General features: G+C 44.8%; 2 pseudogenes; one reads left to right on the top strand and one right to left on the bottom strand.

The window, feature by feature from the left end:
* Positions 1–5,386: 5,386 nt before the first annotated feature.
* Positions 5,387–5,508, bottom strand: LOC136650578 (5S ribosomal RNA; annotated as a pseudogene).
* A 44,585-nt stretch (positions 5,509–50,093) lies between these two features.
* On the top strand, positions 50,094–50,213 carry LOC136650743 (5S ribosomal RNA; annotated as a pseudogene).
* The last annotated feature ends 21,876 nt before the right edge of the window (positions 50,214–72,089 follow it).

Raw genomic sequence — 72,089 nt, 5'->3', positions numbered from 1 at the left:
AGTTCAGCTTCCTGTATCTCACAGCGGCCCCACCAAATGCCCCAGGGAGCACACCAGATAACAAGAGACCTGCAGCCTGGTGCCCTCCGTGACATAGCCCATCTGACATGCCCTCATCTGACATAGCCCATTTCTAAAATCAGGAGGTTGCATATACACATCATGGCTTGTAACCCGTAATGGATTTTTCCTCCAGAAACTTGTCCAATCCCCTTTTAAAGGTGTCCAGGCTAGACGCCATCACCACATCCTGTGGCAAGGAGTTCCACAGACCAACTACACGCTGAGTAAAGAAATATTTTCTTTTGTCTGTCCTAACTCTCCCAACACTCAATTTTAGTGGATGTCCCCTTGTTCTGGTGTTCTGTGAGAGTGTAAAGAGCATCTCTCTATCCACTTTATCCTTCCCATGCATAATCATGTCCCCCCTCAGGCGTCTCTTTTCTAGGCTGAAGAGGCCCAAATGCCGTAGCCTTTCCTCATAAGGAAGGTACCCCAGCCCAGCAATCATCGTAGTTTCCCTCTTTTGCACCTTTTTCCATTTCCACTATATCCTTTTTGAGATGCGGCGACCAGAACTGGACGCAATACTCCAGGTGTGGCCTTACCATAGATTTGTACAACGGCATTATAATATTAGCCGTTTTGTTCTCAATACATTTGAGAATAAATGTACTGCCGCCGCACATTGGGTCGACACTTTCATCGACTTGTCCACCACCACCCTAAGATCTTGCTCCTGATCTGTCACAGACAGTTCAGAACCCATTAGCCTATATGTGAAGTTTTGATTTTTTGCCCCAATGTGCATGACTTTACACTTACATTGAAACGCATCTGCCATTTTGCTGCCCATTCTGCCAGTTTGGAGAGATCCTTCTGGAGCTCCTCACAATCACTTCTGGTCTTCACCACTTGGAAAAGTTTGGTGTCATCTGCAAACTTTGCCACCTCGCTGCTCAACCCTGTCTCCAGGTCATTTATGAAGAGGTTGAAGAGCACCTGTCCCAGGACAAATCCTTGGGGCACACCGCTTTTCCCCTCTCTCCATTGTGAAAATTGCCCATTGACACCTTCTCTCTGTTTCCTGGTCTTCAACCAGTTCTCAATCCTTGAGAGGACCTGTCCTCTAATTCCCTGACTGTGGAGTTTTTTAGTAGCCTCTGGTGAGGGACCGTGTAGAATGCCTTCTGAAAGTCCAGATATATAATGTCCATGGGTTCTTCCACATCCACATGCCTGTTGACCTTTTCAAAGAATTCTAAAAGGTTTGTGAGGCAAGACTTACCCTTACAGAAGCCATGCTGATTCTCCTTCAGCAAGGCTTGTTCGTCTATGTGTTTTGAGATTCTGTCTTTGATGAGGCATTCCACCATCTTACCCGGTATAGATGTTAGGCTGACTATGTTAGACTGAGGTCTTCTGCCGTGAAGACAGATGCAAAGAACTCATTCAATTTCTCTGCCATCTCTAAGTCTCCTTTTATTTCCCCTTTCCCTGCCTCACCATCCAGAGGGCCAACCACTTCTCTGGCAGGTTTCCTGCTTCTAACATATTTGAAGAAGCTTTTATTATTCCCCTTAATGTTGCTGGCCACGTGTTCCTCATGGCCTCCTGTATCACCTTCTTACATTTCTTTTGCCACAGTTTAAGTTCCTTTTTATTCTCCTCATTAGAGCAAGACTTCCATTTACGGAAAGAAGCTTCCTTGCCCTTTACGGCCTCTCTAACTTGACTGGTTAGCCATGAGGGCACCTTCCTGGACTTAGTCGATCCCTTCTTCCTTTGCGGTATACACTTCCGCTGGGCCTCTATTACTGTTGGTTTGAGCAACCTCCATGCTCTCTGTAGAGACTGGACTCTTTTTACCTTCCCTTTCAACCTCCTTCTAACCAGCCTGCTCATTTGAGGGAAGTTTGCTCGTCAGAAGTAAAGGGTTTTTGTGAGAGATTTGCCCAGTATTCTTCCCCCAACGTGCATGTCGAAACGGATCATAGCATGATCACTGTTCCCCAATGACTCAGTAACATTGATATCTCTAACCAGGTCCTGAGTACCGCACAATATTAAATCCAGAGTCACCTGTCCTCTGGTGGGCTCCATGACAGGCTGCTCTAAGGCACAGTCATTTAGCATGTCAAGGAATCCGGTCTCCTTTTTGTGGCCAGAACACAAATTGACCCAGTCAATATGAGGATAATTGAAGCCCCCCATGATTACAACCTCCTTGTCACCTCCCTGATCTGTTTCTTCATTTCAAGGTCCCCTTCCGGTTTCTGGTCTGGAGGACGATAGTACGCCCCCAGTATTACATCACTCCTCAGGCCTGGTAATATAACCCGTAGAGATTCTATGGAGTCGGACCCACCTTCAATCTCCATTGAAGTCCATTTGTTTCCTCCATGTTGATCACCTTCTTTTAATATCACTTAGAAAAAGCAATCAGCTTTGTGCTTTCTCACCAAAGACAACAATAAATGCCAGATGTGAGTTAAATATATACATGAATCATTGTTAATTTTAATAGCTCTGGCATGGCAATGTGTGTTTCATTCCAGCATGAACTGGCTGTATTAAAACAGATTAAAAAAATGGTTTTTAACTTATTCATGTGGTTCACCATCACAAGGACAGCATATTATAGTATCATCTGCTGGAGCTTTAAGGGTCTGTTGGTATTCCTGTTACAAACACTGAATGTACCCTGAAATGATGCAGAGAACCCTTCTTCCTAACAGTGCTTTTCTTCTGCAAACATTTTTAAATCCTCCCCTCCCCATATTCTGTTTAAAAGATGAGTGTATGAAAGCAACAGCAGTTGGAACAAAATCCAGGTACTGCATAAAACCCTAAATGTGGCACTTTTTTATTAGCCCATCTCTTTTTTCTTTATCTGTTTGTATATGTTTAAAAACATGTTGCTTACTTGCAAAGTGCAGACACTTCAGAGTTGAACAGTGATGGAGGTTTACTAGTTGTATGCAATGCTTTGGAAGAGTGGGGAAGCAAACAGTGCTGTAAAATAGAGCACTGTTTGCTTCCCCACTCTGCAGCCTAATACTCACTAAACACCCTCTACTGATGCAGCTTGAGCATGCACTGCATTCTGTGGTGGGGGGCAGTCAGAGAGGTCTCCTCTCTCCACCTCCAGCCCTTTCTCTGCCTCCTGACTGAATGTAATGTACCCTGCTGCTGGTTGCTGCTGCTCATGCAGATCTGAATGCTCGGCTTCTAGATCACCACAAGAGGTCTTCTGAGTAACACAGAAGGGGTGCAACATCAGAGTATGCAAGCAGCACCCCCAAGCTGTGCCTGAGTGATCTAAGCCATCCAAATCTATGGCGCTTTCCAAGTCAGTAGCCCCAGACTCAAGTGTTTGCCTCAAGTCTGCACGAGACAGTGAAAAACATGTGGTTTTGCGATTCTGACTCAAGTCACTTAACTCGAGTTCCCATTCCTGCAACCTAGGAACTTTCTGGCCTAACAATGCAGTTTGAAAAGAGTCGGGCAGCCCAATCCACGGAGGGCTCCCGCCAGATCCAGCACCTCTTGCGCAACCGCGGAAGGCTTCTCGGGAGAAAGGGATGTTCGTCCCCTTCCCCCAAGTAAGGGAAGCAGCCCCGCAATGGGGCTACTCACTTTAGCGGCAACTGTTTGGTTGCCACTAAAGTGTAGGGTGCGCAGCCCTACTCAAGCGCCCTGGATCCTGCGGAGCTCTGCTCTGCTCCGCAGATCCGCCTCTCCCCTGCCCTTTGACACACCTCCCCCCTCCCTGGAACGCCTCCCCCACGCCCCCGACCATGCCCCCATTTCCCATTGCGTAGCCCGGCGGTCACGGAAACCGTCGAGCCACGGAACCCGGGCGCCTGCCATGGCGCCTGCCAGCTCCAGCAGCAGCCCGGTGGTAAGCCCCGCAAACATGCCTTACGTTTGCGACTACGGTCCATGCCTCGGAGGCACGGCGCGGACCACAGGATTAGGCTCTAACACAGTAATAATGTGACAGACATGTCACCTTCTAGGATTAGGTAGCCGCTGATTTCTTAAGATATGGTGACCATTCAGGCAAGGCTTCAGGTTGATGAAGCAGTCTATGGTGGTAGGTGAGCAAGATTATGCCTGCCTATGCTGTTGCCCCACAACATGAATCTCTGAAGGCCTGAGGGCACATGATGCAACCTCCTTGCTGAAATGTAGCAGACTAGATCTGGCCAGCGAGTGAATGGAAGACAGCCTATGAATCCTCTATGTAGTCAACCTGTGTTCCACTAAAAAGAAAGATGAAGATATGAGTTTAATTAATACTTGCTGTTATTTCCTTGCTATATCGGTTCAGCTGATCCTAATCTGCACCTTCTTGATATATGTTTGTCTGCCACACTGATTGCCATTCAAAGTCTTCCCCTCAACCCACAGGCTCCTGAACCACCTGGAATGTGTCAATCAATCTCTCCCCACCCCACTCAATGAGCACATACACAAGATGATCTTTGGATCATGGCCAGGTTGGGACAACTGTTAGCCTCAGTTCCCCATCTGCAAAACTGGGAAATGATATCAGGGGAGTGTATAAAGAGAACTCTGACTCACACACACACCCCAGCAGCAGCTCCATTTTTTTCTTCAGAGCCTTGGCTAACTTTTTTATGGAAAAGACTCAGGACTTCAGTCTTTTAGAGTGCCCAAAATGCTCTGGGCAACTTAGAAAGTCCACCTGTTAGGGCTTGTTTTTGAGTCGAGTTAAAGGGGGGAGGGACTCATGACCCCACTCAGATCAAGCTGCGCTGGATTTGCCATCTCTGCTAGGTTGGTATGGTATCATGTGAGTAAGCGGCTGAGAGTGGGATTTATTCATTTCTAAAGTATGTTCCTTCTAGGAGACTATGTTTGCTTTGTGCTCTGCATCATATGTTCAGGGTAACCAGATGTCATAACCACAAAAGAGGACAAGGCACCCCAAAATGTAGGACATCCAAGAAAAATGTAGGACATGACAAAATAAAAGCGAAAACCACTTATGTATATGATTTCATGTGGTTAATTAAAACACTGTATTACTTATTATTAAATTTTAAACTGTATTACATATAATTTATTACATGCCATTTATTAATTGTGTGAAGGCTATGCACTGCCTGCAGGGGCCCACTCACAAGGAAAAGGAGGACATTTAAGTTCTTTTCCAGGACATGAGGCTAAAAAAAGAGGACATGGCCTGGAAAAAGAGAACATCTGGTCACCCTGCATACCTTAAGTCTAGCTTACGTGAGCTGGCATCTCATGCAAACTGTAGACTATACCCAGGACTTCTTGAGTAGACAAATGTAGGTGGAAGGGGTTGATTGAAGTTGGTTGGCAACCTTCAGTCTTGAAAGACTATGGTATAAGCCTACAGCACCCGGTATTCCCAGGTGGTCTCCCATCCAAGTACTAACCAGGCCTGACCCTGCTTAGCTTCCGAGATCAGACAAGATCAGGCACATGCAAGGTAACAGTTGGACTATTGATTAAAGTTAGGAAAATTGAAAATGACCACTCTGAATGAACCACATCCTTATTCAAATGAACTCTTGTGTTCTGTGCATGACAAAACACACACGACATTCTACAACACCAATATTGTCCAATGGATTAATTTTGATCCTTGTCTATGCTTATATAAGTTAGAAGCTTTGCAAAATGAATGTTAGAAAGGTTGCAAAAATGCCCTCCTTCCCAAATGTGTCTGAGAAATAGGGTAGCTTATTGATGAAGAGCCAAACAAAATACATATGGTAAGTGGTTCTATGCCTGTTCCTCCCACCACATTTTTTAAAAATAAAAGCAGCAGTGGGAGAGTGAAATCAGAGTGGAGGATCAGCAAGAGAGAGGTTACTTAACCCTGTTTTTCCCTCTCACATTTTCACTCAAAATCATTCCCCCCCCCTGCATTTCTCCCCACAGCAGAAAAATATGGGGGCAATCCCTTTTTTAGAAGGTGGACAAACGTGCCCTCAACCCATAGCATGCAGAGCTGCTCTGGGCTGCCTGCTCTGGGCCTGCTAGGGATAAAATTGGGCTCGGGCACCCCAATCCTGAGCTCCCCGGAGCACAGGGTTGCTGTGGCGCCAAAATGGCCACCGCGACATCTTGAGTGCAACTGGGCAGCCTGTGGCGGTTCGTCAACCCCAGATAAGGGAAGCAGCCCTGCAATGGGGCTACTTGATTCTACGGCACCTCTGGAGCTGCTGCCGAATCAGAGAGTCCCATGTCAGATCGCATGGTACCATACAGGGCTCCGGATCCAGTGGAGCTCCACTGGTCCTGCCCTCCTCCCGCTCCTTCCCTCCGCCACACCCGCTCCCTTCCTCTGCCACACTCCAGAACGCCTCCCCCCACTCACCTCTCTGCTGCCAGGCAGTCCAGGGAACCACTGGGCAGTGGAATGCAAGCATGTTTGCAACAGCGTGTGCCGGCGGAGAGCCAGCGCGCAGGGCTCTGGATCGGGCCCTCAGTTCTATATCTTTAATATCAGGGATAATAATTGTCACATACCTTGCAGGTTTATTTGCAAGGGCAACCAAGATTGTTTCTATCCAGTTATTGGCAGTTATTAGTCCCAATAGTTACTAGGGAGTAGCTTGCGCTAAGATTACTCATAACTGGGATACAGAAGCTTTTCTACCAATGCTCAGAAAATGTTGCTTTAATTCTGTTTCCTTCTGTAGAGCTGCTTGGAACTTTTGCAGTTATTTCATACTCGCCTTATTGCAGTAATATTGAAAGTACAATACAGCAATTTAAAGAAAGCATTCAATCTGCCTTCATTGTGAATTCACTGGCATAATATTTTGACAGAATTGTTATGAATAAGTAATGCTGGGTATTAGATTCCTGCCTTAATCAGTGAGCTAATCTATGCTGTTTTTTGGGGGGTTTTTTTTGAACAGGGTTTAACCAATGTAAATTCCCTTATTTTTTCCCCTTCTTTGCAATACTACTAGGAGAAATAAATGTGAATTCCGAAGACTAGAAAAATGAAAGAGAATAAGAAGGCTTTTCACAAATCTTGACACCTTTTCAGAAATGATTTCTACAGTAAGTATTTTCCCCCAGAGTTTATCCATGGTATTATTTTATGGGCAGCCCAATCCTAAACTGAGCTGGAATGGGCAGGCCAACTGTAGCCAGCACAGGGTAAGAGGTGGCTGCTGTGCAACTTGGAGTAAGAGGATTTACTTACCTTTACTCCATGTAGTGCAGCAGCCACCCCTATCCGCCTACTCAGATCTGCCCCAGCAAATTCGATGGCGCAAATCTGAGCAGCCCAGTGTAACGCCAGAGTGGTCAGGAGGGGGGTTGGATCCAACCTAAGTTGCCCAGCCAGTCCCACCCTCCTCCCAGACCTTTTCTGCACACCGGTCTGTCCTCTCCCACCCCAACACACCCGTTCCACTGTCCCGTCACTCTCTCCAACCCCTCACACCCCCCCTCTCTCGGCCAGTGCAAACTTACCAGCTGCTGGTCCAGATCTGGCATAGGGAGCATGGTGCACATCCTCATGCTGTCCTCCTCAGCTCACAAGGAGGCGCGGACATGCTTTCTGGCATGTTTGTGACACTCCTGGGCCAGCACAAGGGACTTGCGCTGGCAGACTGAGCACTCTGGATTGCGCTCTAAGTGTTTCATGAAGCACTGTGGGTGCCTATATTAGCATCCTGTGATTTTAACTCTTCTCAAATGGTTGGATTGCAACTGATTTACTTATTTGTTTCAGGTTTTCATTTTGACTCTCCAAAACTGGTTTTAGTTTTGGTTCTCCAAAACTCTTTCCTGTATCCCATTGGAAGGCCAACAATTAGAGGCCTCTTGGTGCTGTTTTTTGTGAGCAAAGCACAACATCTGGTCACCTTTGGAATGCCCTTCCTTCAGAGGCCTGAAATGGCCCAGATCTGAGCATCTTCTGGAAGTGATTACAACTATGAGAATGATCCAACCATAGTATAAAAGTACATACTTAGCTGTTATACCGAAAGCTTTTGGTTGGATCTCTTGGAGGCCTAAACTCTGTTCAGAGGCAGAACTCCTGTATGTCTGAGACCTTCCTAGTAGGGTGATTCCTAGATGGGCCCCATGTCTGCCCATCTCATGATCGGTGTTTGTCATAATGTTTGAGAAATGTTGAACACAGGAAGATATTTTCCCCATGTTATGCTCCCGACCTTAGAACATTTGAAGGGGGCAATCAGTGGGAAGGCAAGGGATGGACTTTCACTGTCATGTATGGGTGGGGCAGAGCTAACTTGGGTATGCTTTGTCTGGGCATGCTCTATTACTGGGTATGCTCTAAGACATGGGTACATGCACACATGGGGGAAATCTATTACATGTTTAAGATTCAAATGCAGTGACTCATGCCACAACTCAATGGAATGGCATGAAATGAGAAGAGAGGCAAGGTTAAAGGTGTGACAACAGAAAATTCCATGGGGGGGGGGGAATAAGACTATAGTGAGTAGAAAGGGGAATTTAAAAAATGCAGTGCTTTGTACACCACATCACTCATACAACTGGCCCCGAAATGGCAGTGGTTCCTAGGTAGAAAGGGAGCAAAACTAGAAAACTGTACAAGAAGAAAGGGGGTCACATAATGGCACAGAGGAAGGGAGAAGAAAGAGGAAGCAGAACATGGGAAATCCAGATGGTTACCTGGGGGAATAGAGGCTGAACCAGGGGTTATGCAGTAGTGCAGCTGTTCTCAAACTGTGGTTCTTAATTTTTATTATTGATTGTATGCCAGCCTGGGTGTTTTATAAAAATAAATAAATGTCTGCTTGAAGTCCAAACATTAGACCTTAAAAACAGGCTTGTGTAACTTTAAACTCTACAACCACCGTACAACATCAGTATCTCTCAATAAATGGAGCGACAACAGAGCCAGAGAAGGACAGAAGGTCGAAACAACCTGAGATAACAGTGTGAATACATATTCTTTAGTTACTCTGCTATTGAATTCTGACTTTTTTTTTTTATTGACCTGAGAGCTGTTTGTGCAGCTGTGTTCGTATTTATTGTTATGTCTTTTCAATCATCCAAAAGGTCTTTTTCTTAAAAGCCAAAAGCTGGAAAGCATCCTTTCTATAAATCCAACCGTACCTACAATATGAAGCTATGATATTACGGATATGGACTCCTGGGGACTTTTCAGGATTGCCCATTGCTGTGAGAAAAAGAGAGGCAAAAAGAACAGCTATATATTTGACAATTTTCCATCTTCTTGTGTCTGCGTGTCAACTAACGTTATGGCCTCCATGCTCTAGGCATTATCTCTGTCTCTGGTCCCCATCTGGAAAATGGAAAGCAATCATAACGGAGTCAGACCCACCTCGTAGGATCTGTGAAAAAGAGTTTCAAACAGAGCAATAGACATGAATCACAGTAAAACTCCAGCCTAATGGTGAACATCATCCAAGCGTTGGTTAAGGCCAAGCTCTGTAGTCTTAAGGGACACTCTGGCTGCATTTGTTTTTCAGCAAGCAGCTCCAGTAGTGCTCAAGAGGTGTATGCAGTTCTCCTTCCAGCACACTATAGTTGCATGTGTTTCTCACCGCCTAGCATGCGTGCTAAACTTGCAACCGTTCCTTCGAGCTCAAAGCTATTATAGCGGCCTCCATGCATATCATTTGCCTTCCAGACAGAATCAGGGTGCCATGATTGAGGAAGGCAGATGTCAAATGTTTGTTTCAGGATAGATCAGGAGGGGGACAAAAAAATATGGGAATTTGGGGACTAGTCAGATAAAGTTTTTCTACAGTAGGTCTGCACAGGTGAAAATGCTCTTTGAAGTCTTGTAAATAAATATTTAATGTCGCAAAAGTACCCTGAAGTTCAACACCACTTTCTTTGCTTGCAGTCGTTTTGTTAATGCATCGAGCTACATTCGAGTGACGTCACTTCTTGCTAGTTTCTAGTTGCAAAACAAACGCAGCCTCTATTCATCGGATCGGGGGAATGGGAATGTGTTCCTCACCCAAACGGATCTCTTCATAGATGGTCAAGTTCCGCAATACATATGGTGCCACTGAGCAGGAAGGGCATCGGTATTATGCAGGACATGAACTCCGACAAAGCCAGGACTTAACATATAGAATCCAAACCACTTCAGTGGTTGGATCTGACTTGTGGATCATCATTTGTCCATCTCTGAGTTAAGGACCTGCTTGATACTAAATCAGAGTAGTATTGGTTCACCAAAACCATTTCTTTGACCATCAAGTAGAGATTTTACCCAGTTCTTCTACATGAGACCCTTTAATAGATAAATATTCCAAGGATGAATGTCAGTTTGTGCCAAGCATGAACTGCATCATTAAACTTGCTATATTTCCTGTAAAATGGTTGCTGCTGAACATTCTCCAGGGAAAATATTAACCAGTGGATTCCCTACAGGGACTTGGTTAGCTCCCTACCCTTTGACTGTGCCCCAGAATGAAAATAACAATTACCTAGTTTTTTAGTGAATGAATGTTTGTCTCAAGCTGCAACCTTTTGCCCGAGGCAGCCATCATTGTTGGTGGCAAGGTGAAGCCCTCAAAACTCCAAAGGACCCAATCCAATCCAGCCCTAATGCTGGCACTGAGCTCTGCCACCAGCGCTGGGTGTCGCAGATGTGCCGTAAAGCACGTTTACAGCACCCTGTGAGGAGGGAATGCCAGCTCTGGCCCCTGCCAGTTGGCACTGGCCACAGCTGCGATACAAGGACATCTGCAAGAGGGATCTGAAGGCCTTAGGGATGGACCTCAACAAGTGGGAAATCCTGGCCTCTGAGCGGCCCGCTTGGAGGCAGGCTGTGCAGCATGGCCTTTCCCAGTTTGAAGAGACACTTTGCCAACAGTCTGAGGCTAAGAGGCAAAGAAGGAAGGCCCATAGCCAGGGAGACAGACCAGGGACAGACTGCACTTGCTCCCGGTGTGGAAGGGATTGTCACTCCCGGATTGGCCTTTTCAGCCACACTAGACGCTGTGCCAGAACCACCTTTCAGAGCGCGATACCATAGTCTTTCGAGACTGAAGGTTGCCAATACAATAAGATGGTATTGAAAACTACAACAGAATGCACTTCCAAAAAGCCATGATATTTTTTTTTTGGGGGGGGGGCGAATGTTTCCCAAGGAGGAAGCACAATCCATGACACCAGATCATCACAAACCATGGGAGTGCTCTGTGGCAAGATTTGAAACAGATATAACACCCTTGTTTCTCAGGCAGTTTGCACCACATTTGGAACACTGCTGGAGGCTGTCACATCTTTTCTGCATACCAAATTTGCAGAAGATAAGATGGAGCATACACATTTTATGAGAAAGAACACATTCAGAACTTATAATGGTGGAATGCTGGTCCCCCCCCCCTTGTATTTTTTTTTTTTTTGGACTATCCGGGCATTAGGCTCCTGTATAATTGACTTCCTTTCCCATCACAGACAGCATGTGCGCCATTCTAGGTATTAGATGGATAAATACCCAGAATCTAAATTACTACTAGCAATTTTTTTTTTTTTTGGGGGGGGGGTTGGATTTACATAACAAAAGATTGTCTTGTGGCAGCTAAGATACATGGCTTTGACAGAATGTATACTGAAAAAAATTCTTTCTCCTAAATACAGTGACTGCATCAGTACATCTCAGATGCTTTCATTGTTGCCACTGTTGTTTAGCAGCAGAGCTCAGTCACAGAAATGTTCTACGTTCTAGAGAAATGGAGGGGGGCATTTTTAGAACCACTATTAATTTCAGTGCTTGGCAGAAAACTATCTCACCTATCAGGTGAGAGGATAGTTCAGGGTCAAACCACATTGTGATGGGAAAAAAGAGCCATTCAAACATCCTTTAAAAAAAATGATAATAATAACTTTAAAACAGTAATATGGAAATGAGCTGATCATCTGGCACACAAGTAAAGAGTATTTAACTCTCCTCTAAGGGCACCATCCTAACCTCATGTCAGTGCTTTCCAGCACTGGCATAGCGGTGTCAATGGGACGTGTGCTGCATCCTGCAGTTGGGTGTCACTCACAGAGGCCTCCTGAAAGTAAGGGGCTGTTTGTTATCTTACCTCAAAGCTGCATTGTCCTTACGTTAGCGCTGAAAAGCCCTGACTTAAGGGGTTAGGACTGTGCCCACAGTCTGCTAGTAGCTTGGAGGGGGTGGGGAGTGATGGGCTAATTTTAAGAAAGATCAGATTATGGCTTTCTCCTGTCATTTTTCGTTAGGCCCTCAGTATCCTCTTTCACAGACTTGGTATAAAGTCAAACTGTATATACACTCTAAGTTAACATTCATATAGCTTTGGAAAATGAAAAGTGCTAAAAGGTAGTAAGCATTTGCAGTAATAAATAATATTTCTACCCAAAGTGTTTTCAAAACCACAGTCTGAAACTATTTTCGAAATTATTTAACTACAAATAAAGTTAACCAATACAAGAGCATTACAAATGAACGTAATCCCATTTTTATAGTGGCACAGAAAAACCTCAGTTTTTCTGCTGAGTTTCTTCCTTGCTGACACCAACCAATGATCCGTCCCTTTACCTAGGGTCTCTTAATGCTTTCCAGGCTCAGTGCAGATGCACAGCTGAGTCATGTTCTGTACACCTGAGAGTCCTGCCTAGTAAGTTTGGTTTAGCCTTGTTCTTTAATCAAAACATAAACGGCCTTAATAGTGATCAAAACAGCGCTTGGCTGCTACAGTGAAGCCTATTTGGCATTTCAAAAAGAGGCTTGCCAGGGAAGTGGGACAAAAGTGTGTTCGTACATTTTTCTTTCCCGATGCTGAACTGTGTGGAGCGTTTGTCTCCAGGTTCCTGAGGTGGCAACCAAGTTTTATCTTTTGAATATCTTTGGCTTCACATCAGACAGCCACTCCAAGTATAATGAAGTTTTATGGCTGGGAGGCAGAGTAACCCCTTGGAATATCTCTGTCCTTAGGTTGTCCTACATGCAGGGAAAGCAATATATAATATCCTTTCCTTCTTTTCTAGAGCTGAATGCAGTAGGCCAGTTCCTTTCAGGGTGAAAAGGCGGGGGAAACACACACACACGCACGCACACACACACACACCTTTCCTCTATGGAATGGAGAGCTTTCAATTTATACCAATGGGCTTGGTATACTGTACAAGTATACCTGAATTGTGCTATACACACTGAATTAAGGTTGTATAGATAACATGTGAGACACTCTGGGTTAGAAGGAGGATATACGATTTCATTACAGACAAGGGGCAAAGTTATTTTAGCAATGCTAGCATGTTCCTTCCAGTCCTGAATTGACACAAGATCTGTGTGCAGAATGGTTAGGATGAGTACAATTAATGGATTGCATCCTGAGGAAGGAGAGCAGAGATTTCTCCACCACCCTCAGCACAGCACCATCCTGTACTTCCCAAAAATCTTCTCCTGAACGTCAGGGGAGCCTCTAGAGCAGAATATAAGAATCACTGATGCAGGTCCAAGTAGGCCAGTTCTGGCTCTAGAGGCCTACCAAGAGAAGACCTCAGGGACTGCACCACCCACAGAATGCTGCGCACACTGTGGTGGCATGGCTGAATCATCAGGAGGGGAAATGATAGGATTTGGGCTTAATTTCTCTGCCTCTTCAAGAATCTGCAGTCACATGCAACCTTCCAGCCTAATCCTACAGGGCCTCAGTGCCAACACTGGGTGATGCAAATATGCCGTAAGACACCACAGTGGAAGTCCTGGCTGCTGGCAGAGAGGAGGTAAGTGCCAAGTGGTGTGCGGGCATGGCGAGGGTGGCGGGTGGATGTGGGGGGAGGCATTTCTAGGTGGGGGGAGGGCGGAATGGGGAGGGACAGGGCTGGAAGGGATTGGAACTAGTGGAGGCCTCCTCCACCGAATCCTATCCCCCATGTCAGGCTTGGAATCCCAACACGGAATTCTTGAGTCAGTGCCAGCAAAATAGCCATTATGCAGGCTGGGTCTTTACTCGAGGTAAGAGAACAAATGTCCCCTTCCCCCTAGGAGAACTCCAGTCTGCTTGGATCCAGCACAGGATCCAGCAGTAGGTGTTTGGAGTTGCTGCTTCTATGCTGGATAGGATTGGGCCATTGACCTTTTTCAACCACTCGGGGGGGGGGGAGGAGTCACCTTCCACCCTACCCCCCTCTCAACTTGATGTGCTTAAAGCTCCTGAGGGTCCCTGATGGAGGCTCCCACTGCATGGGTTTCTTGGGCCATTAACATCTCTTAATGTTATTTGACCATTCCAGGCAAGCTGGTTAAGCACTGCCTCAAAGCCTGCTGCAGCTAAACCAGACTTCCTAACATCATTCCTCTCTTTCCCATTCCACCTGATCACATATACCAGTTCATTGGATTGCTCACATTCCATGCATGCTCCTTGGCATTCCTACTCCAGTTCTACACAGTTCATGACCAAAGGAGTGGATTTTGTTGAAAGTGACAATACAGAAAGCACTCTGCTCATTACACTGAGGTTACAGAAGCACACAAAACACATTCATTCCGCTCGAGACGGAACCATCTCCTGATAAATATCGCACAAAGCAAAGCTACAGAAGATGCTGTTATCCAAAAAGTAACTCAGAAACGCAAAGTACAGCAGCCTGTTAGATCGGTTCAGTAGCCACAGCTATTCATATTGGAATGAATGGATTGCTTTCACAGAATGCGTGAAGAGCACACAAAGACACCGGGGGGGGGGGGGGAGTCAGCTACCTATATAAAAAAGAAGATGACTCCTTCATAAAAGAGTGAATGGATTGTCCAAGATCAACACACAAGGTACAGCAATGATTAAACTAAAGGGAAACCTGGACTGAAAATTGCATCCAAGCTTGAGTCAAATCACCCCCAAAGCAGGCAGGAACAGAGAACAAACAGAGGGATATTAAAAGATGGATTTATATCCTGTCTTGTTTCTGCAAAGTAAAGCTTTTAGTCGTCGTACTGCAGCCAGGTGCACGCCCTATCCTTTCATGTAAGTCTTGCTCAGTTTTAGGAAATCAAGGGTTGATGGCAACCCAGAAGTAAGTGGATTAGAATCCTCAACTAGGATCCAAAAAAACTACTTCAGGTGCACCAGAGGGCTTGACTACACTTGGGGAAACTTTTTTAATATTTTTCCTTTGAACGGAGACCTCAGTGTCATCAAACTGCTTTAGAAACTTCCCTCCATTTCAAAAGAGGTTCACTATGCAGCATGGACAAGTTGGTGCTTCACAATGCAATCCTAAGCCTGCACCGATACAGCCAGGCCGCATGGGTAAGGCATGCAATGCATGCTCGCCAGGATGCAAAGCAGGGTAGGAGGTCGCTGGAGGTCACCCTGGGGTAAGGGGATATTTTTCTTATTACCCTGTGTAAACATAAGAACAGCCCCACTGGATCAGGCCATAGGCCCATCTAGTCCAGCTTCCTGTATCTCACAGCGGCTCACCAAATGCCCCAGGGAGCACACCAGAATCAAGAGACCTCATCCTGGTGCCCTCCTCTACATCTGGCATTCTGACATAACCCATTTCTAAAATCAGGAGGTTGCGCATACACATCATGGCTTGTACCCCGTAATGGATTTTTCCTCCAGAAGCTTGTCCAATCCCCTTTTAAAGGCGTCTAGGCTAGACGCCAGCACCACATCCTGTGGCAAGGAGTTCCACAGACCGACCACACGCTGAGTAAAGAAATATTTTCTTTTGTCTGTCCTAACCCGCCCAACACTCAATTTTAGTGGATGTCCCCTGGTTCTGGTATTATGTGAGAGTGTAAAGAGCATCTCCCTATCCACTCTGACCATCCCCTGCATAATTTTGTATGTCTCAATCATGTCCCCCCTCAGGCGTCTCTTTTCTAGGCTGAAGAGGCCCAAATGCCATAGCCTTTCCTCATAAGGAAGGTGACCCAGCCCTGTAATCATCTTAGTCGCTCTCTTTTGCACGTTTTCCATTTCCACTATGTCTTTTTTGAAAAACTCCAGCTGACCTTATGGGGGCTTCTGGATCCATGCCAGCTATTAACTGGTTCAAATCCAAGAAGCCCAGTGTAATACCGGCCCATCCGGGAGGGGGTAGGATATAACATGAGGCACCACCACCACCAATCTTGCCCCCCCAAAACCTAAACCTCCCCCATTACTCCTTCCCCCCAGCCAAAAGTTTGCTCCCTGCCTCTGAACCACCCTCCTGCCACCCTCTCGCACTCTTCACGGGGTCCGGGACAATCTTACCTGCTCCAGCTGGCTCAGGGTTGGAATCTGACGCAACCAAGCTGGCATAGGTCTCCCTGTTGGCCCAGTTGGCTCTCGAGTTGGCATAAACATGACTGTGCCAGCTCAAACCTTGGTTTTGATTGGGCTGCCTGAAGGACAAGTCCAAAGCGATTTCTTGTCCATGAAGCTTATAGTGCTGTCCTTGAATAGTGCTGTCCTGGGTTCTTCGCCATCATTCAGCCCAATCCTATCCAACTTTCCAGCACCAATGCAGCTGCAGTGCAGCCCTGAGGTAAGGTTCCCTTACCTGGAGAAGACCTCTGTGACTGCCCCCCCCACCTCAAGATGCAGCACACACTCTGTTGGCGTGGCTGCATCAGTGCTGGAAAAATGGATAGGATTGATCCCTCAGCGCATCAAAACTCATGTCAGAGACAGTCAGTTATCCACAGTGGAGCTTTCACCTAGGTTTTGAGGGAATGTTTGTCTTTTCTTATTGCAGTTGGAGCTGGGTATGGGGGAACTTTTACATTTAGGGCACAATCCTAACCAGGTAACCAGAAGTAAGTCATATTTTGTTCAATGGGACTTACTCTCAGGAAAGTGTGGTTAGGATTGCAGCCTTAATGTTGCACACTTCAGGGCTGCAGCCACAAGTAGGCAGCAGCATAGCATGCGCAGCAGTGACTGCAGAAGCCTTAGTCAGCAACGTGGCAGAGGTCTGTTGTGGGCAGGGAAGGAAAGGGCAGGGGGAGTTTCAGGGTGGATGGGCGGGCAGTGAATGATGAGAAGGAGGGAAGAGTGGATCTCTGCAGCATCAGTGCGCACCAGATTCTACCCCCTTTTACACAGGCTGCCCCATCTCTTTTCTCTCCTCAGACACATGCCAGCAAATCCACAGGCATATGTCCAAGGAGACCCATAGGTACTCAGGCCACCTATTGGTGCGGGGGGGGGGGGGGTAAATAAAAATATTATTACTTATCTCCAACTGACTGTTGACTGTCCAATCAATCACCGCTTCGCCACTGGATGAAGCACATGTTCTGCCAGTGTGGCTGCATCAGCACTAATGTCAGGGGATAGGATTGGGCAGAGAATCATTCATGCATGCATGCATGGTCGGTCGGTCGGTCGGTCGGTCGATCGATAGTGCTATGTCTCCTAGCCCAGGAAACAGGGGAAACAAACGTAGGCCTGCAAATGAATAGATGGAAGATTCTAAGGGACCACTGTTTCCTCCTCCTCCCCTTTTCCTGCCCTCTCCCATCCATCCTAAAACTTCCCTTCCCTGCCCACATCAGACCTCTGCCCCAAATCACACATGGAAAGTGTACAGGAATATAGGGAGCTGCCTTTCACTGAGTCAGACCATTCATCCACGTCATTCACTATTGTTCACAGTGCAGTATCATTCCATAGTTTCAGGTGGAGGTCTTTCCCAGTCCTTCCTGTCCTTTCCCTATGCTTTCCCAGGTAGGCATCCTTCCCAGTCCTTCCTGAAGAGACCAGGGGCCATTCTGCACATGCAAGACAGAAAAGAACATAACCAGTGCTTTTGCTTCGTTCACATCTTGCTTAACCTCACAACATGTCATGGGAAAAGAAGGCGACTGAGTGGAATGTGAGCTTCACTCAGACAACCCCACGAATTTAAAGTGACACAGGGTGTCACTTTGGTAAAGATATCTAAAGAGTTGGCAATTTTTTTAAAGAAGTGAAACCAGAAAAACATCAAAAAACCTGGAACGCACATGACTGCATTTTGAACCTGTCCAGAGTGACCAAGCTGACAGCACTGGGAATGCAAAAGGAAAATATGAGGAAAAGGGCAGAAAGAAAAATGATGGCGGGGCGTTTGGGTAAAGATTAGCTGCCTGGCAACATGGCAGCTGGTTTGACTGGTGCATACTTTGAGCAGCTGTAGGTCACTATTCACAATATTGTTGGCATCCTTCAGTCTCGGAAGACCATGGTGTCACGCTCCGAATGGTGGCTCTGGAACAGAGTGTCCTCTCCAGTGCATGAAGCCTGGGTAAAGTAGGTATGGAGGATAGGCTGTTACCCATGCAGCAAATCCCCCCTCTCCACGTCGCTGAAATGGTCCAATGGAAAGGCAGAGGCCAGTACGGTTGGTTCCAGCGGCGTCGCAGGAGTTGCCAGAACGTGACTGTGTTCAGCCATGAACTGCCTCAGGGACTCCGGCTCCGGGTTTTGCCTCGAGGTTGACTCCTGAAGCCTTTTCCATAACTGGATGTAGTCACAAGGCAGTAGAGGTTTGGAATCAGAGTTTTCCTTCTCTCAGATGAGCTGCCTTCCCAGGCTGACGAGTCCCATCTGCCCGGTGGCTGTTTAGTCACCTGTTAGGACAAGTACAGCCAAACTGAGGGCCTATTCTTATCCCCAGCCCCCAGGGGAAAGGTCACTATTCACAACCCTTACAGAATTAGTGAGAGAGAGAAAAGATGGTTAGAGGCTGAACTGTGTATCAATTTCTAAGGAAAAAAAGGAGCAGAGAGATACGAATAACACAAAAGTGCTAAGGAAAAAGAGTGGAAAAAAATCACTGCAAGAAAATAAGAGCGAACAATTATAAAAGGAATAAAGATGGAAACATTGTACATCTAAGGATAAAAGACTGTGAAGCAAATAAGGCAGTGGGAGTTAAATAAGGCATTGAAGACTGGACAGCACACAAGTAATAACGGGAGAAAACAATCAGAAAGAACTCAGAGAGAAGAAAGATGTAATGGTGACTGAAAAAAGGATCTATGGAGAAAACATGATGGGGAAGAAAAACAGTGCCTGCGTTCAACAAAAGGACAGCTATCAAGTTATTCATGTAATGTTATAAAATACGTATTTTTTTTTTAAGTGGGAGAAATGCACAAGGAGTTGGAAGAGAATAGAAAAGCGTTCATTATAAACAACAAAGGCGAGAACATAAGCCAAAGTCAGTGATGAATATAAAAATGAAATGTTCACATTAAGGACAGTTACCAAGAACACTGGTAAAAATCAGATGATTTACAGTGAAATCTGATGCATGTCTACCGAGAAGTAACTGCTCGATCCTCTTCGATCCCCACCATCGGCACCAAGACAGCTGTGCTGGTGGAGCATGCGCTGTATACGGCTTTGACCTTTACAGTATACGGTTTTGACCTTTAAAACCGTATACTGCTCTGGGCCAGGGTATCTTAGAGATCGCCTACTCCTGTACAATCCGGCTCGTCCACTGAGGTCATCAGAGAAGGCCTTTTTACAAGTGCCGCCGCCTAAGGAGGTACGTGGGGCAGTGGCAAGAAATAGGGCCTTCTCAGTGGTGGCACCAACGTTATGGAATTCCCTTCCCCTTGACTTAAGAATGGCTCCCTCTCTTGAGACTTTTCGGCGAGGCCTGAAGACCCTTCTGTTTAAACATGCCTTCTGAGTTCTCGGCCTTTTTAACATCTTTTCAACACCTTTTAATATTTTTAAATACTTGGTTACAGGCCTGATTCTTTTATGATTTGCTTCTCTATGCTCTTTTTACCTGATTACTTTTTATCTGTCTACTGTTTTATGATATGTGTTATATACTTTAATCTGTTTTTTAACCTGTTGTAAGCCGCCTTGAGTCCCTTCGGGGAGAAAGGCGGGGTAAAAATAAAGTTGTTATTATTATTATTATTATTATTATTATTATTATACAGGGAGGTGCTGATCAGGAGGCCTTCCAGAGTTGCCGGTCAATTTCTTTTCTTTAATTTCCTTTGCTTACCTCTGTGTAGGCCTCCTGGTGGCCTTTGGGTTTCCTTGGTTCCATGCCAGCTATATTGCTGGTGTAAGCCCAAAGTGAGAAGGGGAGGTAGGCTGAAAAATGGGGGTTCAGATCTGGTGTGTGTGTTTGCCTACCGAGATCCCCATGCTCCAACCCTCTCCCTGCTCTCTGCACACCCTCCTCTCCACCCTGGAATGCCCCTGAATTTCTCTCTCATCGACCCCACCACCACCAACATACTGGTGCCTCTTGGAGCCACTGCCACATGTGCTGCACCTCTAGCCATTTGCAACAGTGGCCCAGCAACGAATGACAGCAGCATGGCTTCCATGCCACCAGAAAGGGTCTAATGCTGCCAGAAAGCTAGGTCCGGCAGCGCAGGGCTACAATAGGATTGGGGCCTAAGTCGAACACGTTACCACTGGTGCTCAAAGTATTAGTTAAATTATAGCCCAATCCTATGCATTTCTACTCGAAAGTAAGTCTCATTAAAGTCAATGGGGCTTACTCCCAGGAAAGTGTGGATTGGGCTGAAAGTCAAGGAACTCAGGATCAGCTTCAGGAGGATTGGGGTAACTAAAGCCCTCTCTAGCTTTTACCTTGCCTGAAGAAGCAGCCAGGGAAACTTGGGATCTTTTGAGCTGGGTGTAGAAGACTAGCACTAGTGAGAATCAATTCAAGAAACAGGAAGGGAGCATCTTCAGATTTACCAGTTACCAGAGATTTTTTTTTTTAACGCAATTGCTATCTAATCTTGTTATTAGAGAATCTTCTTCTCCCCTGCCATCCTACTGGGGTTTGCAGCTTTACAATCATCCTCTGGTGCATGGGGGAAGGACCTGGCCTGCTTACTGACACTCCAGCAGCACAAAACTCAGCACCCTGTGGGAATATTATTTATGACTGCCGTAAGGCAGTTAAGGTTGGCACAATGCTCATTCTGCCACATAAGAGCCCAGTAAGATTTGGCTGTTGGTTTAATGCAGGGCTTTTCAAACTGGGGCATCGTGACGCCCCAGCCTGCGGGCCCTGGCCCCTGCCCCCTTAAAGGGTGGGGGCAGCCTGGGGGCAGGGAGGAGGCAGCAGCGCGATCCCCAGGATCACACCGCTCAGGGGGGCTGCAGGGGCTTGGGTACATGTACCCAAGGCCCTGCAGCCTCCCGGGGGTGTGGGGAGCCCGGCGCGACCTGCAGCAGGGCTCCCTGCAGCAGTGAAAGTAGATGCGGAGCTATCGTGCCCCACCTCCGCTAAAGTGCAATCGCTCCACATCTACTTTCACTGCTGCGGGGGGCCCTGCTGCGGGGCGTGCCGGGCTCTCTGCACCCCTGGGAGGCTGCAGGGGCTTGGGTACATGTACCCAAGCCCATGCAGCCCCCCTGAGCAGCGCGATCCTGGGAATGGTGCCGCTGCCTTCCCCGCTGCTGCTGCCTTGAGGCCCCTGCTGCCTCTCCCCTCCCACCCACACAAGAACTTAGCGGCTCTCAAACTCTCCCAGAGGGTTTGAGAACCACTGGTTTAATAGGATTTATACTCAGGTCAGTGTGTATAGGACACCAGCCTTAGAGGTGTGTCTGTTAAAAAGAACTCTGGGAGAAAATATTTTTCTAAACAAGAGTGAAATGGATAGCAGAGATAGAGAGGAACCTAGAATAGAAAGTTGGTATGGTATTGTCACAGAAAGGAGGTGGAAGACTTGTTTAAATAATAAAAGACAGATGTGTGAAAAATCCATACACATTCACAAAAGGATTAAAAAGTTGTTCACAGAACAACAATAAAAACATAGCACTATAAGGCAAAAAAAAAAAAAAACACACAAAACAACAACCCAAGAATATAAACCAAAGACAGTCACAAGGGGGAAAAAAACCCAGCAGTGTTCCATTTAAAATCAACGTAACATTGTACAAGAAAATAGTTTAGGGAGAAGAGAGGGCTGGGGTGCAACCAAAAAGGTGAGAGCAAAATGCCAAAACTGAAAATCTTCACTGGTTTACATTTGTTCAGGAGAATTTCAAAAGGCAGGCAGTATTCAACATTTGAAATACAGAGAGAGAGAGAGAGAGAGAGAGAGAGAGAGAGAGATTCCCATATATACGAGGGAACATTTTCATAAACCTCAATTTGTTTTGGCTGCTGTTTGATACCTGGTGTAACAAGCAAATCACACCAAGCGATATTGAACAGTGTGCATTCCTCAATGGTAAAGAGAGCTGAAAATTTTGCACCAATGAATTTCCCAGAACCCTCTGCTGTTTTAAGCATTAACACTGGATATCTGATACTCAAATGCTACTGGATTTTCAAAATACAAATCCTGCAGTACACTGATCAACAGTCAGAAGACAAAAGTTCAAAAGGAATATTTGGACTGTGAGGAGTGGCTATTCACATGCCAAGTACCAACACTGAGATGGACATAAGAACTGTGCATGGCTGAAAAACACAAGAATTCAGCTATAATATTTCAGGAAGAGTCATGTTTTGTTTTGCATTTCAGAAGTGACATACTGTATTTGCATCAAAGAAAACATCATGTTCCAGCAAAGACAATAGTAATGAAAGGTCATGAATGTTAAGGCCAGACCCGGGCTGTTGGAATTATACCCAAATCCCATGAGGTCAGTTACTGGAACTCTGCTTTGCTTTCTAACCTGAAGTACAGTAGGAAGAACCTTCTGCTCTGTTGAACAGGCAAAGCTGCTACAACTTATACAAGGCCTGGGCAATCCAGAGGCTTCCTTATTCTGCCTGCCAAACACAGGGTTGGATGCCGCACACTTTTCTTCCCTTCTCAGCCTGAGGACACCTGTCTGAGGTGTGCACATACAGAGTTCCAATTAACTCACTGCAATGGTGTCACTATGGACATGTGGCTGATGCAGGTCACACTAGGTGCAAACCTCAGCTGAGAGTGACATCACACTGCCTGAGCCTCTTGCAATCTTTGGCCCTTTATGGACCCAACTGCATCTCATTCTGGCCAACAGTTGTGTTTTTGCTGCTTGCTGGCAAGAACACAAAGCTACTCCACCTGGAGAGAGCCAAAGATTGCCAAGTGGATCTGATCCAGAGGCGGGCCTATTGCATTAAAAGCAGGGCTGAGAAAACCCAGTGGGGTTTGACCTGAGTCAAGTCACAGAGTCACTGCCCCCATGGCTCGACTCGAAAAAGAGTCCTAACGGGGGCACTTTCTGAGTCTCCGAATCACCCTTTAGTGACTCTAATGGACTCGGGTTGAGTCACCCCTCCCTTTAAAAAGCCAGTTGCGGAAAAAATAGGGCTGCTGCCAGGGAGTGTGTTTGTGTCGGAGTTCTATTTACTCACTCTCCTGCTGTCCATCCCCATCTGTAAACACGGCGTGAGTAGTGGGAGGGACTGCAAGAAAGTGGGGACAGAAACGGCAAAAGGGAGAGGGTCACAAGCAGCAGCTGGGAGGCTTGCCAGGACGACCCAATCCTTGGCAGCCTGACTTAGAAGTAGTCCCACTTCAGCCGGTCATTCATTGAGGCTTGCTCCCTGAAGTAACAATGGTGTCAAGAAAGCAGAGTCAGGCAAACGAGTTTCTCCCACTTCTTTGGGCTTCTGGCAAGAAACTCCTTGGGCTCCTCCTCCTGCTCTCCCTCAGCCAATAAAATATCCAAATGCCCATCCTTTGTCCAATGATCATCCATTCCTTCCTTCATATCAGAGATGAGGAAAAAGAGTTTACTCCCGTCTCCCCCCCTGCGCGATTCATTAACCCTTTTCTGCTTCCCGTCTGGAGCTCCATGCTGCTTGCTGTCGGAATGCTGGCTCCATGAGGTTTTCCACATAGCAAAAAGCAAGCACCCACAGACACAGGCAGACCCTAGTCAGCAAGCATGGGGGCGAGTGCCTACTCAAGGGGGCCCTGACTCGAGTCTTTTTCAGAGTCCTCCATGTGTGTGACTCAGAAGTTGCTACCAAAAAACACACATTTTCTCGACTTCAGTTTGAATCACCTGACTCGAGTTCCCAACACTGATTAAAAGCAATGTGAAAGGGCAGAAAGTTGGGGGGGGGGGAAGTGTCAGGGATACATCACCCCCAAACTTCTGGAACACCAAGCTCTACAAGGTAAGCACTGCACCAGATGCGATGCGCCCACAGGATATTTCTGGCTCACTAGACTAGTCCTAACCTCAGACCGTGAGTCTTCCATTTTCAGTGCCATTTTCAGTAAGGATGTCTAGCTAGTGATATGTCTTCAGGATCTCTTACTGCACAATCAATGTGCTTTTCCATTCCACTGATCTTCTAGTAGGGGGGAAAATAGATGTAATTACAGGTACATTTGCAGTCCTAACCACACTCTGGAATGATTTTCTTCTAATTCTCCAGCTGTGAAGCCATCCAGCGTGCTCAGGGGATCTAATTATACTAAGAAGTTTGCTTTCCTGGTGGGCTTTAATAAGCACAGTGCATTCCACAACTTTACCAACACGAGTCAAAGGCCTGCAACTGTGTAGGACTAATGCTGTGGGCATGTAATGCATAGTTTAGTAATATAATTGCACTTAACACATCATTACTGGGACACTGCTAGAATAGGAACTGCAGCTACAGTTTTGCAAGTAATGGTTCCATTAATGCTGATCTGTAGGGGTCAGAGGGATAATGGAGGAACTTAAAGGGCTAATGTTCGGACAGAGTTTAAACATTAGTTTTATGGAAGTTATATATAAGGAAAATCTTCTGTGTTACCCATCTGTTTGTAGTGCTGCCACAGGTGGCAGTAGTCTGCAACGCTTGCTCTTCTTATTTAAAAAAAGAAAAAAAAAACCCTCAAAAAGAATGATATAACATGCAAAGGTTTGTGGACACTGGAGAGGTGTCTCAGACCTTCAGACTAGCATTTGAACAAACCTCCATCTTTTCTAACTGGCCTTTTGCAACGCTCTGGAGACTCCTATTGATTTGGCCTCATTTGCATTTTATTGGGCACCTGTCCAATCCCTATGGGCCATACCTTAAGAACATGACAGGCACCCTCGGATCAGACCAAATGTTCTTCCGATAGTCTAACATCTTATTTCTAGCTATCTAGTGTGATCTTCATTAGGGCCTGCTAAAAGGATACAATGTCTTGAGTAGCTTTTTAGCTTTCAGTTGGTCCTAATGAAGTTCAGTTATGGTTTGTGAGATTTTGCTATGGACCAATATGGCAGTCTATTATATTTATTTACTGTTTCCAACAGTGGCGTACGCTTTTTTGATATACCAGAGAGGGAGCATGGTACTACTGTAGAGCAGGTTTGCGCAATGTGTATCCCAGAAAGCCATTATGGTCATGAACTGTGGTTACCAAGGCCTCTATAGAACACCTGTTTTTGCTGCCTATCTGGGATTTGCCTAAAGAGGGAGTTGTTGAGCATCTGACATGACACAATATAGTGGACCCTTGGTATCCACAGGGGATCAGTTCCACAATTCCCCCATGGTTACTGAAATCTGTGGATAATGAAATTCAATGGAGGCAGTGGGACTCACCTGATCATCATGCCAGCCCTCCGAAGGTCATGCCTGCCTCTCAGTCTCTTCAGAAGTTCTCCTGGATGCAAACAAAAGTCACTTCTGGTTTGTGCCTGCAACTTCTAGTCACATCTGGAAAGTGTTCTGAGGCTGGGGAAGGACTGTGGAGTGTGTTTGTGAGACCTTTTGAGACTGGGGAAGGCCCCCGGCCCACTCCATTAGCCTTCCCTGGCCTCAGAGCCTGTCCTGGATGCAACTGGAATCCACTTTTGGATTAACTGGTCAGGTCCAGGATGCCCTCCGAGCTGGGGCTCAGGCTCTACAGATGCTAAGCCTGTGGCTAAGGGGAGCTCACTGTACATAAGCAGCTTTCCTAATGGCAGCTTGGAGAGAATTATTTGGTTGGAACAGAGGTGGGAGAGGGAAAGGTTAATAACAACACACATTGTGGGCCCAATCCTTATCCCTCTCTGTGACAGTTATTTGACTTTTTTTTTTTTGGGGGGGGGGAGGAATGTGCAAAGGCAAGTTGTACCTTGAACATAATATGCAGACTGGTCCTAAGGGTGGACCTGCTGTTGAAAATCTTTGTGTTTCTTGCCTCTCCTCTCCCCTCTACAACATCTGACTGATATTGAATGCATGACTTGACATCACAGAGTGGTGAGATGTTGCACTCCCGCTCCACTTCATTGGCTGGCTGCCACTTTTGCTGTAACCTCACTATTCTTTGCTGACATTTAGACATGAGGTCACTGGTTTTAAGAAGTCTACGTGTTTAAAAGCCTTTAACAAGTGAGGCTGCTGTCTCTAAAATTGGTACAGAGCAATACCCAATAGTACTGCAGTACTGACAGCTTCTGTGGAACCACAAGACTTTATGATTGAATTTAAACTCTCACGCACATACACCCAGGCCCTTATCCCCTTTGGAAGATAACTCTGCATGGTGTGATGATTAAAAGTTCATTGGTACAGTGAAGACTTTGAAATGGGAGACAAAAAGGTTAGAAGTTTCCATTCCCTGTTGGGCCAGTTTAAATAATACCTGTGTTAATCAGGGATGAGAACGATGCTAGGCATCTAAGGATGGTGAAGTTACATCCCTGTTTTCATTTAAAATAAATCAATGCCTTTGGCATTTGGGGGCTTTGTGCTACGGGAGGCAAGAATAGGGCAAAGAGATACTACTTTTTCTACACCTGCTATATTGACACAGCAGGAACTTCAAAGAAGCGTCAGCAAGGGAGTGGGATATATTTCAAAGTAGCATCAATTAACTTTAATTAAGCTCTCCTAAGGCCTACAAGTTTAGAGATGATTTTTCTTTCAGTTTTCTCACTAAACAGCTTTCTTTGTACAACTTCTTACAAATTCCTACTTAAAAAGAAGTCATGGGAACAAGCAAAATGGCGGTGTCTTTCAGGAAACTTTTACTGATCCGTTACCAGTGCTGCTTTGCTACTTTTGGGACAGGGTAACTGTGAATTTGTAGCATTAACAGTTATTGATGGCGAGAGAGCTGCATTTGGAAATGGGTTCACATTCAGCTCTGGTGATGGTGGCTTCAGGCCACTTGCAACCTTTGCTCTCATACCTCCAATGGAACACAAAGCAAGGTGTTATGGGTTAAAACAGGCCACAAGTCACTGATAACAATTCACTGATTCTGCAGTGGGAACCAACAACCCTACTACTCCATTCTCCTTTTAATGCAGCTTTGGACTCTGGAGAAGAAAACAGCAAATCTATTTATTTGGTTAATGAGTCATCGTTACTTGGTGTGCCCAGAAAGCCATGCAGGGTTGTGACATTCAGCTTTTGTGTAAGATACAATGCAGGAAGACTCAGATTGCATGTCTTACACGTGGCCGGTTGGGTTTTATACAACTGTGCCTGTTGATTTTATGATATAGGTTATATTTGGATGTTATTGCCCATTGAAAGTGGATCCAGTGGTGCCAGGCAGGTAAAGAGGGTAGGTTTACTTTTGCTCCCTTCTACATATATAGGATGAATTGGGCTGAGGTATTGCCCAATACAACCCATAACCTGATAGAAGCTAGTTTTACTGGTTCAAACAGCAGAAAACTTCACAGATTGGTATCTCTAAGACTCCATTAACTGTTAGTATTTTTTGTTTTAATGAAACTGATGGTGGCCACATTTTTTTTAAATTTGGACCCTAATAATGGAATACAAAACAGGTTCCTTTTGTTCTCTGCTGTTCTATAAAAGTTGGTTGATTGTTAAGGAGCATCAGCAACTGCATCTGATAATTCAGCAATTAACACTGGTTACAGTCAGGCAGCAGGTGCCTGTAAATGGAAATGAGCATTATATCTACCAGGGAATCTCAGTGCTCATCTTCTGAGGGCATTAAGGGATTGCATGTGGGATGCATTACATATTAAGAACATAATAACATAACATTATTACAGGGAAGATGCATTTATCAGTTTTGAAAGACATCTCAAAAATTATCAACTTCCCAATATGCACTTTCTTTCTTTCTTTCTTTCTTTCTTTCTTTCTTTCTTCATTTGACTACAAAAGATGATGGCTTCTGTGACAATGAACAATGCAAAAGGAATATGAGTAGAATTATCTTGAAAATCAACCTATTTGGAGTCTTTTCCAGATGCATTTGAACTGACTGAAGGATTAGCAGGACATTCCAAAGGAGTAAAATGCCATTCTTAGTCTGCACCCCAAAGACAGTTCCCTTAAAATGGATTGTACTTACTGATTAGGGCTGTGCAAGGAGCCTAGATAAAGCCTCCCCTGTTTAATAGCATAGCATACATAGGAAACCAATGTCAATCAGGATCACACTGAGCGTAGGGTTAAAGCCCTCATCCCCTGCTATTGCCATGACCCGGATTTCCCAGTATTTCTTATTCACACACACACACACAAAGCACACCTCAACTAATGACATAAGTCACATCTTGTTTGGCCCTTAGAATTCCAGGTGGATGCAGTGATGAGGAGTATCTATTATCAGGTCCATTTGCTCCTGTAACTGCTCACTTCTCATTATGTGATCCAGGCTTGGCTTTTATGTGTTTTGCATGTGTGATAACTAATTGCTTGCCTCTGCTGTGGTTGCTGTGGTTTTGCCTGCGTTTGATTGTAGTGTAACTGTTTCTGCAATTGGTGTTAGGACTGTTTTAATGATTGGTTGTTAGATACCTTGAAATTTCTTCTGAAGAAAATTGGGATTTTTTTTCCCCACCCCAAAATAGTAAGCAGAAATGAAATCAGTTTATCACACACTGCCTGAAATTCCTTACAGACTCTCTGCCCTTCAATAATATTAAGCAGTCTTAGGACCCAGTCCTACCCAGCTTTCCAGTGCTGATGCAACCTCAGTGCAGCCCCAAGGTAAGGGAACAAATTTCCCCTTACCTTGAAGAGGTCTTAGTGATCCCCCCCCCACCTGCAGAAAATAGTGCATAAGCTGCATCAGCACTGGAAAGTTGGATAGGATTGGGCCCTTGTAAAGGGTTATTGTAAAGTTTGTAAATTTCTGAGATCACATACCTGAGAAGTGCCGCGAATGCTCAAAAAGCACCATGTGCATGCAATGATTATTCTCTTTTGAAGTAACTCTACACCTCCCCTTTTCCTCACAAGTTGAAGCAACTGCAAATCAATAAAGGTTGCCAAAAGTTAGCTGTACATTAAAACATGGAGTTTCAGTGATTTTGCTTGCAGTCCTGCACCCAGTTGTGTGTGCTTTCATCTCTGCTGGGTACAGGACTGCAGCCTCTTTGAACAATTTTTATGGCTGTTTACAGAATAGTAAAACCCAGAAGCCTTTGCTTCTTGTGTCTCTGGGGGAAGCAGGGAGAGGGCAGTACAGATGATGGAGGACAAAGGAAATCTTAAAAAAAAATGCTTTGAAACAAAGCACTTCTGTAAATAGCTCCACATCATAAACAATGAGGGACAGATGTTGATAGAGACATCACTCAAACCAAGTTAACTTATTGATAGGCCATTTTGGAGCTATGGAAGGTTTATAATCTGAGTCTGTGTTTGATCCATGATTTATCAGCTGTGGGAGTTGATAGATTAGAAGTAGCTTTTTTGGCAGGATAGAAGTGTGTGAGCTCTGTAACTGGATCAAAGGCAAGGCACAGACAATCACAGAACAGAAATGATTTGGTTGCCTGGGTTGCTTTCAAAAAGGCACAATGAAATACTTGTTCAGGCATAAATCAAGGAAGGGGCATGTAATCAGGGAATTCCCAGGCCCACTGAAAAGAAAAAATCAGTTTCAGGCCATATGGCTTATTTCAGATGTAATATTTTCTACGTTAGGGAAGGGGTTACAGCCATAACTTCCATTTGTTCTCACCAACCAAGCCAGGGAGTGAGTCCTTCATAGTAGGGTGGGGGATACCATGACATGGGCCAACTTAATTGCAAGGCAGAAAATAGCTTAGAGCAGGGAAGTCCAACTTGTGTGCCCCCTCCCCCCACATGCCAGAATACTGGACCCCGAACCAAAGCAATCTGATCCTGTTATGGATAGTCAACATTTGGAGACAACCTAGTAGTAAAAAGGGCTTTATACATATGAACTATATGTATTCAGAGGTTTCTAGATGCTCCTTCTAAAAGAGCTCATCACAAGGTAGGCTGTCTCTAATGTTTTTTATAGAATGATCACAGAAATCTTTAGCTTTTAAAATTCTGAATTTTCCAGCAGTTCATTTCTATGCATCCCTTGTTAGCAGTGAATTCCATTGTGTTCAGATATTTTTCAGTAAGTGCATATAGGACTACAGCCCAAGTGAGCTATAAGCAGGATGGCTGTCCACAATTTGGTGGAATGGCCAATACGTGGTGACCTCTAATTCCCCCCCCCCCCCCCAATATGCAGACTATGCAGTTAACAACTGAAGCAGTATATAACCACAGTAATCTTAAAATAAGAAATGGACAATCTGACCACTAGGCAAGTGAGGTGTTGTTCATGCATCACAATTGAGGTGAACAGGTGGCTTATTTATCAGGCATGATAAATAACCTTGTAATCTGTAGGCAGTTAGTTTTTTTTTTTTTTAATTAAATGAAAAATTAGGAAGTTCAGGTCAAAAGGGAGAGGCTCATCCCAGCCCCAAGAGAAATGAACTGAAGGTGTGGTTTGTGGACCCTGCATAACCCAGTAGTACACCTGCCCTTTTCTTAGGCACTGACAACTTGTTTATCTGGTTTGACCATTCTATTACTGTATTCTTTATCATTGCACGCACAAAATTAAGTACAATCAATCTTCAAAAGATATTTTTAAATTGATCATCTTTACCTCTTATTCTCACAGTATTTCTCTTAGGGAAAAAATAAATAAAGGACCATTTCTTCCCCTTTCCATAACAGGATTAAAGAAAAAAAAAAAGGATGCTCTGTTAAATAAAAGAGAACGCAATAGTGTTGGTAATTGCATACTCTGGCTTGCCAAACAAATATAAATCTAAAATGTCAGTTTAAATGTTCATTAGTTACTTTTTAACATTTGTTCAATTAATTTATTGGCACAAAGATAAGGAAACCACTGTGAGTGGCATTTTATTTTATTTTTACATGAATCAAGCCAGTTGTGAGAAAATGATGATTGACCCGATTACTAACAGAGTGGGCTACATTTTAAATATATCTGCCTATAACATAACACAGACTTGTCAATTACCACCTGGAACTTCACTTTTGGATAGAGTTCTGCTTCAGCTAGAATCTGCACAGGACCCACAGCAGTCCTGGTAGAGAGTTAACAGCCCAATCCTGAGCTGCCCAGAGTGCGAGGCATTGGGGCATGTGAGGCAGTGCAGTGTACCCCCTTCTCCCAAATCATTGACCATTAGCCTAAGTACAAAGAAAGTAATCATGGTGATGAGAAGTAGGAATAATGAGAAAATGCCCCACGATGTTGAAAGGATCTAGCGCTGCAAAAGAAAAAAATAACCATTAAGTTCAACATCTTTTGGTCCCTGTCATCAGTACAGTCAACCTACATTCTAACCCACGAGGGTTACATTCTGAGGTTGGCACATAAAGCCAAAATTGCATATACTTGAACCTCCCTTAAAACCAACCAATGTGAACTGTCTCTTTAAGAACTAAAAGCACAATACAAAAGACATGCTGCAAGTGAGGGAACTTGCAGCAAGTGAGGGGACTGAGGGAACAGTAGCTTCATTTTCCCATTTCAGGCTGGTTCTGGGGCATAAGCAGAGTAAGTCAAATGGTGGGCAGAATTATCTGCACTGTTTACGCGCTTGTTTTTTTTTGAGAGGAGGGCTGAGCTCATATTGTTGATATTGCGCAAGTCTGTGGTGTGTAAGTTGCAGGCTGACTGTACTTAAGATTCTGCAGTTTATATGCCTGCAACTAGCACATGAAGTGACACAGTCTCCTGTGCACCTTTCACAATGAAAGAGAACAGACACTGTAAATGCCATAGATTCTGAGTACTCCCCAGTGGAGAAATGTTGAAAGCATATTTGCGCAAAAGTCAGCTGAAATGATTTCCTGCTGTGCTAATGCTGGCCCAACTAACTTACAGCTAACCAGGTCCATCTAATCATATCTTGGACTGATTACCAAGGCAACCATACTTCAGAGCTAGGAGGGACATGGTTGCTCGGATTTTCAGTGAGAACGGCTGTGCAGAGCTTTTAATGCTGGGACGACTCTTGCTATAAGAATGACTTTGCTTTGAGAGACAATGTATAGAGCTAGTTAACATTGATTTATTTAATGAAAGTAATTAGAAACAATGAATCATGGGCTGCATGAGCAAACTCCCATGTTCCCCATACTGCAATCAGTATTAATCTGAAGAATGAACGCTTGTCAGTTGCTTCACTGCCCACCTGTGATTTAAAGACTAAGGGCCAAATCCTCTCCAAGTTTCCAGTCCTGGTGTGGTCATGCCAATGGGATGTGTGCTGCATCTTGTGGTGGGAGGGTACTTAGGGAGGCCTTTGAAAAATGAGAGAACATTTGTTCCCTTGCCTTGGGGCTGCATTGCAGTTGCATTGGTGCTGGAAAGTTGGATAGGATTGGGCCCTAAGAGATCACATACAGACTGAGAGATAGTTGGTAAAAATTGTTTGAAGGTTAAATTAATGATAGGGAGAACTTCCTTCAGCTCAGTTCCAAACAGGTTGGGTTCTTATTAAACATGTATTTTTGTTTTCAGAGCGATTGGAAATAGAGACATATGGGCTCCATGTGTATTCATGTCTGTTTCAAAACAAGTCTGCTCCAGAATGAGTGGCAATAATGGCTGCTCCATTTTTGGCACCTCCATGTGTTGCCATGGTTTTTTCTGTGTCCATAAAGTAAAGCTCCATCATGAAGTCACTTCCCACCTCCTTGCAGTAGCCATGTTTTTTACCCATATTCCCCATGACACAGCACCATTACTGTAGAGCATTGATGGTGACAAAAAATGACCTCCACCACAAACCTAGATGCCATCAGTGGTCACAACAAGGAGGTGGCTGTGTGATGGAGTTATGGTCCAGAATAGTTGGTTAAAGTAAGAAATAAACCTTCATTTATTTAAAAAGCAACACTGCCACTATGAAAATGACTGGGGAAACAAAATAAAAATAAAATAAAAATATAATAAATCATAGATGTATGGGGGGGTTGAGAAGCATCCAAAGAAATGAGTCTTTTCAGTTCCTCAGTTTTCTCACTATTGTCAAAAGCACCTCCATTTTTCAAACTGTTTTTACAACCGCCCTTCAAAATGGTAGCTAATTTTTGATGCATTGGAGTAGCATTTTTAATGCTACTGGGCTCCCAAAACTTGGGAACAAGGAAACAATCCCCAAACTTATCTGATCAAATTCAAGGAAGTTCTCTAACCTGAATCACCTGAAGTTTAGGTAGAGTGTTTTCATATATTCTTTGTAAGCCTTTTCCTAGCTTCTGTGATTTGCAAGTCCCATCTTAGCCCTCCCCCCCCCGCAGTGTGGTGTAGTAGTTAGAATGATAGTTTTATTACCATGTAGACTCAAGTTCAAATCTCCATTCAGCTATGTTGTTCACGGCAACCTTGAGTCACTCACTTTCTCTCAGCTTAACCTACCTCACAGAGTTTTTGTGGGGATGAAATGGGTGTGGGACCAAAGCCATGCACACCACGCTAAGTTTCTTCGAGGAAAAGCAGGATAGAAATGTAAATACCTAGAGTCAGATGGGTTAAAGGAGGGATTACCTACTGTATATGAATGACGTCCATATGTATCATGGGCCAAATTGTGCAATTCCCCCCTTGGAATCATGCAATTGAACATCCGTATAGACCAGTGCTTCCCAAACTTCTATTAGGAAGTGTATCTGTGGGGGAGGGGCTATGGCAGCAATGTGATTCCCAGAATCCTGCTGTGGCTGGGGGGAAGGAGGTTTTTCACACTTACTTGGGTGAGTGCCGGCCTCCAAGGGGTCTGGGGAGCCCCGCAGACACCTTTGCAAAGATTCCCACGTCTCTGCTATAGTTTAAAAAAAAATGACTGAAAACTACCTCCTGTTTTTGATCAAAAACCCAAAGTGGTTTATGATCGTGTCTTTTACAGAGGCATCTGCAGGGCTTCCCACACCCCCAGGAGGCCAGCACTCCCCCAGGTAAGTGCAAAACCTCTGTTCCCCCAGCAGCAATATGATCCTGTGGATCTCTGGTGGGTCATGACCACACAGGATCGCTCTGCTACCTTCCCCCTTCCCCATGCCCTAAAAGAGGCAGGGACAAGTGCTTCCCTGGCTGGTGGTCATGGCCCACCACATTGGGAACCACTGTTATAGACTATTAGCGTTGCACATTCTGAGTATGGTGGAGGAAGGAGTGCATCCTCCTCTATAGGGATAGGATCTTCTGCCCCAGAAGTGCCTAAACTGGGCCAAGAAATTGATTTTATTTTTTATGATTTAGTCAAGATTGGCTTCCAAACAGACAATGAACACAAAGGTACATTCATAAGAGGGACCTGTATAAGTATCTATGGGATCCATGTTCCAAGCTCCTCCCTCCAGACCGATGAAGCAGAAGAAACTACAGATGGACTGAGGGGGGGCTTCCTGATAGCAAAGAGGCAGTCTTTCCATTGATTTGCAGGGTCTCCTGGCCCCTGGATTTGGATGAATCTTTTGCACAGTTTGGTCCATACCTCAAATAGCTTGCCCAGGATGAATCAGATAAGGATCTAGATTGGATGCATCTCAAAGACGGGGCTTTCTGAAGCTGGGCCTGGTGATGTCACAAGGAAGGGCCTGTGCCAGTTAGTTTGGTCCCATCCTGACTTAAGAGGGAGTCACACCCAATTGTCTTTAGTTGCTGTTTCATTTCATTTCCATCATTTCATTTCCATCATTTAAGTTGCTGTTTATTTGTAGGAGAAAGAGTGAAAAAGTGAAGAACGATATTACGTAGCAAGGATGTAGCTCGGTGGAAGAGAGCATAATTTGTGTTCTTACTTACTAACACTTACTAACTTACTGTGTTTATACTCCGCCTTTTTTCCCAGAGGAACATTCAAAGTGACTTGTAACAGAATTACCTCTGTTAGGAAGAGATTAATATTGCATTTCATACTGCAAGTTGGGTAAAAGACTACTGCTGTAAGGTACTGCAGGATTAACCCCATACTTTTACCCCTGAATTTGTAAATGTATGAGCTTTTTAATTCATTAAGCAAAGGTGTAGTGTAGAATAGCAATTGGTTAACAAAGAATTTGGTTCTTTAACAGATGATGGGCAGCCCAATCCTGAGCTGACCGGGGTGCGCGGCTGCAGCAGCGCCGAGAATGGCTGCCGCCGCATCCTGCATACCTCAGCCTGCCGTGGGCAGCGCCTCTGGAGAAGGGGACTTTTGTCCCCTTCTCCCAGGTAAGGGAAGCAGCCCAGCAATGGGGCTACTCACTTTACCGCTGACCAAAAGGTTGGCAATAAGGTAAAGGTGTTCATGTAGGGCTCCTGCCTCACTGCTCCCTCCCCCTGGCATGCCTCCCACCCGCCCTCTCTCTGCCCTCCCCACGCCTCCCCCCTTCCCGGAACACCTCCTCCCCTCCCCCTCTGCACCCCCACTTACCATGTTGTGGCTCGGCAGTCTGTGAGAACACCAAGCAGCAGAGGATGGGTGCCCGCCCGGTACTAGCCCAGTGCCAGCCAGGGCTGGGCTAGTACGGGCGCTGGCCCGCTGGTAAGCCTCACAGACATGCCTTATGGCACATTTGCGACAGTGTGCTCCGGTGGAAATCCGGAACACCAAGCTCAGGACTGGGCTCAAAGAGAGCTAAGGGAGAGACCTGTTATCCACTCTGGCAACAACTGTTTCTGCAGTTCTAGCACATGGAAAACTGAAGAGACATTAACAGATGCACAGTGTTTAAAAGCTCATGGGAACACCAAAGGTTGAAAGGCAAAACAGCATGCTGTTCCACAGCCAAACAACATAGTAATTCCTTAAAAAAATAGCTTATAAAGGAAAGATCTGTGAATATGTTAAGTGCTGTTAAGTGAGGTAAGGAGAGGATCCAGAAATATATTAAAGTGCTAAGAAAAACCTAGAAGATGTAGAACAGCATTTTAATAGCAATAGGAATCATGAGGCACAGCCGTACTGCAAATATAGCAATTTATACCAATTTAACTGTAAAGGCTTCCCCTAAAGGATTCTGGGAATTAGAGTTTGGTGAGGTATCTTTGTAAGATACAAATTCTTTGTAAGATACCTCTAGCCACCATCAGGATTTCCTGGCAAGAGAAAGTATTATTAATAAACTTTAAACTAGACATGGTGAGAAATTCGTAAGTTCATTTCCATCTTTTAATTTATCTGTTTTACAGCCTGATTCTACTCTTAGGCAGCACCAGTCTCCTGTGCACTGCTAAGAGAGAAAAGGAACTGGGTGGGCAGAGGCCAGCACCATTGGTACTGGGCCTCCACTCCAGCTGGGACTCATTGATGGTTATTTCCCTGCCAAGTGGCAGGGAGGTGTTCTGGGGCATGGGATGGATGGCAGGGAGGCTAGGGGCCTTTCTGGGTGGGGGAAGAGTGGATTAGGGTCAGTTCAGGCCCAGGAGAGGGGCAGCAACAAAAGCTGTTGCCGTATCCTATCCTTCCTAAATAGCTGGCACAGATCAAAATCCATAGGGCTGTGGGGACCTGACATAGGTGTAAGGGAAATGATATTCCCTACCCTGAGCAATCCTCTGGCTGCTTCGCTGGCCCCATGTTTTGGTGCCACTGTACTGCGGAGCAAAAGCCTGCAAGAATTTGGCCACTCAATAGGAGCTGTGAAGTCCCTCAAACCAAATGGAGATTCTACGATTACATTCTCGTAGCAGGAATGTAATCCTTTTAATTTGTGCTGTTTTCAAAGAGAAAAGTATCAGTGGCAACACTGTGGGTGGGGTCAGCCCACCCTGCTTGATACCCTTGGGGGGGGGGGTGAACACCAGCAGTGACAAAATTGTGGAAACCTTTCGGAAAGTTTGTATTTATGAATAAGGACATAAAATATGCATTTGTGTCAGAGTCCAAGTCTGAGCATCACGTCTTTGCTGGGAAGTATTTTGTGGCAACCATGAACTTATGTGTGGTTTTTACAGTGTAAGCCTTGTGACCTGCACAAAGTCTCAACCAGAGTTTTCCTGCTTCCTGTTGAAACAGTGCTGAAGTGATGGTGCCATTGGGCCAGTTGCCCTGGCAGAGATGCGGGGCTGAGGCTTGCCCAGCAGGGAGGAGCCTCCGGGGGCATGCAGCAACCCAGAAGGAACACAGCGAACTGGCTGTTGTGCTGAACAACTGGGCAGAGGGTCTGCTTGGGGCATGCAGGACTTCAGGAGAGGTCCCGACCACCCCTGGGAGTGGCCACTCACTGCGCCACCCAGCTGTTCTGTGGGCTGGCCCTAGATCTCACAAGATCTCAGGTTGGCAATGCAGCCAGAAGGGGTCGGGTCAGCCGACCCAGTGGCAGCACTCATATGGAGCCGGGCAATGCCAGACCTCATAGGGAGATGGCCAAATGAGAGGGACACCTCATCCCTCCCTGATCTTTAACTGGCCCTGAAGGGCATGAAGCGGACCTGACTCCGGCCCCCTCTCCTGTGAAGAGGAACAGGGGATGCTCTTGTTGAGGGGTGCCCTGTGATGTAACAAGGCCCCATGAATGTAACATCAATAATCCAATTAAATTGCTTCTGCAAAGCAGTTCAGCAGCCTCTGTGCTTCTCTGCCCAATGGGTCCAGTCACCATCAGTACAGATAGGCACCCTGAGCCCCTCCACCCAAGGGGAGGCGAGCCTCTGGGCCCCCATGAATATCACAGATGGTCAAATGGTAGGACCCAGATACTTTCTGTGTTCCCATCATGGTAATTCATTTGTTCTTCAGAGTAGTAACACCCACTACAATGAGCTCACTCTCACAAGAGAAATCTCAGTCCAATCTGCTGGATATACTGATTGCAGAAGGCCAAAAATAGAAGAGCCCTAGCTCCATTTTTTTTAAGCCCTCACAAAATTGGTAGCACTTTGTTTTGGGTCTGGGGGACCAGAAGTCAGAGAGGTGACAAAAGTCATAACTCTGTCAACTCAGAAGTGCTGTTCAGCTGAAAGGATATCAAATTAAATGTCTGCGATGTGGTCTGCCAAGAGATTTCAGCATCAGGTACCATGTGGACTAAATGTACAAAATGCTGTAAATCGTATGAAATAAAAATAAGAGAGAGTTTGCTTTTATATATACCTCCACCGACTGTAGCTCTAAATTTAGTAAGTTTGGATATGAACACCAGATGTCTTCTTGTATTGCTTTGTTTCTCCTAGTCCCATTTCTCCAGAGCACGTACTTTTATACAGTAAAAGTGCCTGTATAAACATTTGCCAACTCCCACAAACCATAACATTGTTCAATCTCTTCTTCAGAATAGTTTTCAGACTCCATTTTTAAAATCACTGTTTATGAACTCCTCAAGGGAACAATATCACTGCATGACTGCTACAAGCCAATTAATTTTTTTTGTTGCATTCCACATTTCAGATACTATGAAGCTGCCACCCAAAATGTCAGATTCCACCTTTCCTCTCTGCCATGTTGAATTTAACTTACCCCATGTCCTAATGCTCTTATGATGTGCACTTCTAAGCTCTTGCTCAACAACTGCTGCTGACAGTGACAGCAGAATATGTGCTTGAATCAGGGCCCCTATTGGGCCACCATTTATGGCTGCTGTGGCCCAGTGACCCAGAGAAGAACTTCAGGTGGCCCTGGACTCCCAGCCTTTGGCAAGGCACCTGGAAAAAACAGCATCCCTGCTGAACTCCTAAAGTGCTGCAAAGAGATCATTGTCACTGAGCTGCAGGAAATCCTCTGTTTCTGCTGGAGAGAAGGTGGAGTACCTCAAGACATGAGGGATGCAAACATCATCATGCTGTACAAGAACAAAGGTGACAGGGGTGACTGCAACTACTGCAACATCTCTCTCCTTAGCGCTGTAGGAAAGCTGTTTGCCCGAGTTGCACTAAAGAGGCTCCAGGTACTTGCAGAGAGCGTCTATCCAGAATTGCAGTGCAGATTCCGAGCCAACAGGTCCACCACTGATATGATATTCTCCCTTAGACAACTGCAGGAGAAATGCAGGGAACAACGACAGCCACTCTTTATAGCCTTCATAGATCTCATGAAGGCTTTTAACCTGGTCAGCAGGGACGGCCTCTTCAAGATTCTCCGCAAGATCGGATGTCCACCCAGGCTCCTCAGCATCATCAGATCTTTCCACATGGACATGAAGGGCACTGTTGTCTTTGATGGTTCCATATCAGACCCCTTTGACATCCGAAGCGGAGTGAAGCAGGGCTGTGTTCTTGCGCCAACCTTGTTTGGGATTTTCTTCACTGTCCTAGTGAAGCAGGCCTTTGGAACTGCAACAGAAGGCATCTATCTCCGGACCAGATCAGACGGAAAGCTCTTCAACCTCTCCAGACTGAGAGCAAAGTCCAAAGTCCAACTGCAATGTCTGCGTGACTTCCTCTTTACCGACGATGCAGCTGTCACTACCCACTCTGCCAAAGATCTCCAGCAGCTCATGGATCATTTTAGCAAGGCCTGCCAAGATTTTGGACTGACAATCAGCCTTAAGAAAACACAGGTCATGGTTCAGGATGTGGACTCAACTCCCAAAATTACAATCTCTGCGCATGAATTGGAGGTTGTCCATGACTTTGTGTACCTTGGCTCAACGATCTCCGACACTCTTTCTCTTGATACCGATCTAAACAAGCGCATCGGTAAAGCAGCTACCACGTTTTCCAGACTCACAAAGAGAGTCTGGTCCAACAAGAAGCTGATGGAACATACCAAGATCCAGGTCTACAGAGCTTGCATCCTGAGTACACTTCTGTACTGCAGCAAGTCATGGACTCTTCGCTCACAACAGGAGAGGAAACTGAACGCTTTCCACATGCGCTGTCTCCGACGCATCCTCAGCATCACCTGGCAGGACAAAGTTCCAAACAACACAGTCCCGGAATGAGCTGGAATCCCTAGCATCCCTCTGCTGAAACAGAGACGCCTGTGTTGGCTCAGTCATGTCGTGAGAATGGATGATGGCCGGATCCCAAAGGATCTCCTCTATGGAGAACTCGTGCAGGGAAAGCGCCCTAAAGGTAGACCACAGCTGCGATACAAGCACATCTGCAAGAGGGATCTGAAGGCCTTAGGAGTGGACCTCAACAAGTGGGAAACCCTGGCCTCTGAGCAGCCCGCTTGGAGGCAGGCTGTGCAGCATGGCCTTTCCCAGTTTGAAGAGACACTTGGCCAACAGACTGAGGCAAAGAAGCAAAGAAGGAAGGCCCATAGCCAGGGAGACAGACCAGGGACAGACTGCATTTGCTCTGTGTGGAATGGATTGTCACTCCCGAATTGGCCTTTTCAGCCACACTAGACTCTGTTCCAGAACCAACATTCAGAGCGCGATACCATAGTCTTTCAAGACTGAAGGTTGCCAACAGGCCCAGTGATCTCAGAAAGACCCACTGCTGATCTCTGCACTCACCTTTGAGTTCATAGAATTTCTGTAGTTATGAAAAGCTACTTTCTCAGGGCCCAACCATGTTGCAGGCACCCTATTACCTGGAATGCTTGGGTGTTGGGGTGAGCTGAACAAGATATTAGGGGGATCTCAACATGACGAAGCTGTGATCAGCAGCAGCCTTCTTTCTTTGTAATGTACAAATCATGCATACCATGTATACCTTTGGTTGGCTCACCTCAAAAAGGGGTTTCATAGAGCTGGAAAACATACACAAAAGCAAACCAAAATGACTGGGCTGTGTTTTTCAAATTGTGGATCAGGACCAATTTCTGATTTTGTGGTGGGTCACAAACCAATTTCAGGTGGGTTCCCATTTATTTCAATATTTTATTTTTAATTTATTAGACTCGATGCCACCATGGTATGTGACTGCATTTGGGGAAATGTAATAGATCTGTACTTTTAACAGGCTACTATATGTATGCTTTTAGCAATGATTGTAAATGGGACTTACTCCTGGGTAAGTGTGGGTAAGATTGCAGCCTAGGATTGTTAAAAATTTTTCCTGCTTGATGATGTCACCTCCAGTCAAGACATCACTTCCGGTGGGTCCTGACAGATTCTCATTCTAAAAAGTGGATCCCAGTGCTAAAAGTTTGAGAACCAGTGGACTAGGGCATTTTCCCTATAAGGAAAGGCTACACTGCTTGCGGTAATTTAGTTCAGGGGAAAAAATTATAAAGAGGGATAAATATTTATGATATTATGAGTGGCTTGGGGAAAACTGATGTGATATGTTTCTCCTTTTATAACACTAGAACTCAAATATGTCTAATGACAACCAGTACAATGAACAAACACTACTATGATCATTGATCTCTCTATATTATATTCTTTTTTTTCTTAAATGCCTTTTTTTGCAGCTTATATTTTAAAATTCATAACTGACTAGTGCGATATGTTCAATAAAAATCAACTAACTCATTTGGAATTCTGTGGCTTTCCTTTGAGGACTCTGAAAACTCAAATCAAGCACATGTTTGTCAATAAGACCTCATGAATTTTTCACAAAATAGATATGGCTGTTCCTCTAATTCCCGCTGTGTTTAAAAACAGATACAGTATCATCATAGGCACTAAACTATACACAGGGAAAGCAATGCAAATCTTATATTATGCTGCTTTTGTGGCACTGAAATTCTGACATGAATAGTGAGGAGGAATGAGAGAAAAAAAGAGATGTAAATAGGCAAGAGAGGAGAGATGTGAAAGAGAGAGAAAACCCCCATTCATAACTTGGTAATGGAAGCCATTGTCAGCCGTCCTTTGTCCTTCTACAAGGGTGTATGGCAGGCAATGGCTTGATGTCCTGGAGCCACTGGTGCATGCACTGCACCTCTGCCCATTTGCAGCAGTTGCCTGGAGGCAGACAACAGCAATATAGTTTTCATGCCACTACAAAAGGCCTTGTGCTGCTGGAGTGTGAGGTCTGGCATTGCAAAGTGTTGGGCTGTTAATTAGCAAATGAAAAGGGAGGGCTGTTGTCTAATGCCCTGCTTATATAATTCCCAGGGGCATTTATGGAGACAAAAAGCTGGGCAGTTCATTTTGTTTGACACTCTCCCTCTCTAATTTGCCCTAATTAAGAGCTGGAATCGGATAGCAAAAAGCAAACGCAAACACACCAGTCATGATGCATTCATGTCCTATTCAAAGATTTAAGTTTGAGAGACTCAGAAGATGGACAAGCACCTGTTGAAGTGCACGTGTTTGCACTATAACATTTTTAAAAGCATTCCCAACACTTCCCCCAAGAGGAAATTATAGAGACAGAATAGGGACAATGTGGGCCCAATCCTATCCAATTTTCCAGGTCTGGTGCAGCGGTGTCAGTGGGATGTGAGCTGAATCCTTTGGTGGGGAGGAAGTCACAGAGGCCTCCTTAAGGTATGGGAACATTTGTTCCCTTATCCAGGGTTGCATTGTGGTTGCACCGGTGCTGGAAAGTTGGATAGGATTGGTATGTGACTTACCAAGGGCAGATAGAAGAAAATGGGAACTGTCTATGGTAAATCGGGGGAGTTGGATTGTTTGTAACTTAATAATCAATTCCAACAAACAGGTAGGCCTTGCAATCTTTCTGAAAGGTGCTCAGGTTTGACTAACACACAAAAAGAAAAAGAAAACGTTTTGCTGCCATTATTTGTCTTTCCCATAAAATACTGTCTGCACACTATCTCAGAGCACGAGTGGTTTCCGTTGCAACATTTCATGTGGGAAAAAAAAAGTTATGGAAAACTTGTTGCATAGGACCAGAAAACATCATGACCCCTGCTAATTGGGTAAGAACCCCTGCTAATTGGGTAAGAGGCACTTTTTCAAGTGGGTGCTCCTTTTTTTAGCAGGGGGAGAGTAATTGGCCCACCTCACCCCAGCACTGTCTGTTCTAGTGGCAGTCTGCTGGTATTGATTTGCATCTTTTTAGATTGTGAGCCCTTTTGGGACAGGGAGCCATTTACGTTATTTGATTTTTCTCTGTAAACCGCTTTGTGAACTTTTAGTTGAAAAGCGGTATATAAATACTGTTGATTGATTGATTATGCTCTTCTTGCTGAGATCTTGAAATACTTTCAAAAGTCTCTCTTTTACGTTAGCCCTGATTAGAAGATTAGGGTAAATCCAACGGTAAATGCCCAGGTGAGAAAGAAGCTTTGTGCTAACTCGCTTACAAGTTGAGTATTTGGAGGTTTAAGGTTGTACCTTCTTCAAAAGGAACAAAAGTACAGTGTCAATATGGCCTTGCTCAAGCTATCTCCTTTTCAGAGCTGGAAATAGCACAATCAGAGCTTTAGAAAGGGTTGGGAAAGGCTAGGGTCATGTTATTTCTTGATAATGGAAGATAGGGGTCTGATTTTTTTTCTGCCTTTTTTTTTGAGAAAGCATGAAATTCAAAAGGCATATGTTGGAAACATACTGGTCTCAGGAAAAGAAAGCAAGATGTCAGGGAAAATAGAGGTGGCTGGCGCTGGTGGTGGTAAAAAAGCCATGCTTTAAAAATATTCCAAAGCCTTCTCCTTGTTTTCAAGCAGTTATGGCCCAGTGCTGATGGAGCCTCATTGCCAGCAGAATGCATGGCATTCTACTGACAGTGACTGCAGAAAAAAGCACATTCCTGCAGCAGTGTGGAGCGGTTATAGACTTTTGTTGCTCAGTGCAGGTAATTTCACAGTATCACTCTTCTGCTGATATCCACCATCTTCCCAAGCCTAAGATCAAGTCTTCTATCCCCTTTGTCTATTTGCACCTACTGTTCTTGTGGAATGCTCAACCTCCTGACATAGAGACATTACCCTTCCTCCAAGATGCTCAGGTGGGTTTGCACAGTTGTCCACTCTTCAGGGCATAGTTCCTGCCAACATGGGTATCACTGCCCACATGTGGAGAGATCTGCATAGGGCTTATGATTATTTTATTACTTTGTTTAATCTTGTATCTTATCTTGTATCTTGTTTAATATATTTATATACATCTTTTTGAAGCATATGTTTTCACAAAGCAGTTGACCACTTAAAATAATAGAACATTAAAACACTCTGAGTTAAATGAAAATGAACAAAAACAAACCAACAAAAAGCATAAGATAAAACAGCAGTACAAAATTCCTCAATACCAGTTAATAAACCATACAAAGTCAGCATTATTCATTCGAGGCCAAAATTATTTAACAGCAAAATGGAATAAAAGTGTCCAGAAGGCCCACTTAAAAACCAGCAGGTATGTGCTTCTCTGGACAAGGAGTTCTAAAATTGAGATGCTACCACACAGAAGATCCTGTTTCTGGTTCCCACCAATTGTATCTGCATAAATAGCAGGCTGGAGAGCAAGGCCTGAGATGACAATCTTACATTGGCTCCTGTTAGAAATGGGAGGCTTGGGCTCCTCTCCTGCTCACGACCTTCCTCTAACCTCATGTAAGTTACCACAGTTCAGAGTTTGAATAACTTACACCAAGGTCCAGAACCTGCAAGAATGGGAAGATGACAGTGGTCATGTGTGGCTATGTACAGACCATGTAAGAAATAGCCACTGGGAACAAAAGAATGGATTTCTATGGGAGACAGGCAAAGAAGCTGAGGAAGAATCTCCAATGGTCCCCCAGAAAACCAGATTGAGTTCTGCGGGTAGGAGAAGGGGATGGTTGAAAAGTTTGTTGCTCAGACATGAGGATCAGTGGCAGGGGACAGGTCTAAAGCCCTGGGACAGTGGTACTCAAACTTTTCCGGCCAGTGGCTCCCTTGACCGCCCGTGGCTGTTGGTCATGACTCCCCATCATGTTCCTGAGGGTTGGAAGTGACATCATTAAACAGGAAGTGGCCAGAAATATTAACTATATTAATATTAATTATATTAATCATATCATTAATTAAATGCATATCTTAAAAATATATTATTAATACACAGCAATATACATGCTTTTTAAATGATCAGCTGCTGATCACTGTTGGAGACAGGATGCTGGAGTAGGTAGATTTTGTCTGGTCCAGGAAGACTCTTTTTTTTTTTTTTTTTAACTTTGTAAGCATACCAATACAATTGTTTTATGAAATGAACTTTGTGAACAACCAGTCTGACCAACAACACACCCACCCCTGTGGACCCCAATCCAACTAGTCATTTCTCCCATTCTCCTTGGATAGGATTGAATCCTTTATTAATTTAATGAAATTAAATTTTTCCAGCAGCTGGTGGGGAAAACAAAAATAGATCATGAAAATACATCAGAGCTGATAAGGGTTTGGTTAGGAAGCTGATTTGTCTCCTATACTAGGAGATGCACAGCTCAAGCCTATGCATGTCTACTCAGAAGTAAGTCCCATTAGAGTCAATGGGGCTTACTCCCAGGAAAGTGTGGATAGGATTGGGCTGGCATTCACTTCATCAATGGCTGATAAGTATTCCCTTCAAATAGCAAGATTCATCACTTTAAAAATACAGCCTCTCCTCTTCAGTCAAATGACAAGATTGATAAATCACTTTAAAAACAGTACCCTTTTTCTTCTCCTGGCCAAGTAAAGTGCCTGCTTCTCTTTCTCCCCCCCCCCCCTTTGCCAACTGCATGGAAACAACTTTAAGATCCCTGATGACTGGTAAAATAGGAAGCGTTTTATTTGGGGAGGGGGAGGAAAGCGGGAAGGTTTGGAGATTGAAAGGGGGGAGTGGAAGAGGGAGGGGTTTGAAAAGAGAGTTTTCACTTTGATGAGAAGCGATCCCAGGCTGGGAACCAACCAGACAAGGATCAAGGAGGGTTTCTTTCTTACAAAGACTGCAAGCTGAGCATGCTTGGTACTTGCCAGATGGGGGTTGGAGTCGAAGAGCTTTGGAAACAACATGCAGTGAACACAGAAGGTGGCAGTGGAGGGAGAAGAGGGCGGGATGGCAGCAGCCACTCTCGCAGCTGAGCAACTCCCGTTTCTTCTGCTTTTAAAAAAAGCGCAGACGACAGGCAGAAGACAGGCTCGTATTCTGCCCAGGGGTGTGACTGTATTGCTGCGAGAGGACATCCCGCGCCTCCCCTTTGAGTTCCTGGAGCCTCCCTAAGGAGCTGCGCCTCACAGTTTTACTAACACTGCCCTGGGAGGTTCTGCCTCATCTCCTTGCATAGGCCCTTCAAACTCCTCCCTCTCCCACCCTGCAGCAGATCACAGTTACATTGACACTGATATCTAAACACAAAAATCACATGCAAGAGGACAGCTCCTGTGTCTGAAAAATGTCACATGTTTATCAGCCGTGTAAGTCCTATCTTTGGCACAGCACAAGGAGCTTTTCATGCCCTGCAGCATATAAGTCACTTTTTTTCTTTTCTTTGAGGCTTCGTTTATTTCTTGCAGTCCATTTTGCAACACATCACCCTGCAGGGAAAAAAAAAAAAAAAACCCAAACAGAATCTCAAGGTCACGGCACTCAGCAGTGAGACAGAGCACAATAAGCAGATGGTTGTCTGTCATGTATTACTTCCTTTCAAAGTCCTGCATTATAAAGCTGCAGCAATGCTAAGACAACTGGCTGTTGAGGAGACTCCACACTGTTAGGGATTTCAAGATCCAAGCAGCATGTGAGCTGTGGTTTTGCCCCAGGGGGCACTGCTGTGCTGCATTTAACATATGCTTCAAAGCTACAACAGCTACCTCCGGTTTCAAGCACGGACACATTGAATCGAAATAAGTCAGGGCTCATTTTCTAAAGAAGTTATGCACAGCTGAAAACTTTAGGCTTTTTATTTTTTTAAAAAAAAGGATGATTCAAAATCACAGTTTGATGACCTTGAGCTAGTTCAGCTTACATATGCTAGGACAGTCAATTTCAGCATGGAGGGCTGCTGTGGTCATCCTGGTGGATGACCTTGGCTAGGAGAAGCATGATTTTTGTTGTTGTTGCTTCATCATTTGCTTTGTAATGCATTAACTGGAGTCAGATAGATTTGCATTTTGCAGGTGCCTGCCTGAAGAGTGTAATTTATCAGAATGCAATAAATCAAAACTACCATTCATTGTTGGATCTCATTTTCATAGAAGGTGAACCTTCTCAAAAGGGTAATTTTTGATGTGCAAATGGAAACACGTCACATATAAGCACACATGTTCTTGATCAAGATTATCTGGGTTTTTTTTTTTTTTTTCCTGAAATCACTGAACACTATTAGCTGTTTCTATTCCCGGTCACTTCATTTTGTATAATACTCCCATAATTGTTCACATTTGGGCTTAACTATCCCGGCAAAATTTTCAGCCATCCTCCACATTTTGCCACCACCTCTCTGTTTACTCTTTGCTCGATAGTTAGCAGGCTCATTAAATACAGACCTTGGGACATCCCGCTGCTTGTAGCACCAGTGCAGAAATGATTCGGCTTAACGGAAGAATTAATTTTGTGTTACACATCTTGCTGTCTGAATCGCCAGATTCGGGAAGTTGCTAATACCAGCCAGTTCCCATGGCAACCTGTCAGGGAACTATTCTAATCCAAATAGTTCTTTAAATCAAGACTGCAAATGAAGTATTTCATTTCCACATTGTCTCCCATAAGTCTTTGGTTCAATATGTAGTTATATAACTGTTTCCCGCTCTCATAAAAATGCAAGCAGAAACATGACTTCATTGTGTTATTTTAAAGTAGCAACTTCCAGTTTTCATGCATTTCACATATCATCTCTATTACACATTTTTCTTTTAGCTTATTGCCTTCACGGTGGCTTATTGAGAATAAGGTCATATTATTGCATCCCATACTACTTTACATAAAACGTATGATGTTGCCTTACACTGAGTCAGACCTTTGATCGAACTCAGTATCACCAACAGCTCTTAAGGGTTTCAGACAGGAATTTTTATTTGCCCCTGCTTGGGATTAAACTTGGGACCTTCCATATACAGTAGGGACTCTGCCAGTGAGCTGTGGCCCCAGCCTGCTGACGTATTATGGCCCATTCCTGTTGAAATGGATCAGCAGAACATGTGTTCTGCTGGTACATGCTGTTTGCAAAAGCTTTGTAAAGCGCATTGGGACAGTGCAATGCTGGCGGGAAGGGGGGCAGGGATGGGCAGATTGGGTCCAGGAGGGGGGCAGAATCAGCAGTGCTGGGGCATGCCATATCCTAACCCCCTTTCCTGGCCTGATCCACTTGCATGGATCAACTTGAACTTGCTGGTGCAGTTATAATTGACCCATTGCAGTTGCTGGGGCTTAACTCTGATGCAAGGGGACAAATGTCCCCTCACCCCAAGAAGACCTCCAGCAGTGAAAAATCCCCCAATGGATACAGTAGTAGCCATGCTGGCACTGCTGCATCAGTGTGCAGAGATTTAGATAGGATTGAGCTGTTTATGTCTGAAATTCATAACAACAAGGTTTAGCTTGGTCATTCCAGTCTTGAGGGATCCCCCAGGTAATAAGCTCTAAAGCTCAACTGTTAGCATCTAGCAGTGGGGCTTTCTCTGTAATAGCACCAGAACTATGGAATTCCCTTCCGGATGAATTACAATCTGAACTCTCAATGTTATCCTTTATGGCCTGAAAACATTTTTATTTTGCTTAGCGTTTATACCCTCTTGTTTTGTGATTTTATATCATTGCTGTTAAACTATTGTATGTATTAGTGTTGCAGTAAGAACTGTTTGGGCTTAATGGCCATGGTATATGAAGAACTTCATTTCTTAACATTTCATCCACAACTGTGGTGGCCATTTTTAAAGGACTAGAGGTGAGAACCATAGACTGTTCGTCTCACACCAAAGCAACTATCAATAACTGTCCACTATTGCTTCTTCTTGATGGCCTTTGTTAGTGTCTAACAGGAGACTTGTCCCAAATGGTCAGGTTTCTGGGGGCAATGGGGGACACTGGTTGGCAGCCTGATGAACCTAGAGACAAGCTGCACAAGTACCAGTCAAGTTCCAGAAAAACGAAGAAAAGGTCAGAAGGGCCGTGGCACTCAGCTCTCACAGCAGAGTAGGTAAGGTTCTGGAGCCTGGCTGCTCAGGGTCCCATTCTGAGAATTCTGCAGAATTCTTACAATTCTGACTGTTAGAGACAAAATGCAAAGTGCATGTGTTTCTTTTGATGGTTGAGTAGTAGTATTAACGTGTGCTGCATAGTTCATATTGTTCTTCATTTATGGCCCAATCCTAACTGGGATTTGCCAAGCAATTTATGGCAGTGGAAAATTTTCTGCTGCCATAAAATGACTGACAGTGTTGTGCTGTGGGCAAAATGAAGCGTGGAGATAGGGCATGGGCAGAATGGAATGCGGAGGGGTTGAATGGGGTGGGGGATTGGGGTATGTCAGGGGTTGGTCTCAGCCTGGAGAGTTCCACCAATATCTTCACCCCCATTTTGGCCCTGAAACACCCCTTTGCTCTACTTGAACCTGCACCAACTAAATAGCTGGTACAAGTTTTAGTAGACCCATTGTGGACCATGCTGGAGTGAAGGAGGGTAAGTAAAACTTTGTCAGCTTCTCCATGGTCTCCAGCTGCTCACAAGATGCAACAGACACCATGCCAGCACTACTGAGCCCTGAAGGCAGCATTTTGTTAGGACTGGATTGTGGCAATCATATGTTGTTGGTTGGCAACCTTCAGTCTCGAAAGACTATGGTATAAGCCTACAGCAACCAGTATTCCCAGGCGGTCTCCATCCAAGTACTAACCAGGCCTGACCCTGCTTAGCTTCTGAGAATCAGACAAGATTGGGCATGTGCAGGGTAACAGTTGCTACCTAAATCATATGAGAGGTGGGCATAGTATGGTAATGGGGTGTTGATGCTCCATACTGTGCCCTTGTCACAAGTCCAAAGGCCTAGACAGTGATGTCTTCGTCGCCATACCTTGCTGGGTACCTTGGAGAGTGTGTAGAGAGGTCTGGCACGACATGTTCAGAGCAAACTGTTGAATTCATTCCAGAGACCAGAGCAAACATTTTTGTGTTAATTTAAAAGTAGAATTATTTTGTATTTTGACAATTCAACCTGTAATATGTAATAATTAACATTGTTAAATTGCATCAACTGTTACCCTGCACATGCCTGATCTCATCTGATCTCAGAAGCTAAGCAGGGTCAGGCCTGGTTAGTACTTGGATGGGAGACCGCCTGGGAATACTGGGTGCTGTAGGCTTATACCATAGTCTTTCGAGACTGAAGGTTGCCAACCATAAATTGCATCAATTCTCAGTTTTTTAAACTCTTAATGTCAAGAATTTGTCCTGCATGTATGCACTCCCTGACCCAACTTTCTTTTTTCCTTTTTTCTTTTTTTAGAAATGCAACTTACCAATAAAAGAGAAAGGGGATCAAATCACGAAAGTGACAACATTTTGCCTGTTAAACTATGGAATACACACTATTTGGCAACTACAATTAAAAATCCTCAAAGAATTTATGGAATAAAACAGAGGGGAAGCAAAGCAATACATTAAACCTGTCACCCCAGATCTTAGCACAAAGGAAAGGAAAGTTAAAATCAACTGGTGATAAACTCTAGCTACACATAAGGAAATGTATCATTTTCTAGCAGTCTCCTTGCCTGCACTGATAAATGGTGCTGTTCGCCCCCCTCGCCTCCGCTTTTGCATTGCAGACCCTTTTCACCATGATAAACTCTTTGAAAGGCGCCCAATTCTGTGATAAAGAGATTTCGGCAGGGAGCGAGGCACAGTTGCCTAGCGAGAGTGCCGCGCCAAACAACTTGATGAATGAAAAGCAAGTCAGTTGTGGCAGGGTGCCAGAAACCAGAGGCAGAAATGCGCCTGGATGAAGCCGACGGCAGCTAATCTGACATCCCAAAAACATTGTGTATTCTAATACGGTGAGCAGACCTTATGAAGTCTTTTACAAAGCCAGGGATTTGTTTGCTTTTCACTTGTAAGGGCGCCTACCCCTTTGCACTAGATGTCAGCCTGAACAGCCAGCTTGGAAATCCAATCAGTACAGTTGGAGGTAAGGAGACGAGCTGAATAGCCGCTGTATCATTCTTTTGCTTCAAGACTGCAAAACAACAGCAGGCGGATTTAAAGGTACCTTGAGTTCACAGGCTTGTAGATGCCCACATGCAAACCTGCATGCGCAGTGCTCTCTTTCAACATTTTCTGGATGACACATTTGGTGCACATTTAGCCTCTTGTTCCCATACCATTACATGTTCCTGGAGATTATTTGGCTTGCAGTTGTCTGTATTACCATGCACTCCCCAAATAAATACAGCCGACAACAGGTATGGAATTAAAATGGGCCACTTTATTGAATACAACGAGATTGCAACAAGGCAACAACAGGGTAAACCCTGTCTCTCTGGGGACAGGGGTTGGGATCTGGCATAAGGCCAGGTCCCAGCCCCGCCCAGGCTCCCCGCACACCTGCCCCCAGGGCTGCCCATAACCCGCCCTCCCCCAACCAGAAACACCCCCTCCCGACCCCTCCCCATGCCCCCCATGCCTACCTTTGTTGCTTGAATCAGCATGTGAGCCGCCGCAGAGACTTCTGCCTGCCGCCGCAGCTCCCACCCATGGGGGCGCAAACGTGCTTTACGGCACGTTTGCGACCGTCCAGGGCCTCCTATGTCGCCGGCATAACTGCTGGTTAGGATTGCACCCTTAGAGTAATAAACACACAACTTAAATAATTTCAAGCATATATGATTAATAAAAATATAAACAAAAGATGAAAGGCACAATTCAGTACTTTTGTGATGTTCTGGAAGGATTGGTCCCATGAAGCATGGTACCAGATGTCCTTGTCCCTGGACCACAAACTATGGCAGTTATCATATTAGGTTGATGTTATATAGTGGGTCCATGCAAATAAAGGAAGGCGTAGAGATAACAGCTCAATATGTTTTTTCCATCTTCAGAACAGGACCTGGCAGTGAATCTGAATGAATCTGACACAAGGCAAACACCCCTGGCTTTTATACCCTTTAGCTCTGCCCAGACTCCCCATGATTGGTGCAATTGAGACATTCACTAGAGGGCCAATCGGATGGTAGGATTTTGATCCATCACCCGATTGGCCAACCATAAATCTGGGCCAATCAGTTATGCAGAATTTTGATCCTGCATAACTTGCAAACATAACAGTTGGGATATGAGGTCTACTCAAGAGAGCTCAATCTAGGTGTTGATGTACAGGAGGGGCTTGGGTCCTAAGTTAGTATTAAAAGGCCTTCACAACTAGTGATCTGTCAAGCCCAACACTCTAGGAGCTTTCTAGAGACTCAAGAAACCTCTTTTTGTCACCCCTTCGGGACTGTGGAATAAAGGGGGCAGAGGAGGTTAGTCTGGCCTCTGTTAGCCATGATACTTAAGAAGAGCCTTGCTGGACCTGTCCAAAAACCCATCTAGTGTAGCCCCCTGTGTCTCACAGTGGTCCACCAGTTGCCTCTGGAAGTACACGACAACAAGATATCCATATCCTGTTGCTGCTCCCTTGCATATGGCATTCAAAGATAGGCTACCTCTAAAACCTGGAGGTTGTATATACTCATCATGGCTTGTAAAGTGTAATGGACCCCCCAAAAAATCTGTCCAATCCCCTTTTAAAGACATCTAGGCCAGGTGTCATCACCGCATCCTGTGGCAAAGAATTCCACATTCCATACTGAGTGAAGCAATATTTTTTGTCTGTTCTAACTTTCATGCCACTTAATTTTTGCAGTTGTTCCCTGGTTCTGGTATTGTACAAGAAGGAAAAGAACTTCCTTCTAGCCATTCTATTCATCCCATTGAATGATAGATCACCAATGATTCAGTGGACTTCACTGGAGCTTTGATTTTATGGCAAAGCATTGAAGAAATGTTCTTATATTATTTTAGCCAAATCATGTCCTGACTTGTATGTCTTTGTACTGACAGTTCAAACTGACAGCGAGTACGATTTCCTTCCACAGGCAGGAGCATCTATTCCCGTGAGCAATGACCTGAGTTAAAGTGTCATAATTTAACCTTGTTTTCAAGGATGCATTATCATCTATTTTATCTTATTGTGAGTGTCAGATCCTAAAAGGGTAGGATAGCTTGTGACATTAGCAAATCTGGCCTTGGACACTGGTAACTGGATTCAGGGCTCTTTCGGAGCCCCCACACATCACAAACCACTACAAAGCAAGAGCTTGGGTGTTTTAAATGGAAGCTATGCAAATGAGGAACAGCAGACAAAGCACATCCTTGGTTCTATGGAATCACACCAGTGCATGCAGGTATCCAGCAATATTTATGTCTGCCCTCAAAAGCCTGACTGGCAACTGGCAGTGTTTTCAACAGGCCAGAGAACAGTTCAGTATCAACTGGGTTAGCAAATTCATCCTTCGCCATGTTGCTGTTTGAGCGAAAATGTCACATTTTCTTCCTCTCTATGTCAGACATTTTTTTTCACTGCCTGGTTCGCTCCCTGTAACACTTTCACCTCTGGCAGTTCTGGCAAAGGCGGGAAGGGAGAAGGACCTTCAAGATGATATTTGCAGTCCCCTCAGCTTTTGAGAGGAGTTGCTGCAGGGCAACAGCAGCCTGTCAGACAAGATAGCATCACTGTACAACAAGAGTTCTAGACAGTTATGTACAATGTGTTTTCCCCTAAGTATCATGAAGATGCTTCTCCTTCAGCAGAGTTTGAAGAAGCCAGCCTGATAAGGAGAAGCAAGAGGCCAACTTGGTGAGGAATGGAGGAATCCCATTGAGGGTGACTTACAGCACAATCTTATGCATGGTTTCTCAGACATGAGTCCCACTTTTTTCCATGGAGCTTACTGCCAGGAAAGTGTGTACTGTATATGATTCCAGTCTTTGTCTTTTTTGCCTGGGCCTGGCCCAAGCCCCTTTGGTGCATGAGTGCCACCCTGAGTCTCCCCTAAGCTCACTCACTGCCCCCCCTCAATTTCTGTGCCATCCATCTTGCCCCCTTGCCCCATTCCCTGCCATCTTCAGTGGTGCTTCATCTGTTGCCATACATGCTCCTCCTCCTCTCCCCAACCCATTCCCCAAGCCTATCATTTGAAAAGAATGGTGAACTGCAACAAGGAAGTGGGAGGAGTTTTAGTGTTGGCTGGGCTAGCAAGCCATTATGCTGTACTCCTCTCCCTTTTATTCTGGCTGGCTGCTTCAGGGGAAGAAGAAAGACACTGCTCAGGGAATTGAGGTGCTCACCTGAGGGAGCTGTGGCATTCTGTTGCCAACTGGTTCTTGTGTCTCACCAGGGCTCATTAGAGGACCAGCCCTATTTTTGCCTGAGGCAGCAAAGTGGAGCCTTTTTTTGCCCCCCCCCCCCCACACACACACATCATTGCAAAGAGTATGATTAGGGTACAATGACTAGCATATTATTTTAGGGATGTGCCAGTCACAGCTCCAAGTCTTGAGTTGCGTCCTGAGTCAGTCCTGCGACTTGAGTAGTCATGAGTTATAATGTGCTCTGTCATGGCTTGACTTATGGAAAATTTTGAATCATTTTGACTTGAGTCCTGAGTCATTCTAGAAACAAGTCAAGTCCTTAAACAAAAAAGAAAAACAAAAACAAAAAACCCTTAAGCCCTCCTCCTCTCCTCAATCTCCCTAGCCTCACCTCCTAGAACAGGGGTGCCCAAACCCTGGCCCTGGGGCCACTTGCGGCCCTCAAGGCCTTTCAATGCGGCCCTCAGGGAGCCCCTGGTCTCCAATGAGCCTCTGGCCCTCCAGAGATTTGTTGAAGCCCACACTGGCCCGATGCAACTGCTCTCAGCGTGAGGGCGACTGTCTGACTCTTGCGTGAGCTGTGGGATGAGGGCTCCCTCCACTGCTTGTTGTTTCACGTCTGTGATGCAGCAGCGGCAGCAAAGGAAAGACCAGCCTTGCTTTGTGCAAGGCCTTTTATAGGCCTTGAGCTATTGCAAGACCTTCATTCATTAACGTACGTTCATCTTTAATATATTCATTTATGTAAACTTATGTAAATTTATTCAAATTTTAAATGTAAATTAATTCTTTTTTTCCCCGGCCCCCAACACAGTGTCAGAGAGATGATGTGGCCCTTCTGCCAAAAACTTTGGACACCCCTGTCCTAGAACAATCTACCCTCCTCCCACCAAGTCTCTGCTGCTTTCAGTTTGAAGGCTGACTTCTAGATCATCCACTAGGTCTTTCAGGGGGACATGGAAGTGATGGGGGAAAAAGTAAGTAAACAAGCACATGCGCTAAAGAGAGTAAGAACTCAAGTCAAATTTGAGACATGACTCTTTTCAAGTAAAAACTCCATTTGTGAGTCAGTGCCCGAGTCAGTGACACTCATGTCTTGAGTCCCCAGGAGTAGTGAAAAACACGTTTTTGCAACTCAAGTCGAGCCTGCAAGTCTTGAGTGCCCATCCCTGCACCTTTCTGACACAATTTGTCCCACATGTTTCCACCCTTGAATTTGCAGCCTGAGGTGGGCTCTCCTGTCTGCTCACAACTGGACTGCTCCTCAGTGCCTATCTGTACCATTTTCCATCATTTCTTGACACCTAACAGTTCAGAGAGCACAGGAAGGAACAGAAATTGGAACGTGCCAAAACATTTAGTACATTCAAATCCTGTGCATGAGCAAGAAGTAACAGAAGCTTTTTCTCTTCCATTCGGCACTTGTTCTCTCAAGGAACAGTTGGACATGGAATCTATTTATAAATAGATGTCAAATGCCTTATAGCACAGGGAAGTTATTTTCTCCAATTTGCTGATATTTTTGAAGTTGATTTTATTCCCAACTAGCATAAGTCTTCAAAGAGTTTTCTCCTTTCCGTAGTTTGATCTGCAGAATGCCATGGGCCGTCCACCACGTCCGCTCACATTGTAACCTTCTTGGGCACTTCTTGACAAGTTGGAGCCAAAAAGTTCAAACACAGAGACAGGCTTTCTCGCTTTTTAGAAAGATGACGCTCCCTCCAGAAAGTTCAAAAGCTTCTTGACCTTATTGCTTCCTGCTGTTCATATTTCTGAAATATTTATAAATACAATCATTGGGCAGAAGAGGATGGTTCAGAACACACACAAGAACATTTTTTAAAAACCCATTCTTTAGACCAGCTTTTTTCAACTGTTGTGCCGCGTCACACTAGTGTGCCGCGAGGCTGCCTCAGGTGTGCCGCGAGATCAGAGCAGACAGGCAGCAGCCACGCACGCGGGGGAAGCGGTTGCTTTGAGCCTTACGCACAGCAAAAGGAAAAGGAGCAGGCAGCCAGCCAGGGAAGGGGCTGGTTGTGGCTGCTTTGCACATCCTGCTGCCACTTGCTTTTGCTCCTGAGCGAGACTAAGGCTGCAACCCGATTCTGATTTACCTGGGAGTAAGCCCCATTGACTATTATGGGGCTTACTTCTGAGTAGACATGTCTAGGATTAAGTATTAAGTCCTTGCCTCCTCTGTGTGCTGATTGGGCGAACAGAGAAGCTTAGAGGAGGTCCCAGCGGGTGGAGTGAGTGAGAATGAGGGAGTCAGGAGCAGGAAAGCAGGTATGAAGCAAGTGGGTCTGCTGAGCCCACCAGCCTAAGAACTGGCTAGCTCAAAGGGTCCTGGATAGTCCCTTTTCCTTGCCACAGTTTGCCTGCAACTCCCCAAAGTGACCCTCCCTGCAATGCCTTTTAGGGGAAGGACATTGGGCCCCAATCCTCTCCATACTTACCTGGGAGTAAGCCCCGTTGACTATAATGGGGCTTACTTCTGAGTAGACATGCCTAGGATTGGGCTTTTGGTCATTTTTTTTCTTAAATTCAGGAGCAGGCAATTGGCACTTCTCCCCACCCCACTCCCTCCCACAGGCACTTGCCCCCCAATCTCATAATTGCAGTGAGCACCTCTCTTACTGTCCCTCCATTCACTCCTCCACACCTTCCAAAGGTTCAGAATCACTTGCTTCAAGTTCTCTCTTCCCCCCACTCCAGCTGAATCCTGTAGTTGTTTCACTCATGTCTCTTCATTGCCCCTCACCCCACAGTTCTCCTATGTGCTCAATCTGACCTCTCTTTGCCAGCACTTTCTCGCATAACACTTTATCATCCTTTTCACAATCACATATTCTTTCCTCTCCAAGCTTCTTGTGAGTATCTTTGTCATGTAATAATATAATTGTATTAATTATATTAACAATTAATTGTAATGTAGTGATTTAATGCAAGTAAAAAACTGGTAGTGTGCTTTGACAATTTTAGTGCCTTGTCGGTGTGCCATGAGCTGAAAAAGGTTGAAAATGGCTGCTTTAGACACTCTTCAAATCACTGCTGCGGGTCAGCTCTTCAGATCCCTGAGACTGCCCAGTACTGCCCATAAGCTGCAAGAATCAGTAAGATCCAGGATAAACTGAAGAATCCTACTCAGTGTGAGTTGCTAAACAAATGCAATTTTGTCCAAACTCCATTATGAGGCCTTCATCTTGAAGCACTCAAGGAATTAATCAGGGGGGGAAAAGCCAATGTCTCCCAGTACCGTGGAAATGGCTGCTCATCAGTATTGTTCTCAGAGAGACACGTTACCTAGGCTGTCCAAAGCCTTCAAGACCAGAGCTGTTGGCCATCCGAATCAGAAGCTGGCTACAGCTGTGATTTACCTGATCGGAGCCAGAAAGGTTACGCTCAGACAGTTTGCACCTTATTTCTGGACCTTTTGAGAAGCTTTATGAAAAGCAAACAGCACACTATTAAACACTTCATTCCAATAGGAAAGAGTAACCTGCCAAAGTTTATTACAAAAAGAAAACGAACCCCTAAAATTGTTAAAACGTAAAAGGTGAGACAAAAAAAATCAATATTTATTTCTGAACCCAGCAAACAGAGAGAAAAAAGCAGTTTTCAAAATATTCCACTTGCACATTGTATCATAAATCATGACAAAAATCCTTCCATAAAACAAGAATGAACATTATAAAATAGACATTTTGATTCACATCTGTTATGAGTTTGACCGATCAATGTTAAAATTTTAATTCAGTTCCCAAAAGTATTTTTCTGCCTTTCCTAAGAGGGGGAAAAGAACAGAGAAAGTGTGTAGGTCTTTCTTCTTACATATTTCACCATTCATGTGGAATGGTACGCTGTGACATTGATACTGTTTTATCAAGAGGCCTATATCATATACAGTACCTCTGGTTTGATTGCCCATAAAAAGGATTTTTCCAAAAATTTCTGAATTCAGTATAACATTGAAGACAGATCTATCTCAGTCACCATGGAAGTCTACAAAATGATATTTATAACAATGTTATTTATGAGAAGATACCATAGAAATAAATTTCCCTCATGAGGACTCTTCCCTTTCTTCTAAATTCCAAACTATAGGCAAGAATTGTACTGATTAAAAATCCTATCCCAAAGAGATCTCTGTTTGTTAGGATGGGGTATCTGAATCATGACAGAATATTGGCCTGATTCTGCAGACTCATAAAAATAGACAGAGTCCTCATGGTGATGTAGGGAAACAGAGCAGCACCCAGATGAAGCATAGTGGGCATTTCAACTCTGTAGGTTCCAGGAGGCAAATGTGGAGGGTCAGGATCAGGCAAAACATCTGAAAGATTTCAAAGGAAGGCAACGTATGTGATAAGATTGGCAAAACTGGTGATGGGGGAGGTTCTGCATCTCTGCACCTGCATCTGTCTAAAAACCAGATCATCACTTGCATATATGAATGGGCTGTCACAGATCACATGGCACAAACAGAACTTTGATGTTAATCTCAGGTACAATGTTTCCCAATGGAATCAGTTCATGCATTCTGCTACAAGTCATCAAGCATGCTGAGTACTCCATTAATAAGAAGTTAAATGATGCCCCACTCAGAGACATCAGCTACAGCTCCATTGTTCATGACCACCATGCAAAATTTAAATTGTCTTATAGAAACCGTTTTGCACTGGCACCCAGCAATTTACAGCTGCTTTTCAGAAGCCAGTGTCAGTGGTAAACACATTCTGCCGGTGTGGCAGCCAAGATATGATTGGGCTGTTAGAATGTCATTTTTTTAAAGTCAGTGCCAGCCTAATCTGTGAGTGACTTCAGACATAGGCAAGAGAATCTACAAGCCCTCTTATCACAGCCCTGCCATAATATCTGAAAAGAAAGTTGCGACAGGCTTCAGGAACTTCCCCCTGAAGGCCATGTAGTCTGTTGCCCCTAGAGGCAATTAACTGGCCTCAAACCCATCCAGGCACTTAACACCTCTCAGGCTTCTCCTATTTCAGTTGCCAATTGCTCTATAACCATAACCATGCTCTATAACCAAGAGCTTTCAATCCTGGTAGTCAGGCCAATTTGGTAAACCCCCTTTGAGCTGTGCTCCAGCCTGAGCCTCCCTGACTCAGCTTGAACCCAGGAGCCGGTTTCAGTTACTGGGGTCTCCAGTCTACATACCAATCACTCTGGATTAATTCCCACAACAAAGTCCCCTCATTCCATCAGTCCAATTATCCAGTCAGCTGTAATAGATAGGATTTATTGAAGAGAAAGTTAAAGAATAATTATACAGACAGGCACTGCATCAGTCATAGATTTCAGAATTTGGGGTAGAGCATATCAATACAATACAACACTCAGCAATAATAAAACAACAAAGAGCTAACTCCTAACTCTATCACTCACCAAAGTCTTACACCTTCAGAGTTCCAGTCTAACCCATTCTTGCTGCAGTCAAGGTGGGTCCATCTTGTCAGAATGGTCAAAGCTCAAGCCCCCTTGCCCAGAGATGAACTAAGACAAAAACTGTAACAAAGGAAAGCTCTTTCCTTCCACCTTTATAGGTCTCCTGACCCATCCACCAATTAGAACTTGGATCCAACCGAACATTCTAGGTGTGGACGTGCCACAAGCCTTCTCTTTCATGGTGGACTCCCCCAACCTGAAAGTTTCACTGCTGCACCTTGTCGTTAATCAAGTCAGCCCTGGAGCCAATTTAGCAGCTTCATACCTTATATGAGGGCCCTGTGAAGCAGCTGCCTCCACAGTTATCCTAGACCTGGTATGTGCTAATGAGCACTTGGTTACAGCTGGGCCTTGTAGCTCAGGCCTAACAACATGGCTACAAGCAGAAGCTTTCTGTACTATGATTTTACCTGCACACCCAATGTTCACTTTTCTGTCACAAAAGTTGTGAAGAGATATAGGATGCACACTCTGGAAACAGAGCAAACAAATGGGTTTTAAAGATGGTCAGCAGATGTTTAGTCAGAGGTCTTGCACAGCTCTCTCAGTAGTTGTGTTGCCCTTTGCTGTCATGCCCAAAGCCTGTCTGAAAAAAGCATCTTTCATTGGTCAGCTTCAAGTGGCATAATGATGTTTAACTGAGCCATTGGGGGCAGTTAGCACTAATGATTACAGCAAATGGAACATTACAACACAAGCAGCCCACTCAGTTGGACTACAGCCAGCTAAAACATAAATACCCTTCATTGATTGGATCAGTTAGCACGGTAGCAAATCTCTGCCAGCGCGGTAGTGATACATTTTAGGGGCTTGCCATGACGGCCCCCTATGCCACAGCCATGCCTCATTAACATGATAACAACAGCAACAACAAAATCATCTTTAAATTGCTTCATTAGAGTGTTTTCTTCTGTCACTTATTTCTACTTTGAAACTTATGATACTTAATGTGAAGATCTAGCTCATTTCATTTCAAAATGTTGGTGTGATTTGCAGTACTTTAAAATCAAACATGAAGAAAGGAAAATAGGATTTAAAAATATCATCCATAAAGTATAAAAAGTATATTACAACGCTAGCCTGCACATATCTGCAGTACTTACTCACAAGTAAGTTCCACTGTGTTCAATAGGTCCAAGGTAAATTTGTATAGGATTTAGCTTTAATGTAACATGGACTACATCTTGTCTCTGAGGAAACTCTTGGGAATGACAAAGGCCTAGTCATTTAAAAAGTGCCCCTTCACCAATTTCTCAGCAGGTCTCCTGCTGAGCCTGATGTTTTTTCTCAGGTAAGGAGCTTCTGAAAAAAAACATCACAAGGTCAACATCAGAATGCTCCTGCTGACAGTGTCACCACTCCTGTGATAGAAGTCCAAGAGCTTTGCTCCTCTCACTTGCTCTCAGCGACATCTCTGATCCCTACTGAAGATGAGGAAAAAGCATGTGAATGTTTTGGAATGTTTTGTCAGATTCCATTTTCGCAAAGCTAGCTGGTTCCTAGAATTTGTGGAAGGGCTACTGCCAACCTCCATTTTCCCCATTCCCACCAGCTTTGTCTCTATGGCATGACTCAAGTACTTATGCCATAGTCATGCCATAGAGTACTGTGAACCAGGAACTCAGTAACCTACTGGTGACTTAGTAACCTACTAGCACTGGCATTCCTGGAGGGCAAAATGCTAAGTTGTGCAGGCCCCCAAATGCTGGTGTAAAGGGATCTTCCCCCTCTCTTTCAATTGCAGCTGTGAAAGCAAAGATCCATTCCAGCAGGACAAGCATGCCATGATAAGTCATCTGCCAAGTAGCAGGAAGGCATTTTGGAGCAGGTAGAACATGGGGAAAGGTGGGGAGGGGAGAAACCGGGCGGCAAAAGATGAGTCAGAGGGACGATCAGATCCAGGAAAGAGAGGGGATAGCAACAGAAGCTGCCACTGAATTCTATCCCCCCTCCTGAGCTTCAGAGCCTGACACCTTCCACTTGTCACAATCAGACTAAGAGCCCAATCCTAAACAGTGTGCACTGGCTTACTGCCAGCATGCACTGTTGCAAATATGCTGCAATGAACATTTGCAAGGCCCTGGTGCTGGTGGAACACCGGTGCTAGCTCAGTGCCAGCTGGTGCTGGGCTAGCGCCGGCGGAGCACTTATGCTCCACTATTTGGCGGTCATGCAGTCCACCGGGCAGCGGAGAGGTAGGTGGGGCCGTGGGAGGAGCAGGGTGAAGGTGTTCCAGGGCATGAGAAAGGCAGGAAGAGGGCGGGGAGGAGGTATGCCCGGAACAGGGAGCAGGGCAGGAGGGAGATGGGACTGGTGGAGCGTTGCTCCATTAGATCCTGAGCCTCTGTGTTGGGCTGCCAGACTGACATGGAGGCTCTTGATTCTACACTGACACTTGGGTCATTATAGAATCAAGTAGCCACATTGCGGGGCTACTCACCTTACCTGAAGAGCCACCAGTGCTGCCCGGTTAACTCTTAGGGTGCAGCGAAAGCCATTTTTTATGGTGCTGCAGCCCCATGCACCAGGCAGCTCAAGATTGGGCTGTAAATAGCTGGTGCTGCTCTGAGTAGACCCATTGGGGCCTCTGGAGCTCTACATGGGGTGAGGGAACAAATGTTTTCTTACTCCGAGGATCTCCGGCTGCTTCTCTGACCCTGCAGCCATTTCAGTACTGCTGTACTGTGTAGCTCTTCGAGAGCATAGGATGGGCTCAAATTCTTTACCCACGTGACATGTGTGGGTCTTGGGTTCAACCTTAAAGCATAGTCTGACATCCAAGGTTGTTTAGGGACCTGCTATTTCAGTAAGAGGCCACTGAAAGTTATGCCCGTGTTGTCTTTGGAAACAGACCAGCTTGATAAAATGACTCTGAGATATATGCCTCTTTCTCTTTTTGCACAGTGCTCCAGTCCTCCACCCCATCTCTAGTTTTCCACTGGTGCAATACTGGTTTTCTCTTGATCCTCCCTACTCTTTTTTTCTTTTGAAACACTGAGGGCGCAATCCTAACCACTTAAGTCAGTACTTTCCAGCACTGACATAAGGGCAGTGCAGCTCTGAGCTAAGGGAACAAAAATTTCCCTTACTTTGAGGAGGCCTCTGTGAGTGATACCCAACTGCAGGATGCAGCACATGCCCCATTGACACCGCTATGCCAGTGCTGGAAAGCACTCACATAAGGGGTTAGAATTGTACCCTGAATGTATAACAAGGACTTGCCTGGTTCCATACAGACATTTTGGTTCATGCCAACAGATCTGACAGTCTCAAATCTGTGGTGTCTTGGAAGGTTTCCATCAAACTGACAATGTCCAGCATGAGGTTTGTACAGTAAGTTCCTCTATGGTTTGGGCTAAGTGCACTGAAAAAATGGGATTTGATGCTGGGACAATCTGCTGAAGTTCAAATTCTGAGTGGGGCTCTAATATCAAATCAGAATTTGGAGGTTGCTGTTCAGGTGAACATCCAAGAAATTTCAAGGGAAGCAGAAATTGTTTTCAGTAAGGAAATTGCTCAGCACGGTTATATAAGAGAAGACACTCTGTGGTGATGATAGCGTCTAATAATCCCAGAATATGTCCTAAAAATGGGAATGACAGGATAGTCCATTGGCCTCTTTGAGATTCTTTCTTAAGCCATTTCTGCCCAATGTTGCATATACACAACAGGGATCAAATGTGTACACCTGGGCAGAAATGGGTTAATTTGTAGGAAAATGCAACTGTGGTAAAAAAAAAAAAAAAAAAAAACCTCTGGCTTTCCTCCTATTTTTTTTTTTTTTTGCCTACTTTTCTCTATTTTAGGATACTTCTAACCACCATTCCTTCTAAGGGGTGAACAGAAAGTCACTAGGCATTGTGCCTGTTTCACACTCTACCCACATTATGTGCTTACTTCCACTTGCCACAACCTAACTACCCATCTTCTTGTACCACTGCAATAAACAAAAATGACTCTATAAAACGTATCAGAGCATGTCAAGGACTAATAGCCCAATCCTATTCTTTCTCTCTCCCCTCCCGCCAATGCAGTGGCGCCAAAATGGCGCCCATGCAGTGGCAATGCATCCTGCAGGGAGGCAGTTGTAGAGGTCTCCTCTGGGTAAGACCTCTACAATCATTCTCTTACCAGTGGGTAAGCCTCTGTGAAGTGGGGGGGGGGGTATACTCAGAGCTGCACTTGCAAAATTGCTGGTACAGGTCCGTGTGGGCCCACACCATGGGATCAGGTCCAGGAAGGGAGTTAAGATTTGGCAGTGGCCACTGCCATTGAAGCCACCCTTCCCAGACCTGATCCACCCATTCCCCATTGCCATCCCATTCAACCCTCCCTTGCTTCCATCACCACCTTGTTCTGCCCTTCCCCCATCGTGCCCCACCTGTTTGCCACCTTACCTCCGCCTGCCTGCTTCAGTGCACATGGGAAGGCTCCAGCAGTGTGCAAGTGCATGTGCTGCTGGAGTACCTTTTATGGCTGGAACTGACTGCTTTACAGCAGTCAACACCAGCAGAATGCAAGTTCCTTTGTCACCCAGCCTCAGGAAGATTGGGCTACATGTACACGGATGGAGACACACCCATATATGTGTACAGCCATTGCCATGACCAGCTTATGTTGAGACATTTCCCGATTTTTAACGAATATTCACACTTCTAATGCTTTTAAACATCTTTTAGTTTCTTATAACTATAATGATAAATTTCAGTTTTCTCTGAAATCATCCTGATTCATTCTTTAGTCAACTGTAGCATCAACAATACATTAGCCTTTGTAATCACTGTTTTAGGGCATAATCCTAAACAGTTCTACTCAGAAGTAAGTCCTATTGTGTTCAATGGGACTTACTCCCAGGAAAGTGAGGTTAGATTGCAGCCTTAGTGTATATTATGTTTGGCTGATATATCGAGCATTAAGTTGTTATATTAGCAAATACGTTTTGGTTGTTAACACTGAAAAAATCAAAAGATTTTCATATCATTTGATGTCAGGCTAATTGATTTCATACAATTGAAGAGGGCACGATTTTGCAATAAATACCTGGTTCAACTCTGAAGATGATAGGACCATCAGATAAAGTTCCTAAGTCAATTAAATGTACTACTAACAGCAGATTAATCTACAAATTAAAATTAATTGTGTAGTATCTCAACGTATGAGATACACTGAGAATAACTAATCAGGCTAATTGTTTTCCATGGTTAATTAACAGACAAATGATATATAACCTGGAAAGGAAACATGAGCCCAGTCGTTTTTATTTACTTGACTCATTGATGTCACTCTCTCTTTTGCAGGTACTATACACTTTGTCCCAGTGATAATTGTTTAAACACAATTAACAGCCCAATCCTATTGGGCTCAGCCACCGGTGGAACACACATTCTCAAAGCAGCCGTCATGTGCTTCCCGAGTAGATACAGAATAGTGAGCTGCCTGAGACTGGCAAAAAGGCAGAAGCCTTTCCACATGCACTGGGGGATTGCTAGTCACCTGCTGGAGCAGGTAAGACAGTGAGGGAGGTGGGAGGGAGAGGGCAGAACAGGGCAGGGGGGCTGCAGAATGGGGTGGATCCAGCTGCTTGCCAGATCCTAGCCTCCATTTTTGCTGCCTCCCCTACCTCTTAATGTTCTCAGACTTTGCAATCGCTGTTGCAGGACTGAAAAAACCCATTGCAGAACAGGAGGCTTATGGAGGTGTAAAGGGATTTAAATCCCCTTTAACTTCTGTTCTGCCCCTCTCCCCCGCTGGATACAGCACACCCGTTTTTGGCATAGTTGTCCCAGTGGCGGGTGGGGGGGGGAGGAGAAATGGGCTGCTAGTCTAAAATACCAATGCATGTCCAGTGTGAACTATAGTATATATGCAGTGTTTTGTTTTTGCCCAGAACTGCTCCTGGGGTGAATAATTTTGAGGAAGGGATATTATTGTTCAGTCCTGAATGCATCAAGCAATGACTTGTTGGTGTGATGAAGCCATCACTACTATAACATCATAAAGAGGACACAATGGGCTAGTTTGAATTATTCTTTATCTGTCCAACAGGCTCAATGCAATAAAAAACAGTCCCGTTCCGTCCCCACCATAGCATGCAGCACAGCCTCTTTTGGTGCAGCTGCCTTCTATGGCCAGGGAACGGACTGTAAATTTTACTCGTTTAATATTTTCCTTCCTAATCAGGTTATGTGTTCCCAAAGAATTGAATTACTATCATATTCATGTTTATAAATGCAGAGCCATTCGTCTATCAACTATCATGTTGATTGTTTCAACCAAGTAAATAAATGGGAGAGTCTTTTTGCAGTCAATAAAATAATGGCAAAGTACATCAAAAAAAACTTTTAGCAACCTGCTCTTCTCTCCGTGCACCAATTTAAACCAGTTTAAATGGGGGGGGGGGAGGACTAAACATACCAGTTCTCTGAATTTGGTTACCCAATCTCTCCAATACAACCAGGAGCAGGGGAAGGGCAAGGGAGCGTGCAACTTATTACTCATGGTATTAGAATTGCCACCTTTGAACCTAGGAAATTATGGGCTGTTCAGGTGTCACCACAACGTGCTGCTTTCGAGAGACAGTGCTATACTTTAAAGCCATACCAGTCTCCTCCCGCTTGTTGGCCAGACACCATCACTGAGACTACAGGCCCACCCTTCTCTGTTCCTTGTGCTCCGCCCAAACATGTAGTGAAGGAAAACCACCCTTACAGCTCAATCCTATCCAGGGCTTACATGCCACCAGATCTCATGATCCATCAGCGTAAGCCTCAGAATGATGGTGTGGCTCAGTTGTCCAATGGGCCTTGGCCATCAGAGCAAACAGCTGGATTCTGCACTTGGGCAACAGCAGCCCACCGAACTTGCTCCATCCTGATCTGTTGCAGGAGGTGTGATCTGATGGTTGAGCTACTGTACTGTCTGGAGAGCTAAGGAGGAACAGCTGTGCTCTTATTTCTGGGTGGGAGACAGATGCCAGGCTGATAAGCTACTGTTACCTGTTGTGGCAGAAGGGAGTGACTGCTGAGCTGATGACCACTACAGTGAGAGTGCGGGGAAGTGTGCGAGAAGGTGGGCCAGCAAAGAATGGAGAATAGCCTGGACTTTATTTATGACGGCCTCTGAAGCTTGATGACACACAGGCAGAAGAGATAACTGCACCATGAAGGCAACATCTGGTGACTGAGGGTTCTGACCACTAGCCTGTTCACATATGCATGGCTGTAGCATCATTTTCTCTACTAACTGGGCAAAGACATACCTTTGCCAGTGGTGGTTCGCCCCTGCTTAACAGGAGGACAACTGCCCCAATTCATCCCAGTATGGCATCTTTTCCCTTGGAGTTTTGTTGGTGTCTCTTTTCCACCTTTCATTTTCTTTTGAACCAGGGAGCTGCTTCTTCCTTCTTTTGCAATGGCAACCCCTCTGAGAACTTCACTTGAAAAAGAGGCATATAAATACTTTTAATTACAATAACATGCCACAGACAGAGTTTTCATACTCTTCCGGCATGATGCTTTTCAGCTGACTCACAGTTCAGACCGCCACCTGCATGTCACCAACTGTTGCGTATCCAGCTGCATGCATGTGCAAATCAGTAATTCTCCAATTTCCACAGCAACACATTGACACATTTCTTTTTTATTTTTTAACTCAAAAACATCAAAGAAATAAGCTCTAGATGAGGCTCCATTTTATTCTTTTACACAATGTCTTGGAAACATAGTTACCTTTTTGATGCTATGGTTCCTTTAAACAATTCTCTCACACACTTTTGCAACTCCCACATAAACCTGGCACCAGGTTTGTGTGATTGGAAAGACTCATAACACATAGTTGACTGCAGTTGACTTCTCTTCCTTGATTAGAATTCACAGGGCAGAGAACAAGTGGATTGAGAATATGATATGGCATGACAACCTCTATCCTCTGGGAACTGCTTTCCTTCTAAATAAATCTGAAACCTGACAGCCAGGCATTGGAGTAAGGAAGCCATTAGCTCTATAATCAAAGCGTTAAACTAAATTCAAGAAACCCGAGCCTTTGGCAAGGTCTACCCTGTGAACGAAAGTCTGCAAGGAGTTTGGCTGAGTGGACTGAAAGACCTTGTGGTCAGGTCTATGAGACCGAAGAATTTGCAGTCATCCATTACATAAGTGAATTTATTTATTTATTAGATTTGTATTCCGCATTCCTCCCTGAAGGGCACCCAAGGTGGCTAACAATCAAATTTAAAATACAAACAAAATAAAATACAAATAAACATTAAAAATAAAAAACAATGGAAAACAATTAAAACAAGATAAAATACATGGGGGGAATGGGGGGGGGGAAACACTGGGAACAAGCTAGACAGAACTAATGGCCCAATCCTATCCCCACCACTCTGTTGCATGCAGTTGCACCATGGGCGTGCATGCTGCATGCTATGGGTGGGGGCCACCAAGAGGCCTGTGAGAAGAAAGGGAAAGTGTTTCTCCATTACCAGGTGGCTCATGAGTGTCCCCGAATATATATGGCATAAGTTTGAGGGGAGGAACTGGTTGCCTCCACAAAACCCTGGCTGGATCATGGGTGACAGCATGTGCTCCCAGATTGTATGGGGTTTTGTCAAGAACTTGAACTGGGCTGAATAGTTAGCGAGATTGTAGCACCACAGTCTGAAATGCCAGTTCACATGATGCTTTCTGCTGTTGACTGAAACTCCTACATGGTTATAACCAAATGTGATCTCTCTTCTGCTTTGGCACCAAGGAGGGAATCTTGCTTCACAAGCCTTATCTGTCACACCCTGGTTAACATGCCTTAATAGTTCTGTCTTATTGCTCCCCACTGTTGGATTTGAAGTTGCATCTGCAAAGGCTCTGTAAACAACAGATGGAATATGAGCAGGCTGTGTACAAGTTCCCCTTCTCTGTTTTACCTGCATGCACGGCAACTCATGCCATGTTGATGTGGGTTGGAACTAATATTTATTCACCATGGCTCCCTACATTCTTGTGTAGCCATTTTCCACTGTTATGAATTTTTTAATGGTTGCTGAGGGCATATCTGGTTCAAAACAAGGTGAATGTATTTTGGTTAAAATATTTATACTGAGTTATGGATCCATTCTGCCTCCATACATTGCAGGCATGGCTATGGCTGTTTCGAGATTTCTGTTTGTGCATAGGTCAAGATGTACAGTTTCTATACATCCCAGGAGGACAGGTATGACAATAACAACTTTTTGGACAGGGAGAGAATGATCCAATGCAGCAACTTCCACCACAATGCAGTGTCTGCAGGAACATTAGAACATAAGAACAGCCCCACTGGATCAGGCCATAGGCCCATCTAGTCCAGCTTCCTGTATCTCACAGCGGCCCACCAAATGCCCCAGGGAGCACACCAGATAACAAGAGACCTCATCCTGGTCTGATGAAACATTCACTTGCTTAGTCATAGGCTGGAAAACCTATTTCACTATTATTGTTTACTAAAATATTAATTAATATACAGTATTTACAGTATAATTCTGCACTTCTTTGTTTTGACCAAAAAAACCCACATGCAACCAACTTCAGAAGTTGAAAATTCAAACAAGGCCAATGGAAGGGCCCTTACTCTTTCTCCCTCTTCTGTAGGGCCACTTCCAGATTTGAGGAAGCCATCAGCAAGGTGGTCATGTGGATCCCCCTATCTGCTGCCTGCCATGTCCCCCCCCCCCCATTCTCCAGGTAGCATCATGACCCTTTGAAAGAAAGAACTGCAAAACATGGCAGGCACCCGCTGCTACCTGGAATGCTGCTGTTGCTACTGCTAGCTTGACAAGAATGAAAATGGAAAGTTTATATTAAATGTCTTTTCTAGTCGGCACTCCCTGTGAGGAAAAAGTCCAGGAGACAACTGACCAAGCAGGTCATAGAAAAGAGCCTCTCTTTCCTTGACTCTCCTTAAGAATGTTAGGCTGCTGGTGTTGGAGACTCCATTATCACTCCATAAGCCCCAAGAAGCCTCCATGAATCTGCACCAACTCTTTAGCTAGCCCTCTAGTCTGAGGAGACAGGAGGCATATTGACTTGCTCCAGTGGGAGAGAATCCTGCGCAGGTTTGTCACGCTGAGTGCCAGCCCTCCAAACTCTGACATGCTTCCTGATTCCATTATGCCCACACCCATCCCATTATACCCACTCCTCCAACATACCAGTGTTGGCAGGCCTTTTTCTTCCTGCCACCATGTGCAGGGCCTCTGTGGCATCTCTGGAAGCAGTCTGGAAGTGCATGGTTACATGTACTTCCAAATCACCATTTGTTATTGTTATAAAGCACATTCTGCCAGAACGCTAGTTCCAGCAGCAGGTGCAGTGATGAATCCAGGAAGACCCCCAAGCTGCAAATTTTCTCCTGCAGTGTTATATGTTCAGACCAGATTGCAGACCAATACCCACACTGCAGGTCTCTGAACCAAGAGGACCTCTGCTTGGTCTGAATTTAATTTCAACTTTCTCACCCTCATCTAGTCCCCAACTGAGATCAAGCACCAGCTGAGATTTGTGCTGCTCCCTTGGCATTTTGTGGAACAAAGAGGTAGAGCTGGATGTCAACCGCATATTGGAGACACTCAGTGACAAACCCCTGGAAGACTTCTACCAACAGTTTCATGATATTAAATAACGTGAGTGGGAAGAGAATATAGTGCTGTGGTAGGTTATAAAATAAAGCAATAAATGGTTCCCTGCCCCAAAGGACTCACAATCTAAATAAAGCCACAAAAAAGACACCTGCAACAACCACTGGAGAAGAGGTCCCACTGGGGTGAAGAGGGGTTGCTCTCCCCTAGCTAAATAGGTGCCGCATTGCCCACTTTCAAAGGTCCGCATTGCCAATTTATCAGGGGTTAGCCACAACACCAAACTGATTCCCTGCAGTTCCACTATGCTTACATCACTGGTTCAAGCATCAGAATCAAGACAGGCTAATGCTAACTTCAAAACTTTCAGGATCTTCTGGTGTTAAAGTTTTTTGCAAGCACCCATGTATTTTCCATTTCACAAAGTTAAATCACCCTTGTCAACAAATATCAGTTAATGAGCCTGCAATTAATAGGGAATGGTTGGCTACATTCTTCCCACAACGATGCTCTGAGACAGGCCTAGGAGAGCCCCTGCCTTCTCTCGGTTGAGGATGATGTATGAGCTCCAGAAATAAAAGCTGTCAGTAAGCAAGAAAGCATGAGTGGATAAATCATGACAGAGTTATGTACATGCCACGTTGTCATCTAACCCGCTGTTTAGTACAGAAAGGCCAATCTCTTTGGGGTTCAGAGAACAGCGTGTGGGCCAGCATTTGACATCCTCTGTGGAGAACACCTCAACCAACAGGGCCCTGCATTCTGTTTTTCTTTATGGTTCTTTGGGACTCACTCAAAAGATACAAATATCAACTCCAAAAGCAAGGCAAACAAACAATCTCTGCACCACAGAACTCTACTCTACTTCATGTTACCACACATAATCCAATTCTCTGTTTGTTTTCCTGCTAGGGACATAGAGGGGCCCACTGCCAAGTGACCCCCCTCTCCTTGGATGCCGACATCTTTTCCAGTGAGAGGGAATAAAGCACTACCTCCCCCATGGACCTATGGACCTTTCTGTCCATTATGGTCAGTTGGGAGAGGGCGTTCTGTATATCCCATTGCCCTGAGAAGTGCCATTGACAGAGGAATTTCTCCCTTAGCAGCACCAGAACATGGAACTCCCTGGTCCTAGGATATCTGTTCATTCCCCACTTTTATAATAATAATAATAATAATAATAATAATAATAATAATAATAACAACAACAGTATTTATATACTGCTTTTCAACTAAAAGTTCACAAAGCGGTTTACAGAGAAAAATCAAATAACTAATGGCTCCCCGTCCCAAAAGGGGTCACAATCTAAAAAGATGCAAATGAATACCAGCAGACAGCCACTAGAACAGACAGTGCTGGGGTGAGGTGGGCCAGTTACTCTCCCCCTGCTAAAAAGAGGAGCACCCACTTGAAAAAGTGCCTCTTACCCAATTACCCAATTAATCTGATTTCTTTCTTCATCACTGTTTCAGCAGGTCTTCCATTAGATGTTAACTGAATTGTTCTGGTTTTCTTGCTGGTTGGGATTGTGCTATGCTTTTTATGGTTCTACATTATTGCTTAATGGTTGTTTGAATGTTTATCATGGATGCTGCCTTTATTATCTTCTTAAGAATAGGATAGTAGAACAAAAATTCCAGGGGTGGGGGACTTCTCTCTCTCTCCTAAGGCTGCTGTGGCTTAGGGGACAAGTTAGTTGCAAGTATAGCAACGCGACCTCCATGCGGGCAGAAACACTGAGAAGTCTGTGGGGAGAAC

Source organism: Tiliqua scincoides, chromosome 4 (assembly GCF_035046505.1).
Source record: "Tiliqua scincoides isolate rTilSci1 chromosome 4, rTilSci1.hap2, whole genome shotgun sequence".
In the NCBI taxonomy this organism is placed as follows: Eukaryota; Metazoa; Chordata; class Lepidosauria; order Squamata; family Scincidae; genus Tiliqua; species Tiliqua scincoides.
The sequence above is the reverse complement of the archived record's forward strand: the minus strand, read 5'-3'. Positions and strand labels throughout refer to the sequence as shown.